The 72,089-nt window shown below is 39.1% G+C and overlaps 1 protein-coding gene across 3 annotated transcripts; it reads left to right on the forward strand.

Annotated features, from left to right (window-relative positions):
- The first annotated feature begins 32,315 nt into the window (after positions 1–32,315).
- On the forward strand, positions 32,316–50,562 carry MYLIP (myosin regulatory light chain interacting protein). Of its 3 annotated transcripts, none has more exons than XM_026073328.1 (7): positions 32,316–32,576; positions 33,716–33,906; positions 44,957–45,142; positions 45,910–46,107; positions 46,442–46,606; positions 48,444–48,864; positions 49,195–50,562. In XM_026073328.1, the coding sequence occupies exons 1-7, from the start codon at positions 32,490–32,492 to the stop codon at positions 49,282–49,284; spliced, it is 1,338 nt and encodes a 445-aa protein (XP_025929113.1). In that variant the 5' UTR covers positions 32,316–32,489; the 3' UTR covers positions 49,285–50,562. The 3 variants fall into 3 exon arrangements, with proteins under 3 accessions (XP_025929113.1, XP_025929115.1, XP_025929114.1); XM_026073330.1 differs by lacking the exon at positions 32,316–32,576 and adding an exon at positions 42,862–42,908 and having other exon boundaries at positions 33,819–33,906; XM_026073329.1 differs by lacking the exons at positions 32,316–32,576; positions 33,716–33,906 and adding an exon at positions 42,926–43,115.
- Positions 50,563–72,089: the final 21,527 nt, after the last annotated feature.

Genomic DNA, 72,089 nt, shown 5'->3' on the forward strand with positions numbered 1-72,089 from the left:
AGAAAGTCAAAGGTAGCATTCAGGGTAAAAGATTTTGGGGTTGTTCTTTCAGYTTCTCAAGTCTCAGAGATCCATAATGAAAGATAGGATCAGATTTTAGTAACTATACTTTATGAAAGGATTTTATTGTTTTGTATTTGTCCTCTGTAACTTTGTTTCTAATATTGTGAAGTAGCTTTATATTTGGCTACACTCAACACCTGTTTTCCCTTTTTAAGATTACATGGTTTAAGAGAGATCCCAGGTGAGTTAAGAACAAGGCATATTGATTATCCACCATACTTACACTCGCTCATATACCAGGATGTGTTATGCRTTGAGGCCATGCATTTACATTAGCAGCCTCAAGGCCACCTTGTCATGCGTGGCAGTCTAGTAGATGTCAGCAAGTATTTAATTTACTGCTTTCTTTAGAAACACTGACAATCTAGGGATACTTAGTTTCATAAGTTACTATATTTGGAACTGCTATCTTTAAATGCATTTCATACAGGGAATCAACAAGCCAAATTCTTCTCTGCTTCACCAGCACTTGCTCTTAGCAGCAGCAAACCTGATGAGAATATCCATTTTTGTCATTGTACACAAATCCTAAATATATCTGAGAATGTCTGGTCTGGAATATGTTTCCTACTAAGCCATGAGAAACAGGGTGAGAGTTGGTATCATTAAATGCCAAGTTTTGAGGATAAATATTCCCTCTAAGGTGTTAATCAGCGGTCCTCTGACAAGGCCAGGGAGTTGAAGGGAAGTTTCAATGACCAAGTGTCTTCAAATTGTCACAGACTGTAAAGAGAGTAGCAAATCAAGTACTTGTGGATTCCATTCAATACCAAGGCATTCACAGCCCCTGAGGACATAAATTTTCAAAGGATGTGATTTCACTGGCCCAGAGTTCATGCAAGTTCTCAGTGAGATCCATGCTTTGTATTTCATTTGTAAGCCTTTGTATTTCAGCCTGAATATTCACTTCAAGAATCAGAAGAAAAGTGAAAACTAATTCACAGAAGAATAATAAGGAAAACAGTTTTGGGTAAAATAACTTCATAAGAATTTTTAAGTGAAAATGTATGTGGTTGATATGACATTTTAAACTGTTCTTTCTGCCCACACTTCTCAAGTGCAAAAAAGTTACAAGTGCAATTTTGTATCTGTGATTTGATATATATATATATATATATATGAATATGTATATATATGTATGTATATACATGCACACACACACACACACTCATATACATAGTTGTAATCAATGTCACTGAGGTGTCTGAAAACCCAGTATGTGTTCCAACATATCAGACATACAAACTATACAATGTACTAGTTATGTATAACCAGGCAAAATTTCACTTGTTTGCTCATTTGTGGTGAATAATTTTTGATAGATGCATTAATAGAGTAACTGTAGTTGAAACAGGAAATTTTCATGATGGTTTTCAAGGGCATCACCAGGGACTGGTGTATACATTACCCGACTGAATAACTTATCCTTCACTTCTCAGACCCCTCCTTAAACAATGATAGCAGTAATGCATAAGGGACATTACTTTAGTAGTCTTTATTTTGCCATCCTAATTATTTCTATTCCTTCTAAACGAAATTTTCAGAACATGTTGACCAATTATGCAAAYGCAGGTTTTACACATAAGTGAGAGCTTACCCATTGAACACCATTTGTACAAGTAAACTAAGAACAAATAATATGCAGATACACCTTACAGAGGGCAAAAGTTGTCAGGTCAGATGATGATATGCATCAAGCTATGCAAATGCTAAACAGATCGTTTTGGCTATAGAATGGGGTTCTGGGGTTTTCTTTGGGAAAATGACCTTCATTCCTCCATGCTGTCACCTCCAAAGGAATTGCTGAAAAAGCCTGGATTGTGACATTTATCACAATCTTTTACAGAGTGCCACCTAGTATCAATAAAGAGGAGCTTTTATATCAGACAGGGATATTCTTTCATGTTTTTCATGGAGTGTGCTTGGTAATGTGTGAACAGTACCATCTACAGTATATTCCTCTTGTTCGGTTCTGCTGGGTGGTGAAGAGAGAAGGGCAACTATACTGACCACTATCCTCATTTGCATTTTACAGTCCCTCTAGTTTAAAAGTAGGATGGAAAGAGAAAACATGGTTTCTGGAGCATCAGAATTGCTCTGTGAGGGACCTGAGTGCAAAGGACAGGGAGAAGTTATTTGCACGCTTCTGTAAATGCAAATGATGGCAAGTAATAATCTAGGCCTAAATGAGATGTTTCCTTTTCCCTACATTTTTTAGAAAGAATGCACAAAAAAACTGGCATATGGTAACTGTCATGTGTGAGCTTGAATTCTTGTTTCCTTTGCACTTTGAAAGGTTTTAACCAGCTCTGCACATTTTTCACTAATAAATGACTCCTACAGCCCTGCTGTTCTGCAGCTATCCATCAGTTTCATGGGGTGCAGCACAAATGCATACATTTGTTCTTGTCCTAAATCTGCTGCACAGTTTGGCCTTCTTTGTGTGATGTTCTCCAGGAGACTGGTAAGTTCATTTCTAGGTAATGATCTACAGGCATAAAATAGCTTTGGGGGCCTGTTCAATCCGCACTGCAGTTTAATTGCATAATTGTTGATCAATGTTTTTCCAACATATGCAGCCCTACCTAGCTCTTTTTTCCTCTAGTAGATGTAATTAATTATCAGCACACCTGTAGGTAGTGTTTCCTAGAAGAGCTGCCACATATTTCTTCTCTAATAAAGCATTTAGGCTGGCTGATGGCATTTCATATGGGTATCACCTCTTTACTTCAGTAAAGATGAGTATAAAGTGCTACACCAAGGAAAGAGAAATGCAATGTACAAATGCCAATTAGGGAATATCTGGCAGAGAAACAGCATGGCAGAGAACAAGATATAATTATAGCGAAATACAGGTGAAGTATGAGTCACCAATGTGATGCCAAAACTGGGAAAAGGTATTCGGAAGAGGATTAACAGTATTTCTATATGAAATGTTATATAGAATAAAGGGGAGATATTTACAGTGCTCTACACATCACTTGAGAGGCATTTGCTGAAGGAGTGTGTCCAGTTTAGGTCACTCCACGTTGGGGAGGATGTAGGAATAGTGAAGTGAATCCAGAAGAGAATAGCAAGAAGAAGAGGTTGAGAAAATAAGACCTATGAAGAGAGGTTGAAACAACTTGCTGTATTTAGTCTAGAAACAAGAAAATTCAAGTGAGATGTATATCTTCTAATACAAAAAAGGCTGATATAAAACTGCTGCTAAAAGTTGTTTATCATCTCTGTTGAGGGAAATGGTGAAAATAAATTATTTTTATGTGAGACAAAGGAGATTTCAACTGAATTTTAGGAAAATGTTCATAACTTTTGGTGATAAAATGCTGGAACAGTTTCTCCACAGGTATTAGAAAATTGTGTGGCAGAGATTCTCTAGATATAATTGATGCTGTTTCAGTGCAGCGGGCTGGACTACATAAGGTTTTGAGTCTTATTCATCCAGCGTTTCTATTAGCTTATTATTTTTATTTATCTGTAAGAAAAAGGAACTGTCTTTGTTTTTTTGCTTTTGTTTTTAAATTGGACTGTATTGGCTTGGGCTGAAAAATAAAAGAAGATTTCTAATTCTAAGAGCCATGAAGTTCTTCAACAGCCTTCCAGTAGGAATAATGATACTAAAATGATAAAGCTCACTACTTTTAAGATGGGCTTCAAAACTGCATTCTTTTCTCCTTCAGCGTTATATGAAATTTACAAACAGCAGAAAAGAAAATGTACTCCTTTTCCTTTCAAAAAGTAAAAAGTTTACCAGAACAGGCTTACCACTATAAGCACTCTTCAGTCTTTTATTGTGAACTGTATCAGTATAAACTGAAGAACTGATTTTGCAAAATCCATTTATTTTTCTACTTAGACATGTATGTGTACAAATTGTCTTCTAAGCTACATATGCAAATTCCACAAAAATCCATGGTCAAATTTTGGCCTATAGGCAATAAGGTAGAATATTTTTGCCCTTTTCTGAATTCCACTGCATGCATATTCTGTTGAAATTCATTCTATTGTACGCAAGCTATAAGTTTTCATCAATACATGAAAACAACTTTTCTAAGGCAGGCTTAGACTTTCTCAAGGGCTCTAAAGCCCTTGGGTGCTTCATCTAGACTTGCTCACTTTTCATCAGGAACATGCATAGTGAAATTCTACTATTGAGAGTATTTCAGGACCTGCAGTAACAAAGTTACTGTATTAGCCTGTCTTCTCTCATTTGCCCCTTTGGTTGTCATAATATATTACCGTCCAGTAGTGTTCCAGCCAGATAAAACTTTATTAGGGAGACAGGTTCTCAGCTCCTTTATAATACATTGCAGTATGTATAACACATCTGTGACCTTTAGCATTGTTGGCATGGTATAAGGAAGCCAAAGTCCAAGTGGAAATCTGGGAAGTTTCTCATAAAAAGAAAAGTAGGACCATATGTTCCATTTTCTTCCACTAGACATATTCAACCTTCTTGCTACCAGCTATATCTGAAAATGTTATCTCTGGTTGGCTCATAAGGTACATATCAAGTATAATGGAAGTACTTAAAGTTGACGAAGTCAACTAAGTTGGTTGGGGCAAGAGCTTTCAGTGCCATAGACCAAGACTCTGAAGATCTTTATAAAGTAATTGGTCTTTGCAATCTGCTGCTGGAAAGGTGTCCAGCTAGGAAGGATACTACTTCAGTGTTACTGCAATCCCCACAGAAGAGGAAGAACTGAAGAGCAAGGGTTATTGTGGTTGCATGATTGTTTTGAGCTAATTTAAGTAACAGCTGGTGCTGAAAGTGATGATTGCCACCAGCCCCTCTACTCCATGCCATGCTTTCCCACTGCCTCATCTGTGTTGCCACAAGCATTCACGGACTCTCATGCAAGAGAGGTCGGGAGTTGCTCTGTCTGAAAAGCCCAGCAGAAAGCACGTTTCAGCCAGATGGCTTTCTTGCTCTTCCTCACTGCATGAGCATTAGTACCATGAGCACAAAGTAGGAACTTCTCCCAGGAAGGGTGAGGTCACGCATTTCCACTGCCGTCTGCACTTAGATTGACTTAAAGCTGCAGTGAAACTGCAGCTGAAGCTATCTGTTCATATGCTGCAGGTTATTTGGATGAACATGGCAGACTTGTTTAAGGAAGCTCGTGCTCCTTCTGGCTCATCTATAGAAAGAAAGTACTTATGTCTCCTTCTGTTTGAACAACAGTTGGCAGCGCTTCTGTGGAATTAAGGCTGCAGAGTTGGGACAATTTGCTGACATTCCAGAAGGCAGCTCTCATGGGACCATTGAAGTGCCTCAGATGGACACACAGTTTTTAAAATATATAATATGTATATGAATGTGTATGTATAAAAATTGAAGCTACTAAATATGTCTGTGATTTACTTCCATAATTCATTTGTTCTACTTTACTGGAAAAATTCATGATAGGATTTCTAGTTTGGGGGGATGAGAGACATTTCTAGAGCCAAAAGGTTCTCTCTGATTCAGGGTTTTTCTGTCCTTGTTCTCACTTTTTGGCGATAGACAAGGAAATAAATGAAATTACAAAGTGAATGGCCTCATAAAATTATAAGTTAAAAATGAGGAATCTGGTCTGAAGTATGTGACAGGAGGTCTTGCCAGACTGCCTTCTCAACTAACTTCTTGTAAAATCTACCTTCATGCCTAAAACAGAAGTAATAGTACATTGAGTACATGAGTCATCATTTTATAAAATGGCTGATTAAAATTTTAAGTTCCAGTGAACTTCAAGAAATGTCATCTGTGGATTCCTAGCTCTGCTGTAACAAGTTCTCTTCTTTCTGTCTTCTCGAATTGTAAAGGAAGTCTTTGACCTGCCATGACTAATAAGGAAGTTTTAAAGAAAAGAGCTCTTGACATTTTATCCTTTGTAAATAGGTGTAGTATTCTGCTTAGTCTGGTGTGAATGCTTGCTTTTTGGCATTGGTACAGAGTCTGTTGTGATCAGAGGTGGGCAATCTGTTGTAAACTCAACTCTGGCCTCCAGGCAATTACTTTGCAGATTTCTACATTGCTCATTCCTTGTCTGCATTTGTATTGCAGTAGCATTGGATGTGACTTCCACATGAGTGCAAGCAAAACAAGTCAGCCTCCAGCTTTCCTCTTTTCTCCAAACCAAAGCTTCCTCAAGTAACCAAAAATGGATGCTCATTTTCAAAGAAATTACTTCAGGCTGAAGACAGATTGCATGCTTGGGCTTTAAGAATTATCACAAACTTCTTGATGAGGGAATGGGAACTTCTTTTTGATGGAAGTATATATCTCTCTAAATATAATTATAGGTAGTAGCAATGCTGATTTTGAAACTTCTGTTAAAATAAGCAAAAGAAGAATGTCAATTACACACTCACAATAACACAAATTTATCGCTCTTAGATCAAACTCTGCTTTCACTTGCACAGGTAAGACAGATGCAATGTTGCAACTATCTGAATTCACTGAATGGTATCTGAACAGCACATCTATCTGGCCAATACACTTTATATTTTGAGTGAAATGCCAGCCTGTTCTATGTGACCAAATTCTGTCCCTTAGATTTCACCTATCCTGAATTTTGAGTTTTCTGTGTGCATGAACAAAATCCAGTTAAGATTCAGCTGATACTGCTGAATGGTGCCTCTTTTGGGGTTATAACAACAATATGAATGTCAACTCTTTTCAAGCAGTAAGAAAATGCCTATTTGATGTCTGTCCACTTGAAAAACATCTGTCAAGATAAGAGCATGTAATACAGGTAGATGCAAGAGTATGCTTTCCTCCTACAGTTTATTGCTTAGCCTTCTTTCATCTTCACTCTCATGCACAGGGTGCGAAGGTTAAAATCCTGTTAAAGTAGGGATTTCCAAAAGCACAAGATTATGTAAGCAAGCCATACTTGAAATGCCTACAGAAAATGGGCATCTGACTTCATGGCATCAAAGAAATGTTGGTTGAAGGGGTCTCTGGAGGTCCCCTCAAAGTAGGACTGTTGCCAGCACTCAGACGTGGCTTTGTCTGGCTAAGCCTTTAAAACCTCTAATGACAGACATTACATGATTTCTGTTCATAACCTTTTCCAGAGCTGCTCTCCCTGTCTAGCAAAACAATTTTCCTTAATGTCCAGCCTGAACCTCTGTGGTGGTTGCCCCAGCTACCAAGAGGAGTTTGGCTCCATCATCTTTGTAACTGCCCTTCAAGTAGTTGTGGACTGTTATTCCTCTTGTTCCCTTGAAAATCTCTCTATAACTATCAAGGAAAGCAATGAATCTTTTTTTTTTATTTGTGATAGAGAGCACCTAGCACAATTGCAATCTCTGTAAAATGGTGAAATAAATACTACCCTGGGCTTGGAATAACTTGACATAGTGAACTACCTTCCAGAGGTTTGTGAATGTTTGTTTGCACACTTTCCACAGGGTACTGACTAGGGACAGAAACTTCCTTATCTAGAGTACTCAGTAATTTGGAGACAGGTTCTGTTTTCCTTTGTTTTGGCAAATGACCCAACATGAGCAGTAGTGAAGGTTTTTCCCATGCTGCAGGTGCACAAACTGAGCTTGTTCAGCTCTAAATGAGGCTGTGYTCCAGCCATTGCAAAGGAGTTTCAAGCAAAAAAGCTGGATCGTTGTCTCTACTCCTTTGACTCTATCCCAGCTGTCTGAGCTTAGTCTTTAGAAGTTCATAGGGGTCTTTTCACAGGTACTAGGTTGGGCCTTAGACCCATAGAACGGCATGTACTTCCTTTGAGGGTTGTGCAGTAACAACTGGGCCTCTGGAAAACTTTGGGGAGACTATGACAATCTTCAAACCCACAGCAATGAAACAATCCAGCATGACCCCGGAGCAAGAAAGTGCCTGTTAAAGCAAGTAAGTAGTATACAAAAGGAATGCCAGTTGGACACAGCAGCATGCAGTATGGCAGCATAGTAACATTTAACACATAATAGGACACAGTTTTTTTCAAATCATATTTTTGGAAAAATATTTTTCTATCTGCCTTGCAACCACTTTTCTAAGGGGAGGATAAGGATTGTGTAAATGCTTGAGGAGCAGGGGCAGTAGGCTGCAGGTTGTTTTTAATTTTGTTGACCTTCAGCCTTATTGAAATATAGGAGCTTTTGCAAAAATTCAAATCTGGATGAATAAGGAGRTCTAAACTTTTGGCAGTTCAAGCCCTGAACCTATAGAGTCTAAAATGAGTTTGTTGCAGGATCAATACCTTGAGCAGGGCCCAGCTGGAGCTCTGCGTTTCACTGTAAAAGTTCTGTGCAGATTTCATTATCACCACAAAGCTCTAATCCTCCTGCTTTCTATTTTATGAGAAATCAGTTGTGACTTCTGTTAAAAAAATCTGACAGATTGTTTTTTACAGCTAGAGAAGCAGTCTGTCTTCTTTGCCTTGAGGTTGTAAAGACAGAATAATTTTGCACTATCTAGATTACAAAAGAAAAATGAAAAATGTTTCTTCTAATTCTTCCCTTTGTTAAAGCCAGCTGAAGGAATATTTTCCTTTTGTTTTCAATAATATACACACACGTGTACACACACATATTTATATGTATAGTTAAAAGTTAAAAGCATCTTATCCTGTCAGTTTTCTTTGTTCAGATTCTATACTTTTCATATTAATAACAAACCTTCATCTTCTTGTACAGTACTTTGTTGTCACAATATTTTTTTCTAACAAACTATGGCCCCATCAGGTTCAGGCAACATTATTTGTTTTCACTATGCTTTGCTCTTCATTTTGTTTAGACATACACTATATTCAACAAAAGTTAGCTTTGCAAGCAAACAAAAAATGCCCAGCATGATAAAAAAATTACATCTATGTCAAAATAACACCKTTACTCTCTCTGGCTTTTGCAACCATGAGAGAAACAAAGAAGTACTCATTCAGTCCCACAAATATAATGGACCTAAATTAAATACAAGTCCTCCAAATTTATGCCTAGAGTTTCCACATTTATCTTAGAATACATGTGTGTATTATGAAAGCTGTGCTCAGTTCACTAAAATATGTTTAATTTCTTGATCAAGGGATTTCTTCTGATATTTTACTGTCTGAACATATAGACCTTCTAATAATATTTCTGCTGATTTGCAATAACAGTTGTAGGATTAGACTTTCAGGCAGCTTTATATGAGAAGGCATATGAATGGAGAATATAATTAAGTAATTTATAAGCAAAAATCAGGAAAATGAACAAATATTACTAAGATAAGAAAAAAGAACAATTATACCATCTCCTCTCTTTTTTTTAGTGATCTTAAGGATCCTATGCTGCTCCTCATAAAAACAGAATTTGATTGTACTGGCCAAATTCCAACTGTAATTTGCCTACCTAATTGCTTGTTACATTTTTAATTGGAAAAAGCATTCCTGAGTTTCTAGTCCTGCTTAATTTACTTTTATAGCRTCCATAATTCAGTATAAACCAGGGATGTGCTTCACCAAGAGGAGATGGATCTTTGAAGGTGGGCAATGACATACTTACATATARTAAGTGTATACCATACAGCTTGTAATGTAGTATCACGGTAATTGCTTCTCAGTATCCAGCAAATAATACTCCCATCCTATAACAAGATTTGATTAGATATGTCAAAAACATCCTAAGCAAAATCCTCCTTTCTGTGCCTCAGACATGCATACAAATGAAAGATGAGTTAAACCCTTCATTTTGAGACCAGGTGCAGTAGGGAATTACCAGAGCCAACTCAGGTTATCCAGGATCCTCCCATCTATTTGTCCAGTGCTGGAGAATTTGGATCTTCTGCAGACGAGAGCAAGCGGACATCTGAGTGTTTGGTACTGCTGGGTAAGCTTTCTGCTATCAGAATAGCGATGCAGCAAGCTCTGCCTATGTGTCATTTATTTCTTCCTCTCTTTTTTTTCACTCTTTAAGCCAATTGTGAAAAGAATGTAAAAGACACTTGTTAGGCTTACAAGCTTTCTGACCCCCAAAATCAAATTCTCTCAAAGTTAGTGCTTCTCCTTATTTCAGTATCTCCCTTTTCTCTGCTTAGCAGGTTCAATATTCTTTTGTGTATATGAAATATGTGTCAGCAGACCCTAGCTGTGTTTGAGTTCATATAATCCTACAGTCCAATAGAAACATATGATTTTAAATATTGCAGTTATTCATTTAAAAGTCATTCAAAAAGATACTAACTTACTGTTTAGGAAGTTGGTCACAGAAAACTTAGGACAGCAGAGCTGAATGGAAAGACCTAAAATGGCTGCTGCTACAACAGCAACTGCTGCAACTATTTGACTATTTTGGAGGAATACTGAGGCAGGGCAGATTTTTAGAGGTCATTTCTGAATAGTAAGGGCATACAKTTGAGAAAGTATCTGGGTTTTAATGACAGCTTAGCCCCTGGTTTGTTTTTTGTGTTCAGGACAGGCAAGTAATCTACTTGTGCCTTAGTTCTTTTTCGATAAAATCAGGATAAAAATACAATTCCTCTTTTAAAAAGATAGTGATAGTTGGTGTATAATACTCTTTGGCTGTATTTGCAAGGCAGCTGATCAGAGGGTGAAAAATGACCATGAACACTATATGCTTCATGACTTACTTACCTTCTTCCTGTACGTGCAGCATCTTGTTGGTGGTCCGTCGGGGCATGGCTGGCAGCACACAGAAACGAAGCTACTTGGTAGCACACTTGGTAGCACACGCAGCCATGCATAAGCAGGCAGGAGCTCACATGCATGGTAATTCTCCCTCTCTGCCTGAGGTCCTGTTTTCAGACTCACTGCTTGTACAGAAAGCAAGTATAATACCAAGGGCAGCAGTCAGGATGCAGCGTGGATGTATCCTTTGAGATCCCTGACATAAGAGGTGTTGCAGTACTATGTGGTATAATCTCTAACGTGAATCACCATGTCTCTCCTTCACTTATTGCTGCTTTATGAATGACATACTACTGCAGGATAGTACTGTGGTATCCTTAATTCCAGTTTCCCCGCTACCACCTTCTCTGTATTGGTGCCCCTGGTTTATCATGTTTTATTGTTACTGTAGAAAGAGTAACACTGACCCTTCCTATTCTGCACTATGTTCTTTTTCTCCTCCTCAGTTCATTTGCTTTAGCAGCAAAATGAAATGACCTCAAGACATATAGCTATTTATAATATCAGAGGTTTGAAGTCTGTTTGAGTAGGCTTGGATAAATACAGATCTAAGCACCCTATCCAGATTTGTAAGTGGCAGCTTTATGGATTTCAAAATCTGATCCATTATTTTAAAACTGAGTATTCTCCAGAGTAATTGGGACTGTGAATAAGAATCCAAAAAATGCTGCCATTTTGACCTATTGCTTGAGGTTATTCTATATCAGATGTGATATCTCCATGGTGCACTTCGTTCTCCATGTTGCATAACGGAAGTCTGCATTTATTTAACAATACCAAGAAGTTCAAACAAATAAAGTGTTAATACAATACCGAGAAATTAGGAGGACCACCATCCATTTGTGGGTTTTTTTTCTCGGTGTATCTCACTTTTTTGTCCTCAAAGTCCCATCAAGGTGGATTTTTGATAAACACAACCTGGACGTTTTCATCTGCCAGAAGCAAGGTTTTGTAGGCAAGAAACTGAAATCAGGAGGAGACATGGTGGATGCTGGTAGCCATGGGAGCACGGGTAGTGAGGGAGGCCTTGGGAGAAGGAAGGCAGCAATAGCAGCAGGCTAGGCAGAGCTGGAGGAGACTACACTGCAGTAGCAAGTGCTGGAGCCTCCTGGGGCAGCTGGACCAGAGGAGGCGTAGGGGGTGCAATAAATGGGGAAGACTGAGATTGGAATAGCTTGATCTTAGCAGAACAGAGGTGGGATGATAGCAGGGAATGGGCAGTGATGGATTCTAGGATGGTTCATGAGAAAAGGTAGTATAGGAGGAGTTTTGCAATAGCAGAATGGGATATGTAAACTTGTGGAGAAACTTGTGTAAGGAATGCTTAGGGGATGGGGATGGGGATGGGGATGGGGAGATGGGAGGAGTGGGGAGCACAGCATGCTCTAGGCAGGAAGTCTTTGGGGTTATTATATGGCAGTCTAGGTCCCTAGCACCTTGTAAGGCAGGTAAAAGTATGGAAACCCAGACATAAACAGCGTTGTTTCCCACCCACCCTTCTAGGGCTGCTAGATATGCCTGTGTTCTCCTATCTCCTTTGCTCCACCTTTTTAGCTGTTGGAAATGTGATAGCTCAAAATAAGCATTTTAAATTCAGGTAATCTCAAACAGTTAATCCTGGYGTTATCTGACATATCCCATTTATTTAATGGTGTACAATTAAATAATAATTAACATAGGAAAGGTTATTTTCAACATGTATAGCATTGTGTTGTATGTACACGGGAACTCCTCTTCGTGCTCTTATCACCATATTTATTTTTCACTTTGATAACAGACAAACTAAGATGACTACACAAATATCTCTGTAATGTATTCCAACAAACTTTTCATGTATGAAGAATTCCTGTACTGAAAATTTATCATAGAAGTGCATCTAAAATACTATCAGTCAGACATTTACCTCAGTAATAGCACTGCATTTCATTAGCAATATTCCATAACTACACTGGCATAACCGAAATTAGAATCTGGTTCAGAAACAGGAATAGAAATATTATATACATGAAAGGCTAAAAAAATATTGAAATATACATTTTTAATCCTCTAATGTGCTTAATTCTAAACACTTAATTAATACTAGCTTTGGTATTTATTTTCTTTGGCTAAAAAAGGTGGAGAAGAGAAAAAATACAACTACATTTCTTTAAAGATACCTGAATGAAACTGAAATGCTTTGGGTCAGCTTTGCAGCTTGTGAAAAATCGATGTTGCTTCAATTACTCCATTGACTTCAATGTACTGTGGTTGATTTACAGTAGTGGGGATCTACACAATGATTAATAATAAGAATACTTTGGACTTTGATAGTGCTTTCTATCTTGAGATCCTAATTGCTTGTCAAACTCTGTCTTACAGTTTGTGAGGATGAAGTATTGTATTAATTCGGAACTTCATAAACACTTTTAATTCAAGAAAATTACAGACATATTCAGATGAATGTCTTACTAAAAAGTCTTATTTAATTTTCTTATTTCTACGCATGTGATATAAACATGAGAAATGCCTGGAGGAAACTCAAATCATTGTTGGAGAACAGTTCTTTCAACCAGTGTAAAACCTATTTGAAACTCAAAAGCAGCTTTCAATCCTGCTGTTGCAGACAAGATGAGTAACTGTTTTACATCTAAAATCTTGGCAAGATACTATACAAATTATCATCCCTTCAGATGATCCAGGTTCTCTCTCTGCTGCTCACTCTGTACTACCTTCAGTTTGTGGCATAATCTGAAGACAGATGTGGTCCAGCCCTTTCTTTCCTCATGTATCATTTTTCATCCTCCTGATCAACTTTTTATTAATTGGTTCTTTGGGCTCTATATCACTTTATTTGTTCCAAAGCTATTTGCATGACTTACAATGCATTGTGGGTTCCACTTCAAATTTCAATGGCTATTCTGAGGGAAGAAGGTGTGAGGATGTTCCTCTTTAAGTCCTGTGCAGGGATCATAGATAATTATAGTTGTTATAATCAGTGTACAAAATCTTCTGGCTAATAACCTTAAAGCTTCCAAAGGATGCCCTGCAGAAACCAGGCATCGAACTTCATAGCATCATCTCTTCCTGCTGGGTAACTTTTGTCCCTACCTGCTAGAGCTTCATGGCATGATTATTCCTTTCTATCTCCAGAAAAATATGATTTTTATAGTTTCCTAGATTGTTTTATTCTTTTAATTAACATAATGAAGTTTTATTTAATTCTGCTTTACTTAGTTCTGCTGAAGGGACCAAAGCCACTGTGGCCTACAAATAGCGCTAAAAATAAAATATTTGTTTATCCTTCAGATACGCTTTCTCATTATGAGCACTCTGTCCTTTCCCATTCAGATGTATCACTCCAGACCTAACCCCATATTAATATCATTTAGGCCCATGATAGCATAAAGTGCTGATGAAACCATTGGCCAGCTAAAGGCAACAGCCTGCCTTATGTCCGTATAGTTGAAAAACATGGAATCTTTTCCAGAATGATACCACCAGTAAGTCATTCTGCATTCTCCAGGATTAGGAAAAGTGATAATCTTTCCCAAAATTTTTATCAAGACCCCCCAATATGGGGCTTTGGTTGGGTTTTGTACATTCTTGTATGTATTCATGATGCCAGGTAGAAGTTTCTATTTTAAATGGATCATTTGACAGTTTAGTGATACCCACTTAAAATACTTTCTGTTCTTAGACTGATGCCTACCCATTTCAATACATGATGAAAGCAGTTCTTTTTTACAGAGTGAGTGCCAAAAAGTCAAATTCTCAATTAAATTTGATTGCAAAAATATGAAAAAATGGAATCAGTATCTGCCATATGTTAAAATACCTAAGGCATTTGGGCTCTGATCCATGATTAAGATGCCTAGATATTTTAGTACTCCAGATAAAAATGAAAAAATCTTAATCTATTCAGTAAACTGTCTGCAGTATGTAAACACAAAATTCCTCAGCAGTCTTACTGCCCATTTGATATTTAAGTGATTGCAATGTGTATGAATGATGCAAATCTTTAAAAGCTGTAATTGTGTAAGTAATGAGAAAGTAAGTAGGTGGTATTTCGACATCTTTTAGAGCACAGAGAATAATTTAATCAAACTCTACAAATCAAACTCTACATGATTTTCAAGCAGAAATTACATCATTTTTAGTACTGCTGTTTGCAGTTTGTTTGTTAACATTTTTGTTGTCTTTTGTAAGCTGATCTTCACCAACAATCATGGCCATCTGACTAAAGTGCTGTAGAAATCTGCTTTGCAGATCTCACCATACAATACTGTTTCTCTTTGGTTACGGTTATTAGTTATGCCTGAATGTAGACTAGTGCCATCCGAAATTGGCATGCTGGAACGTGCTTTTGGAACATGCTAAAGGCTATGACTTTAATCTTTTGGACCTTTTTTAGATTGCTCTAAATAAYGTATTCAGATTTACAATATTACTGTTTTGGAGAAGTAGTGCTTCCGAATAACTGTATTTTTTAAGAAACTCTGACACGAGCCAATTGCATTGCAATTGGGCACTAATATTTTTCAGAAATTCATGATACACAGTGTTGATCATTTAGAATCAGATGCCAAATGAAGCAGGGCTCTGTTAGACATTTGGCTCTAAATGATTTTTGAGCTACAGAATGTGGTACCCAGCATAGTAACACAAGTGAAAAAAAAAAATCTCAGTAAAGGATGGAGCAGATAAAAGCTCTGTAGCAGAGGTGAAGTGTAGAGAACAACTGGGGAAGGTTAAATCAGTGGATGTCAGCAAAACCAGGATGATTGGTCAGAAAGCAGCTTTATTTTGGGTAGCAGTAGGTCTGAAGCATTTCATGAGTTTAAAAGCCTCCAGCTAGCTCAAGCAGAAAAAGCTAACTATAAAGCTGTTACAGAAATGTAACTTTATGGCATCTAGAAGTAAAATACATGAAAAATACATTTTTGAACAGTGAGGGTACTCAGACTGCCTAAATTCAGGTTTATAAATTAGGTGGCTAAATTATAGGGCTAGTCTTCCTAGAATATTAATGAAAAGAGAGAGGAAAGGAATGACTGCTTGTGGGAGGCTCCTCCAAGGAGTAATTCAGAGCAGGAGCCTGATTTAAGTGCTGTAGTTGCCCTCACAAGAAATTTCTCACATTCTTCACTGATGGTATAGGAAGTTGTAGGAGATGAGTCTTTTAACTTAGTCATCTAAAGTAAGATATGTAAATATCCTTCAGAGAGTGCAGAAGGAGGTTAGAAAAATAGTCTGCAATCTAACAGAGAAGAGGCAAACTGAGAATTTGTGGAAGCTAATTCAGGCCCTAATAGAAGACCAAATTATAATGGGAATATGGGACAAAAATCTGAGAGAGACACGTGAGAGAGGGAGTGTGCCAGAGAGAGTGAGAGCAAGTGCAACAAGCAGACTAAAATTAATCCATGACAAAATGACCAGAATTTGCCAACAAGAAATTACTCTGTCCAAAACAACAGTTGTAGAAAATAGTCAATGCTCTGATGCTTCAGTTGTGATAAAATTCTAAAATACTGTGCGAAAAGAAGCTTGAGGCAGGAAGACATGTGGAGCTCAAAGTAAGTCTGCAAAAAACAGCACATTCTGTGGCAAATAACACAAGCTAAGCTTGGCTTGTTAGTCATAACATAAGATATAGGAACTTCAGCAAACTATATCACTTTGCAAGAATTTGCAAGTACAAGCAGAGCATGCCAGCCTTATCTATGGAGAAGCAGAATGACAACAGCACCTTTGGCTCAGAAGAATTTGTCATAGCAATAGCCAATTTACTTCAGTAGAAGATGGAGACTTGACAGCAAATTGTATGTTTGTCCATTTTAATTAGACAAAGACCTACAAGATGACTTAGTGCCCCAAAAAGCAATACTAACACTGAAAGAAGGACTATCAGCAGTTGAAGAAACTACTTTAAACCCTTATTTCTGTCTCCATGAAATATGTAAACTGAATGTTTGAATATGTGTCAGGATATAATTTTCAATAGTATTAGATTAAAAGTACCTATTATTGACTTAAAAATTATATCCAGTTCTTGCTCTTATCAAAAGGCTGATGCCAGTTGAAGTTCAAGGGAAGAGAACAACTGAGGACGGACAAGTTTAAGGACATCTTCCAAGGGAAAAGAAAGCTCTTCACAGAGCAGAGCTCAAAGGGTCATGCTGTCCTAGAGTTCATGACTCCAACAAAAGGCCATGGTAAAGCATAGGCTAAAATAATGTTTGAAATATTTATTACTCTGGGAATGGTGGAACAACCAAAGGGAATAACTTTTCATATTTAAAGAAGATGAAGTACTTCACTGAAGTAATACTTCACATACCAAAAATAACTACATAAATATATAAATAGAATATTTTCCAGTATTTACACAGGGAGAAATTCTAGATGAGATGACTGATGCCAAATATTTTTCTCTCCTTTTTGTATCTGCAGGGTTCTGACAGGTTCTCTTAGCAAAACAGAGTGCATATTAGCATATGTTAAATACCTGTTTTATGAGACATTCACCTCACACTGCCACATGTGCTGTGTTTGGCATGAGGTGTTTCACCACAAAGTACTGCAGATTGTTTTTGATACAAAGTATGAAAGTTTGCACAGAGGATGGTTTTGATCTAAGAAAGACCAGCTGAAGAGACTTGCATAAAGACTAGGATAAAAGCATGATTGCTAGGCTAAAGCTGAACTAACACAAGTCTCAAAGTGTGATTAATATAATTAGCATGCTAGAGGATAAGTAAATACCACAGCATATATAGATATACCCTGGTCTCCACTAACAATTCTTTCCAATAGAAAAGGGATACAAGTAATCACTGGAAAAACAAATTATGCAGGAAAATTTGTGCCTAACCTAGTCTGCCTACACAAGCAATCTGAGGGCAGTGCTCTGCCTGGCAGCCAGTAATGCTAGATGCCTGGAATGGAAATCTTGAGGGCAAGATTACACTAAAGAGCAATTACAGAGTCCTGTAAAAATTTATTAATAATTATTATTTAATAAATAACATATAAGATAAAAATAAAACCAAGATATTTTAAATTATTATTTAATAATTATTATTAAGAGTGATAAAGTATTAATGAATAATAATTATCCCACCTCTGTTCTGCGGTAATGCTACAAAGACTGCAATGAGAAATGACCATGGACACTTCAAGAAGGGTACTGACACATTCCTGTTATAACGATGTAGTCAAACCTGGAGACTGCTAAYTTATACCTTGCTAAGAAAAACTGATCGACAAGAACAAACAAATAGGCAAGAAGACTGTAGTCCCACTTCATGGCTGTAAAAAAAGCAAAACACTTGGAGCCTTGTTTCCTCAGGAAACAGGGTTATGTAATCATGTCATGTGTCTCTCTCTTTACTCATCCCCAATCCAGTAACTTCTGAAATCATAGACCAATTCCAGCTAAATCTGACAGAGTGCCAGCTGTCTCAAACATACCAAGTTACTAAAAGCTTTATGAAAATGAGTACTTGTGTAGAGGAGACAGTATTAATCCTTCCACTGAGGGAAAGATTGCAGCATGAACTCAGCCTTTATTAGACACCAGAGAAACCATGAGGGAGAGGGAGAGAGAGAGAAAGAGGGAGAGAGAGAGACATTATGAATGCTAGCATCAAAGGAAAAGCCTCAGCTTATTAAATATCTGGGAATTCAACCACAAGACAAATCCATAGGCTCCATTAATTTTGATGCTCATAATATAGTTGTTATTTAGGAAATAGGTGTTATTTATGGGATGCCAGCATTCACTGAAACTGATCATAAACCTGTTCCTGACACAGTCAAACAGAGGAGAGATCATTTTTTCCACCCAACAAAATATGATTTGCAAATTGAATACAAAACTGGGATTGGATTGATGTTTATAAAACAAACAAACAAAAAAATCCCTTGCTGAACATTTGATAAAGGTGCAGCAGAACAAGATCTGGGGCTAGGTTACCTATGGGCTAGCAATTTAGAAAACAATCTGGGTTCATACAAAATGTAGGGTTTGACTGACAGAGTCACTGCTAAGATGAGGTCCTACAGAAATAATTAAGACTTATGCACAAGACACCCTATCTCCAGTCGCCAGTTAATGGGAAGGTCTCAGTAATAAGAGATGGGACACACTTAAAGGCACCAGGATGGTGATTCCAAAGACATTACAGAGAAGATAAAAAACTTCTTACAACTATCTGGAGGTCATTTAAGGATTTAAAAATCCGTGGGAAGGGGCAGATTGTTTTGTATTGGCCTTAAATGAACATTGACATTAAAGTAGTTGCTAAAGGCTCTGTGAAGAATACAGAACAAGCCAAGTGAAAGAGGCTGTGTCGATGGCACATGAAAAATAGATTTCTTCAAGCAAGAGGTACAGTCCTGTGCTCTTTCATGGTCAGGTCACTGTTGTTTTTCCTGGTTTGGTTTTGTTTTCTCCTTAATCTAAAATAGCAAGTGTCTTTATGTGAGCAGAAAAAAAGATAAGACCTGCATAGACAGGGAAATGGCATTTTCTGTGCTGAAAGTTAGGAGTTGTGTATGTACTAATTTGTAGACACATTCTTCCTTTTCTTTAAACTTCTGTGAGAGCTGTCAGGTGAAAGCATAGTGTTTCAGCCAAGAGGATCTTCAAACAAATGCTGTCTAATGGATCTTGAATTGAATTTCACATTGAGAAATCACAAAAACTCATTAGTTCTGAAGCATTTTTTCCTGGCTACAAGAAGAATTGATATAAAGCTAGAAGAGTAAGTGACAATATCAGAAAAACATTTTCTGTTTAACTTTGGCCTACACAGTAGTGATGGGTTACAACAGTCTCTGGCTTTCATGACTTGCACGATTCACACGTACTACAACAAAACCCATTCAAATTTTTTCAGAGCAATACTGTTTTGTCCAAAAAATCATAGGTGCAATAAGGCTCTATGGAAATGATTGTTTTCTTAGTAATCTGTAGAACATACAAAGTACTCTCTCAGACTGTGGATAATTTATCTGAGTAGTTCTACTTTTGGAAATATATTTTACAGAAAACTTTGAGGTTTGTTCTCTTCTCAGATATAGTCAACTCTAATCAACCACAATTTTGAGAGAACTGCATGCAGGAATAACCATTTCTGCATATCCATTTTGTCATTCTGAGAACAATGGATATTTTTTTGGTTTGTAAAGTTAGGAGCAATATTGTGGCCCACTTATCTGGGACATTGCCTTAATCTCTGACCTATCTTACACGCTTGAGTTTGAGGTAGTAAAGGACATCTAGATATTTTGCTATCTAAAGGTAGGCATCCTCAAACACTCCTCAGGCATGAAAATGACATCCACAAGAAGGCAACTGCAAAGCAAATGAAATAATTGAAAAATCTTTTTTAATGTTTTTGATGATCCTGAATCAAGAGATTATGTTGTCTGTAAAGTATTGCAATAATTTATGTATTCTGTAGTTAATGTACAGAGCTCTCTTTAAGAGTCTCCAGGTATTTTTTCATACAGTTTTCTTCATATTTTCAGCTTTATCCCCTTTCTTCCCCTGGTCTTTCACTAAAAAAGAAAATAAAGGTCTAATCCTTCATGATCGAGGACACAGCTTTTTCATTACATTTCTTTCTACTCATGAACTTGTGTGTATTTTTTTGTTTGGTCTCTTTTGCACTGCCTTGGTTTCATAGATCCTTAGTTCACTACTGACTGTTCAAACTAGTTTCCCAAATTGCACCAGACAAACACCTCTTTCTTCTCCCATAAACACACTTCCCAAAATCTTTGCTTTTTTTTTTTTTCCTCTTGAAAAATATTCTTTTCGTGCTTGACATTAGAGTTTCGTTTATGGTTTTTGTGCATCAGTCTTTCAATTGTATACTCCTAAGGACAGGAAATATAGCTCAAACTGCTTATAAAGCACTGTGTATGTTTTCAGCACTGTATACAYGAGTTATTTACAGAACCAGCAGTGAAATTCATCCCTGTACTACAGAACCACTTCAGTGTCCATAAACTGAAATTGTGGCTATTGGAGCCTTTCACATATGTSAAATACGTACCCTTAAAGCTGCGGAACATTTGTGACTTTTATGTAGATTATTTACTATACTAGTTTAATCGAATGGCATATCAAGTTATTTCTACCAGCTCTGTTAGCAGTTTCATTAACTGTTGAAAGTGTCAGTTTTGAGATCAGATTCATGAAGATGAATTCACTGACAACACTGTCAATTTTCCTGAGCCTCGTCTCTGTGTAACAAGTTCAAGATCCTGATAAGAGCATGTCATGTAACTGTGAGAAAAATGTTTCAGAAACTCAATTGTACTTTATGTATTTTTTGAAACGGGCATTTTTTCACTGATTTCATGAAACAATTAATATCATCTGTTTGGTGAAACAAGTACAGTGCAAGGTAACTAACCTTTCACACCCAGAATGTATTAATCAAAGTATGTATGCATATGTATATGTGTGTATGTGTGTATTTTTTGCAGGAACCATTTTTTCTTTAGCTAATTGACAAAATAATTAACTTTTTTTTTTTGCTAAGTGTGCTGTTTCTGATATAAGTACCCACTCTGAACAGTCAGTCTGTGAGCTATTTTCCCTACAGGGCTGTGAGAGAAGTCATTACCTCCCCCATACCACAGTAGAAAAAAACATTCTGTGCCTCCGGAGTGGCAGAATTCTGTGTCACTTATATCTTCCCTTTTCTGTAGAGGTGATGAGGACTGGATCTGTCAAGTGACAAAATCACTGACCCTGGCCTGATATCTCCCTAAAACATGGCATGTAGAGAGAATCCCCACACAGCACGAATTTCCCCAAACCTACTCCATGTACAGTTGCTTACATCAACTTTTCTTGGAAAAGAATAGGCTTATTCAGAGAAAGGAACAAGTATATTTCTAAAAGAGGTACAAACCATTTACATTTATTTCCTTTTTATGGTAGATTTGACAGTTTCGGACTTATCTTAGTTTTACCCATTAAAATTTCTACTTAGCAGGAATTACCACAACTTGATACCTTGTTCCTCTTCTGCTCACGATATACTCTGCCCACACTTCAAGCCCTAATGCAGAGGAAATTTTCTTACATGGTCTTATTAGAATTTTGGTTTTGTATTCATATTACTCAAATATTACTCATTATTAAAAATAAACTCAAATATTACTCATTGTTTTAATAATGGACAATATCTGAAAATTATAAAAATATTAATCTCTCTACCTATCTTAGTTTATAAGCTCTTTACTGTGAACATGCAAGCTGTGGACTCTGACTTTTTCCTAATTATCAAATAAGAAGTAGGTGTATTGAAGCTACTGGAGTTAAAATAATTTGAAAATACTGTAAGACAAAGGAGAATGAAATTTTGTGGATCTTGTATAAGTTTTTTCACAAAAAATGATTAACAGATTAACAGTGGTGGGTTATATTGGTTCTAATGGTAACCAGCTTTGCTTCTGTTTTGTTGGCAATCTCATCGGCCGACATTAAAAATAAATTATGTCACTGTCTTGACTGCGGATACTTTCAATCAAAAGATAATAGTCTATCAAAATGCCTTCCTGCAAAGTATTCTCATAAAATTGTCCAATCAGCTTGCTTTTGTGTTCATATGAATTTGTTTCAGTCTTTCATTTGCTTGCTAAATTTGCTTGCTAACTATTGGACACTAATTCCTAAATATTACATTTTTAGAGTGAATACAACAGATAGTTGTCAAGTGCTGTCTTCTCAAACAAGCTCCATTAATAGTAATGCTTATTAGACCTAATGTTTATCAGCAAATGGTATTGCTCAGTGTATATCAGAAGATACAGAGATATAATAAACCAGGTAATTCTTATTTTTCCTTTTTAGGCTATGCTGTTTTAAGCAAATGATGTATTCCATAGCTGATAAGAATGATGCAAATTATATTTTTACTAATCATACCTTACATATTATAATGTGGAATAAAAGACATATATTGAAATTATAGTTTAAAATACAAATATTGAAGAAATTCTTACTAGTTTAAACAAAATGATTATGTTTCTGTAAAARTTAAGTGAAATAAAAAATATAAATTGAATTAACAATAATAAGCATAATACTTTTTTTTCCTCAGAACTAATATTTAGAAGAAGTTAGGGGAATATCAACTATTACATTTATTGGCAGAAAATAGTCAATTCCCTTTCTGACTTTTTCTGAATGATTCATAAGGTTGGATATTTTAAAAATTTGATATGAAGTTTGTTGACCTGCACATGGATATGTGATGACCGTCAAGTAGCTCTAAAACGAGTAGAATGGACCATTATTACAGGGCAATAACATTATAAACAGATCCTTTTGTTTAATCAAAATTCTGGAAGAACTCACCTCATGTAATTACAATTTCTGTAGTTAAATGATCAGTGTGGCATCAGCTGAACTCTGAGTACTCTCAGAAGCCTGTATTTTCCAGTCACAAATGGAAAACATGATTTCTTCTTTCAATAACTTACTACCATTATTATTAATTTTCTTGGGTCAGTGTGGTGGAGTTCAAACTTCTTCAATGCATGAGAATGCCAGGCTGATGCTTATTTGATGGGAGAAAATCTAGCAAGAGAAAGAAAAAAAGAGGCAGGGAAAATGAGATAATTTATCCTTTTGAAAATAATTTAAAATTAGAATAATATAGTTTGTTAATAATTACAGAATTTGCAAAGTCATGCACTCCAAATTTTAGAATGAGGACGATCTTTGTCGTTTGTATTCACCCTGCTTATGTATGTTCCCTATCATACATATTTTTAATTACCCAGCCAGATTTAAAAACCCAGGATGGATCTGTGCTCAGGATGTACAGGGACTGCGAAATGTGGGAAACTGCTCTCCTAAGGTCCTCTGTTTCAACTGTTGCAGTAGTTGGAAATTTGCAGAGAACTGAGGAAGACGTCTGTAGACAGAGAAAGGAGGATCCCAGTTTTAAAGGGATTAAAATATTACCATAGAAAACTCTACTGCCTAGTTAGGCCAAAGATTCTTTATGTGTTGCAAATCTAGTCTATTAAACCAAGATTTTTATAGAATGCTTGCAGCGTGTGTTTCTTTCCTGAATGCCTGTTTTGAACCCAGAAGGTCTCTATTTTGCCAAAGTGCTCAGTGTTTGCAGCTGCAACTGCAGTCGCTGGGACCAGTGCRTCAAACCTATTATGGGTAACAGGATGAAATTTCAGGCCCTACATATCTTGAATTGTGCACTCAGCATAACTGAATGTTTTCTACTGTAACATCTCAGTTCTGTCTCTGCAGAATGAAGAGAGCTTCTCCTCTCACTGGCTTGGGAAAATAAATGTATTTAAGATTTTGAAACAGTCAAGTATTACAGTGATGTGCTCTACTTCCACGAGAAATTAATAGCTGTATTGTCAGAGAAGGGTTTGACTAGTATTGAGTAAGCAAGCCCTTGGGCAACATCGAAAATGCTGAAAAGAAAACAAATACTGAACCGCTTCTTCTTAATTGGGCATGTTCGACTCTACACACTGGATGAGGCAGCGTCCCTGCAAGCAGCGTGACTAATGATACCTATTTTCTCTTAAGGATTCTCTGATATCTAACACAGTATATTGTTTCTGCAATAAGCTAGCACCCTTTAGCCACCCACCAACTTCCAAAAACTTGTGGGAATTTAATATCTTTAATGCTCCAGCTCCTCTGYCCAGTCTGATTGTAATTGAGTAGTGGGGTACTGGAGCAGGGGATAAGGAGACAGACCCACATGCACAAGTACACAGCCCTATCATATGGCTTTTATGTGCTTAAAAAAACCCAGAGTCAACCCAAAATATAGTCATATGATCAGAAATGAAAAATAATACCCACATGGAAGGGGACTGAGTTAAGGTTACACATAACTCTTTGCCTAATATATATGGCAATCTGAATTTTCTTTTATTATAGCTTTTCCACATGTGTAGTCTTATTATTTACACTCAACATAATTTCTTAGAATTGAGGGTTTTTTTAATTTAAATGTGTTAGAGAAATTAAAATTTGTAAGGTACCATAAAATTAATAGCAAACAATAAATAAAGATAAGCCATAAATAAACAAATAAGGAAGACAAGTATGGTAGATTATAGTCTGAATTTAGTAGGATTATAAAGAATGAAGCTGAAGCTAATAAACTGTATTAGTGACGTAATGCAGCATTAAAATCTATTCCCAATGTGGTTTTTGCTACCATTACATGGAATTACGTGAGAAAGAAACATAGATCAATCTATCAATTTCATGAGCATTATAAAAACATTACATCACACAAAATATAAAAAAACGACAATGCATTTCATGATATGTTATTTTAGAAAGGTAGTTTAGTAATTAAATATTTGAACTGATATTTTATTTGGAAAATATTTATTCAACACTAAAAATTAAAAGTCATTATATATCAACATCATCTAGCATAATATAAACTAAGTCCCTGAAAACGGACATGTGTCTCTTCAGTAGCTGTAAATTTAGTAACCAATGTCACATTGAAAGTAGGTCCAACTTAGTTTTTAAGATTGTCCATGTCTTTCCATCGCCTGAGAACAAACAATTTGAAACCTCAGCTATAGCTGAAAGCCCTATGTCCTATTGCTGGAAAAATACACAGATTAAAAATCAACCTTGCAAAAAGCAAAGTAGAAAATTGATTAGAAACATTTACAGAATGTTACTATTTGATATTCCCCATTTTCACATCAAGCCTTGATGACACTCTGTAGTATTTTTTTCACTTTTTCATTTCCATCAGTGACAGTTTGTTGAATTTCCTTCAAACAAACAACTAATGGGTTGCACTACAGGAACAGTGGAAATGATTACAGGCAAAGTTAGGTCAAACGCAGAGATTAAATCAACCAAAAAATAGAGAAATATGTATTTTGTGTAGTCTCTTCATTAGGTGTTATTTGTAATAACGGTGCATTAAAAGGGTTATATTGATTGACTGAGAGGGTAAAAAGCTCAAGGGATATACTAAAAGCCTTATAAAATCAATGTCTGCCAGCCTGATAACAAAGAAAAAAATATATCTTTGATGTGGAGGATTTTTTTAACACATCCCTGTGTATTTTGTGTACCCAACTATTATTATTATTGTGGCATTTTAATACCTTCCTGGATATATGTAAATTTTTTAAAATGTGGTTATCGTTTGCTTGACACCTACAAAAATAACTACTATACCAAGCCTTTCTTAATATTTTAATCTCTTTAAATTCCAATCTGTTATTCTCAATTTTCTGGCTGTTCTGAGGGTAGTGTGGGGAAGGGCGAACAACTATATGTGAACTTATAGTGACAGTAGTAGGAGCAAATATTAGGGAGAATTTTATACGTGCAACCTTTGATGCTAGACCATGAGAGTACATTTTAAAGATATGAAAATAATCAATGATGACTTCCTTCTAAAAGCATTAAAGGAAGTAAAATGTTCAGAAATTGAATTGATGACCTAGAAAACAAGCTCAAATTCAAAGGTGATATGATGTTAGGAGTTTTACATCACACAAAATATAAAAAGCTACAATACATTTCATGATATGTTATTTTGAAGTGCATAAGGTGCAGAGGCTGAGGGATTTATTTCTGCTATCAGTTATACATAAATTGATCAGGAAATGGAATTAATAGATTCTGCAAGTGGCTGATATATGTTCCAACAACTAGAATAGGGTTTCTACAGTGAGTCTGGTCCCAAACTGGAAAGGTTTTTGAGTAGGGAATGCAATTCTCCTTGACAAAATTATTTATCTGACACAGAAATAAATCAGAAAGAATCTATATGAGTCCTGATATGTGTCTTGCTTGAAAGATCTCTATGGGGAAAATGTATTTTAATGTCTGGAAAACAGGCATGTAAATCCAGAATTTCAATATATTTTTATGCCATTCTGATGGTCAGTCTTGTAAATTTGTTTTTGTTTCTAAACAGAAACAGATATAAAAAATCTAAATCAAATTCTTACCTCAGCATGCAGAACACTGAAATGAGTGTCAGTGTCTTTAGGAACTAATCCTAGCTCTGACACTGATTCCTGTATGTTTTTCAGACATTGCTACTTAACATATCTGGGGTAAATCTATAAAGGCTTTATGATAATAAAAGATAGATTAGCTTAAGGTAAAGATCATCTGGGCCACTGAGTCTAACACTCAGTGAGTAGTCTCAGGAAACTATATGATAGTTACATATTACAATAATGCAATATATGATAGAAGTAAAACCAATATGATGTATACCATTATATGATAATAATTGCAATAGCAATCAAACAATATAAACATCTGAGATGTTTAGTCCCAGAAGACATATAAAGACTCRTGTATCTCCATGCAATGAGCCAAAAAGCACTTCCCATCACTAGCAAGTTTAGGACACTTGTACAAAATACCAAAGCTACAAAAACTATGATATGCCATTGTAAGAGACCAGGAGTGATCAAAGGCATTGCCAATGTCCTGGGTTCCAGCAACAGCAGGGAATTTGTTTTGTAGAAATGTCTAGATAGCCCTCTCGGATAGACATGCTATGCAGGTAAATATCCTATCTAGGAAGGCAAGCAGCTCCAGTGACCCCTGACACACTGATGTCTGTCATAGGCTGGTATATCTTGTGATGGGCAGAAAATGTGGAAAGGGATGGAGCAAGAAAAGAGGGAAGTGTGGGAGGATATATGATAAAGAACAGCTTGTAGCATTCAGCACCCACCTGGAAAAAAAACAACACTTCTTACATCTCTCCACAATACTGTATATGAGCCTGCGCACACACACACACACACAGAGCACAGAGTACAGAGAAAGAAAATAAGGATGATCAAAGTTATAGAATATCTTCTGTTTGGGAATATCTAAACAGGTTGGGACTTTTTGTCTGCATAAGAAATGACTGAGGAGACGTATGAGAAAGGTCTGTGAAGTCAGGAATGGCTGGAATAAGTAAATAGGAAACCATTCTTCCATACAAGAATTGTAGGGTATCAAATGGAACCACTGGGAACTAAGTCAAAATGAAGAAAAGGAGATATTTTGAAACAGAGTTGAACTTTCTGCCACAGGATGGTGGGATGCTAAAAATTTGCATAGTTTAAAAAACAGCTAGACAAATTCAGGGAAGAGCAATTTACCAAGAGTTCTTCAATACAAAAATGCCACTTCTGGCTCAGGAAGTCCCTGAGCTGCAGATCAGTGGAAGCAGGAGAAGATTCTGGGGTATAAGAATTTGTTTTTATACTCTCTGTTATTCTGTCAGCTACTGGCCTCGGTCACTTTGCAGAACATAGGCATAAACAAGTACCTYTTGCATGTTAAGTGTGTGCTCTACCGCAGGACTGAATCCCTGAGAAACAAGATTCTGGGCTACGGGAACCCTTGGTCTGATCTGGTGTGACTGTTTATATGTTCTTAAAATGTCCCAAACCAGGTGCCCCAAAACAGAACTGACCCCCCCCCCTTTTTTTTTGTATCACAGTTCTCAGCTATGACTACCAGATAGTGCTTAGTAAAACAGTAAGTTTATGACCAATTAGCTGCATGGACAATCTTAGCACATTATTCTGTTTTCATTACATTGGTAATGGTGAGCCAGCACTGTGCGAAGCAGCAATGCTCTGTCAGTCACTGACATGCACTTTTTCCATAGAAGCTGATTAAGCACAGCAGGACTGTGYGGAGCAGAGGAATACTGTTTAAAAAGTTAAGACAGAGGCATGAAATATATGGAAACACTAAAAGGATTTTTCATGTCAAAAAGAAAGCGTTTGTGTGCTTATGGATGGATGACAATGTTTCCCTCCAGCAACCGTCAGCGTCAGAATAGCTTCTCAATTTTATGCTTCCATCCAAGCTTCTCAGTCGGTAGATCACCACCCACGTGAGTGATGTGCATTTGCAGCATGACCAGCAGCCTTGACAGTGACAAGAAAGAAACTAGACACTATGGTTGTGTTCATGCACAAAACAATTTTACCCAAGCTGGAGATGCTAGAAGAGACTGACTATAATCATGTGATCCCACTCAGTTTCATTTCAAGTCACCCTGAAATGCATTTGAGCAGAGCTTGTCTGTGGTTGCTTGTTGCTGCTATGGATATTCAAAACCCACCTGGATGCAATCCTGTGCAATATGCTCTAGGTGACCCTGCCTGAGCAGGGGGGTTGGACTAGATGATTTCCAGAGGTCCCTTCCAACCTCAGCGATTCTGTGATTCTGTGATTCTGTGAACACAAAGAGACAGCGAGTGAAAACAAAGAGAAAAAAGGAAAGGAGAATGAAAGCAATAATGGCATGGTGGTGTGCTTTCCAGTGCTTTTCTCTAAGGATCCATGTTTATGTAAACCAACTTAATGTCTTTTATAAATAATGGGAAACACAGGTCTAGGTAGGTAGGTTTTTTGACAGTTGGGTGTTTCTATCATATTACCCTACAGCATAGTATTCTGCAACAGTAAAGTATCCTGAATCTGACGGTTGATATCATGCATAACAAGCAACATAAGAAAGAATAAAGGACCTTGGAGAAAATCTAGCGTAAGCATCTGGGTAATGAGATCATAATTACACTACTGGATTCCTCGCAAGACGGGGAATATCATGGCAATGGTTTGGGGACAGCTACTTGGGGAACTGGGGAAACAAATATCTGTCCAAGGAAAGGCATTCACCTTTACTGGAAACAAGGGTAAATATTGCCAGGTTAGAGTCTATTTATATAAATTCAGAAGTCTGCAACTTTTTTTTCCCCTCTCTCCAAACAACTGGAGTTTTCACAGGGTTTATATTCAGATGTCAGGCAAGGAGGCACTACAACTAATACTTGCTATGTGAAGCAGGATTTGACCAAAAATGAGCCCGTTAGAAGGATTACTTTAAGCAAAAATATTTGACAAGGATTAGGCAAGGAACTTTAAATATATTCATGTAAATAAGGTGAATTACTTAGGCACAGATTGACACAATAGCAAAAGACTGGCCCATCACTGTCATATAGAATATAGTGTTTCATGACATACAGCACTTAGAAGAGATGCTGATAAACAATATTCTTTTACAACACACAAAGAGTGAGCATTCCCGCTTATGAGCAGTTTGACAGTGTACCTCACTGAGTGTTGTTGATTTATCAAAGAGGCCAGGCAGGAAACTGCAAGAGGTTTCAGTTATTTCTCTCAGACAGAGGCCAAAGGGTTGCAATGGACACTTGTAGCAAGAGCTGTCTGCTGGGTGCTAATGCAAGACTTGATCCATTACTCTCTCCTGTACAGCATGAATAAAATATCACAGAAAGACTGTGAAATGGAAGGTATTTCTATGACAGAAGTGTCCAGATGACACCCTTGAAAACAAATGCTTGTTTTACACAGGGCTTAACTAATCTATGCAATTTACTGCCACAAGCTATTATTTTTGTGGCTTGGAGCTTAGCAGGTTTCAAAGCAGGATAACACTTTTACAGACATAATAAGAACACCTTCATTTACATTAAGCCAGATAAAAAGAAAACACGTAAAGGATATTAATATGCGCGGAGAAAAGTGAGCTCTCTGTGACAAGAACCATCTGTTTTTATTTGTGTGGACAATAACTGGCAGAAGATGAACTGATTTCTAGTATACAAGTAACAAAAATAATAGTAAAAAGTAATCTATCACATATAAGGCAGGTTTAACTGTTTGGTGCTAGAAAAAACATATATTATCTCACAATTATATAAAGATTTCTTGCACCTTCCTCTGAAACATCTGATCTGAGCTACTGTCAGAAAGAGGATATCAGAATACTAATGGTCTGAGTCATCATGGCAGTTTTTGTGTTTCTTCTTCGTAACAACTCTATGGCTCCTTGGATTATGACAGAAATACAGAAATCACACAAAATACTGTAACAATGCAGTATTAATATCTGAATATATGCAAGTAAAATAAATAAAAAAATCAACAATCTTATTTCCTGCATCCACTCTAATAGAAGCTGAGGAAAAAGTGGAGAATACAGAGGTTTTTTTCCCATACTCAAATATTTTGTGATTTTTTTTTTAGTGGCTAGTCTCCTCATCACTGAGTCCCCCCCAAAGATTTTTTTCCCCTTAAAATCATGAAGTTAATGTAATTCTGCAATTTCATTCATTCTACTTTCATGTTATTTATCTTTTCCTGTCCTTCACTCTATGAGTCTCGTCTTTTTGGACTGTTCAGCCTAAACAGTATAGACATGGACATGAAAATCAGAGCTGGTAAATGCTCAGGTGAAATGCAGCACCACTCAGATTCGACATCGTATGTCCTGACTCTTATTTGCCTACTACCACTCTGTCTCGCTCAGAACCGAGCTGCCTTCTAGTTACAGAGTTCACATGAGGAAAACAGACCCAGATCTATCTGCCCTTACTGGGACAGCCATAGTCTGCGTTTGCAGAGTGCTTAGGAGAACGGGCATCTGTTCTGAGAGCTTCTTTAAAACAATCAAAAAGTACTAACAACRCCTGGCAAGTGCAGCAGAAATACCCAAACAGAAGCAAATGATTCATACATGTGGGGACAAGCTCACCCCCGTGGTGACCTTGTACTGGTGCTGTGGTTAGTACTTTTTCCTGCAGGGTATTTTCAGATCCCCATTTTCCTCTCTGGGTTCTTCCCCCGACAGCCTACTTGTTCCTCCTCACTCTGCACAGCTCAGTTCTTCTTCAATCTGTGTTTCTTTTGGGGAATCTGCATAGCATATGTGCATTTGTATTTATTCCTCCATCAGACCAATTTATATCATCAGAGCAGTGACAGACTATTTCACTTTATGTACCTTGTGTCAGTTTGTCAAAAAAACACTTGCAAAGACTCATCCAGTGCCAGTGCTCTTCCTCTGGCCAGAAGGCGCCTCCGTGCCTCACACCTTCCGAGTTAAGTGACTCTAAAAGCCCCATCATCCTCTAGCATGAAGGTACATGGAGGCTGGTGCATCATTTGGCCAGTTCCTAAAATTCACACATTTCCAGAGCTTTACACGCTCCACAGCAAGAGGTCAGATCAAGGCCAAAGAGGAGAGAGATCATTAATCCAAGCATTATTTTTGCCTGAACAAAACCAAGAGTGTCTGCAAAGTCTAGCAATGAGGCACTAAAATATTCGGTTTTCTCATAGCACACGGTCACCCGCCCTGAGACTAACTTTGTAGAGGGCCCTTGCCCGGGGGTTTGGCCCCCACCTTCCCCTAGCAGAACGGGGCTTGGAGCGGTTTATCCCGACGCAATACTCGGCTAGAAAGCCCCCGCTTGCGCGGACCAGGGGGGCGAGGGTGACGGGGCCAGGAGGGCGGGCGCGCACAGCCGCCGCGACCCCCGCGCGGGAAATGCCGTTGGGCGCGGAGCAGAGCCCGGAGCGGAGCGCGGCTTGTCGACAGGGGGCGCCATGGAGCAACGTCAGCACCCCCCCCCCGGCTGCGGCCGTTTTCAAGTGACCGCGGCTCTGATTGGTAGGAGCTGCGGCCCGCAGAGATGAGCGGCGCCTCTTGATTGGCCCGCAGGTGCCGGTCGGCGGGGGGAGGGGCAGGCGGAGGCTATATAGGACGGGAGCGGGCTCGGTGTGGCCCAGGCACTAGGCGAAGGGGGCTGACAGCGCTGCGCTGGCGGTGTCCGGGCGTGGGCGGGCGGCGTAGGCGAGCGAGGCGGCGGCGGCCGGGGACGCGTGCGTACCTCAGCCTGTAGCGGCAGCTGCGCTTCCCAGCCGGCGGCGGCGGCAGCCGCTCCGGGTGTCCGAGGGAGCGGCGGCGCTGGCTGGCCCCAGCCATGCTGTGCTATGTGACCAGGCCGGACGCGGTGGTGATGGAGGTGGAGGTAGAGGCGAAAGCCAACGGCGAAGACTGCCTCAACCAGGTGAGGGGCCGCGCCGCGCTGCCCTGCGCTGTCCTCTCCCCGCCGTTGCCGCCGCCCTTCTCCCTCGCTGCCCGCCCGGGGCGCGGGGGGGAAGCGAGTGACCGTTGGGCGCCGCAGGCCGTTGGTGCCTGACAGAAGCGCATGGGGCCGGGGCGGGAGAGGGAGGCGCGCGGCCCCTCGCGAGCTGGGGGCGGGGGGACACGAGCTCGTCGGCTCGCAGCCGCTGAGGGCGATGATGGCGTGAGGGAGGCAGTGTAACCCTGCGCAGGGGCGTCCGCGGGGATGGGGGCGGGGAGGCGGCGGGAGCTGCCGCTGCAGTCCCCCCGTTTTGTGGTGTTTCTTTTTTTTTTTTTTCTTCTCCATGTTGGATGCAGAGGCTGCTGCATCCCCTGCCTCGGGGCTCCCCGGTCCCGCGATTGCCCTTCTACACTCCACCTCCACGGCGCGTGTGGAAAAGGTGGAGGAGGGGAGGTCTCGGCCTCTTTGCTGCAGCCTGGGGGCCTGTTCTCCCTGTCCTGGGGGGAAAAGGCGCGAGCGGGACCCACCTGGCCGGGGTGACATCGCCCGGGCGGTGCGGAGCCCCTGCTAGGTATGGGCCTGTGTAGCCTCCGTGGGGCCCCCAGGAGCTGAGGGTGTCGCCCAGGTGTCTTCGCTCCTCGGTCGCCCCCTTCCCGACGTGGCGGCGGCGGCTGCTGCTGTGGGATGCAGGAGGCAGCCAAACGTAGCTGCCCAGTCTATTGGTGTCATCTAAATAAAACTTGTGGGCTGTACCTTTTTTCCTCTTTCTTCCCTAGAAAGTGCTATTGGTTGTGCTGTTGAATTATAGATATTCTTCTCTTTTGGAAATCCAGTGATCCTCTTAAGTGCCTGTCTGGGGAAGGTGGGGGGAACTGAACATACCTAGAAATTCATGTGATTTTCAGCCAGTAAAGAAATTCCCAGGTTTTTTAGTATGTTTATATGCCATTTTGAACACAGCTTATTTTAAATCCAAGTCGTTAAATAATCTTTTGTATGAAGGTGCTTACAGCAGGAGTTATTTGTGTTTTAAGTGTGAGCAGTCTGAAACAGTATTTGATTCAGATGTTTTTGGTCTAGTCATGTTGCAGATTCATTACACAGAACCTCTTTTTTTTCAGGTTTGCAGAAGATTGGGAATTATAGAAGTTGATTATTTTGGACTGCAGTTCACTGGTAGCAAAGGGGAAAATCTGTGGCTCAATTTGAGGAACAGGATCTCCCAGCAGATGGATGGTTTAGCCCCTTATCGATTGAAACTACGGGTCAAGTTCTTTGTAGAGCCACATCTTATCTTACAAGAACAGACAAGGTAAGCTAAAGATGATTGTAAGTAAAGCTAATTTATCATTTCGTTTTCAGTTTTCTGAAACTTATAAAAGCWATTGGACATTAGTTCTATTTCTTGCATCTTCTGGTAATCTTWGGCTGACTTTTCTGGGTAGTTGTTTTAAGATACCAGTGTTGTTTAAGAGGAGTATTACTCCTTTTTAAAAAAACGAATAAAACTTACAATATTGCAAGTATTGTGTAGCTAACAGCAAGCAATGAGAATGTAGTTAATTCCATGAAAACTTAGTGCTGTGAGTGGGGGAAACTTAAGCTACCAGTAATAAGTTACTCATATGGCACTTGCATGTCCGATAGTAACCCCTGCTCAGTGGTGTTACTGTGGGTCGTTCTAAACCATTGGTATGGAAAGGCAGGAAACAATTCCTCCCACACTGCATAAACTTGCTGAATTCCTTTTTGTCTAGTATCATATTACAGTAACTTTCAAACAGCTACAGGCCCTTTGGGGCTACAAAAGAAACAGCTGTTTTGCTTCTTCTTTGGCCAGTCCTCCTACCTACATTGTTATACTGTTATCCAATCTTAATGATTAGCTTTCTAAGATTAGTTATAAGCATTTGCTTTTACTGCATGAGTTTGATTACTACACGGATCACAAGTGGTTTCTTTTTAAAGAATGCTGAATGCTCATATTCTTAATACTGACCTTTCAACTTATTTTTCACCAGTTAGTTTTAGATAATGTGATAAATATAAATGGGGCAAACAGGAATCTAGTATATAGAGGGTATCACCAAATCGTGTTTCCACTATTTACCTTTATTTGGTACTTTCAGAATTGAGATCATTGCTATGACATGGTTCTGCACATAATATTTAGCTAATGAATTTGTCCAGAGGCTGACAGCTTGATTTGATGCCTATTTCATAGAAATTAGGTTTTGAGTTAGGAGCATGCGTATATCATCTTGTTTTCTATTTTTTGAACTCTTACATGCAGGGGAAGGGGTTTGGGGAACAGTGATTTCAGCTTTGAAGGCTGAAGTTTTCAGAATGCTGTGGAATATACTGTAGTTGTCCCACATGATAGCTTTAGTTGTGCAAATACATTCTAACAAATTCCAGTTTTGATATACCTTACTTTGGAAAAATATATTCTAACATCCATGTCTTTATGGGCTCTTTTTGAGTGCTTTCTTTAAAGAAACTTGTTGCCTTCCTATTTAAATACTCTCATTGAGGAAAAAGTATAAAAACAAATACTGGAGAGATTTTTTTTATGTATAACAAGAGGAGCAATGCAATCTCATGCTGAATAAGGCAGAAGAGATTACCCTGAGCATCTTGGACATGTCTCAACACACACACCAAACTGGGGTGAATCTGAGAAAGCCTAAAGCTGATATGATTGGCATCCTCTTATCTTTGCCAAATGTTTGCTAGACTTTACTAGATTTTGCAGACACCTATGTTCCTACCTTCAACATTGTCAACGCAAAAATTGGCATGCTCAGCAGATTCATTGCCTGAACTGGTGAAACATACCCTAAAGGCTTAAAGAACAGGTTCTGTAGCTGGAACAGAGGTTGCATATACACAAAAATAGCAAGTACTTCTCAACTCTAAAGATGACTTTAAGAGATTGTGGGTGGGGTGAGTTTTCTTTAAGAATTATTTAAAATTTTTCTAAAATTAATATTTTTAACATAAATATTTTTTAAATTGATTGAGCCGTGGTCATCAGAAGAGATCTATTAAAGTTCTGTTCTGGAAATAATTACATAATTTTGGAGGTCAACATGTGTTAAATATTAGTTTTAATGCCACACTTAGTTGAAGCTTCAGGAGCCATTCCTCTAAGCTGTATCATACTTAAGTCTACATCCTGAGTGTTCTTGGTAAGAGTCCAAATTGTAAAATAGCTTTCATTAGCTGCCATCTTTTAATTGTGCATATGTGCATCTTTTAGTGGTCTGCATGTAAGAGATCTGGAATTCCATAGTGCCTGTAGTTAATATGTACTTCTGGAGTGTTGACACTGAGTTTAATTCAGTAAGCTTGCCATTTTTATTCTACTCAGATTTGCATGAGGACATAAATATGTACTTTACTGTGCTTTCATACTTAGCTTGCATGTAAGCTTGTGTGAGACTGAGGGGAAGACAAAAGCTTGTCAAACCTGTCATTAAGTTGATAGCTGTATCATGCAAGGATTAGCTGTATGGTTATGGCTAACACCTTTTTTCTTATCTTTATTGACCAAGTCAGTGTACTGGATGACAAAGATAGTGATAGTAGCCTTGCTTTCTTTTTAGCACTTAGGTTGACAACTATGTCATGTATAGGGTATATTTGTGTATGGTGTTACTGGTATTAAATGGTTGAGTTCTAATTTTTGTTAGGTGAAGAAGGCTGAGGAAGTCTCCAAGATCTTTACATACTGTCTCTGAAGCTGGTAGATAATCTCATCTTGATGCAAGTGTGTGTGCCAGTCACAGCACTGTGCTTTTCCTTATAAATTAGGTACATGTTAAGTATTTTTGAACCTAGAAAGTTGCAAGTAATTATAAATCATTTTCTTAATGTGGTTTACCATGATTAGTGAATGTTGTGACTGAGTTTTTCTCAGGTGCTTTATGGTATGGCTTTGTGGTGCTCAGGTAGTTTGACAGCATTGTCAACCACAGTTCTCTACTATTTCATTGAAGAGATCTTTGTCTTACTCTTAAACTTACACCTGAGTCTTAAATTTCTGTTTGTAGCATTTTAATATTCAGGTTTCTGCATATTGTGTAAACAGCTGGTCTGGCTACTAAACACCAAACTCCACTTCTGTTAGCTGTAATCGGTGTGCAGTCCAGCGAAAGATAGCAACCTCATGCATTTTTAATCCTTTTTATGCAAGAGAGCCTTCTCTTTAGAGAATGATGAGGCACAGCAGATTATAACTGTATCTTTGACCACTGTGGTAAAAAACCACCTTCACTGGATGCTTTGTGAGTGGGAGAACTGTATGAAAGTCCTGTGCTTACTACACTTTCTTTTACAGTTTAAATCTTTTTATTTCCAGTGTTCTTTAGAACCCAATGTCTATTTTCTATCTAATTCTCTGGTGCTGAATCTGGCCACAGATTTTGTAGTTTAGAATTATTTTCAATTGAATGAAAATGCTTCAGTGCAAGAATAGGTGCTCACACTTAATATGCTGCTGTCACCTCAAGTTTCAGCAGTAAGACTGAAAGGTGATGTGTGCTTGTTTAGAAGAGTTTGAATAACTTCTATGCTTTTTTAAAGGAAAATTACATTGGCTTGGAAAGGACTGATAGCTTGGTTTTGCCTAAAATAGAGGTGGTGTTCCTAGACTTAAATTGTAAACTCTAGCTTATGGTATGATAATTTTCACTGTTTTGTTTCCTGTGTTTCTTGATAGGTAATGCAACAGATGTTTAAAAGGCAACAAGCAGTTTATTCAACAGACTGTTTTAAAGTTGCCAGATGGTTGTTTTGCCAAACTTTATGAACCATTGAATTAGTGAGGAGTTGGTAATGATTCTACTTGATTTATCAGAATTTGTTAGAAGACGTTTGGGGGAAGAAAACTTGCTTTAAACTGTGGTCCAAAAAGGCTGGATGATTTGAGAAATCATTTTGCTTATACTCAACTTGTTAAACACTGTTTTAATTAAAGCGGGGTGTGGCTCTTTGTGCTTGTTTAACTTGCTTTAGCCGAGGCTGTGCGGCTCCCTACTGGTTAAGTGATAACAATGTAACTTTAGGTCATTGACTGAGAATAACCTCTGAGTAATAGCTACTAGGCATGTCTGACAAATCAGCGACTGCTGCACTGGAACATGGCCCAGGAGCTGAAGAAATTCAGCTCCTGATTGGTCTGCAACTCTGTCTCGAGGCGGAAAGTTCTTCTTTTGTGGTTAAAAGGTTTCTTTGTGAAACATGAAGCACAGAAGTCTTGAAACTTGCATCCACCTCAACAATGAAAGTGTTTGCTGAGCTGTACAAAGGGCAAACTGCACTAAACGATCTTCCAGAAGAACAGTGGTTTACTTAAGCCTTACATAATTATGTGATCTCTCAAATGTTGACTTTAAGTGGATAATTTTTTGAGCAGCATCAAGATTTGCCCCGATTTATTCAAACTTTAAAAGGGGCAAAGTTATGTCTTGCATAGCATGACTGAAAATCAAATATTTGTATGTCAGCCATGACAACCTAATATAAGCTGTCAGATTCTAACATGTCACATAATTTCATGAAACATTGTTTAAAATAGCTTTATTTTGCCAACCTTGAGATAGGTAATGTTGTCTTGGAAGCTGTTAAAAGGTGTGTGCTGTTTGCAAATATTTTAATTACAAAGTACATTGCTTTTGCAGTGTTATCCAGTTGTAGTGATTAACTACTTAACATTAAGATACATACAGTAGTAGAAAACAAGAAAAGCATCCCATGTCTTACAGCCTTGGCTTCCAGTGCAGCAATGTCATGGTGTTCTTTACAATGCAAGAAAACTGTCTGCTGTAGTAGACATCGGTGTTAGGTTTATGGATCTGTTTGTCTAAATCAGAGTTGAACTGCAGTTGATAACCTTTCACCTATTATGAGAGCAAATAAGGGTAAAGATACTGAGAAACATAGTAACTTTGTGTCTATGGTTTGCTTTTTCATATTGAGTGGCTTATATCCTGCTTTTAAAAAATGGAACCATATTCTATTGTTATGAGATCTTGATCATCAGTGTATTTTAGTTATGCCTCTTAATTCTGATCCCTTAAGAATATAGGAAGTTGTATGTTACTTTGCAGTAGCAAAGAACTTTACCTTGTGGTAAGGAATGTCATACAGCAAAGAACAGGCAGTTCCTTGGGATGTATAGTAAGACCCCTGCCAGTAGTCTGGTGAGAGGATGTGTTCTCTTGGCTATATTTCTTGGGTTTTGCCACATTGTCAACAGGCAGCTAAGTTTAGAACTTAAAGCTTTGATTGTAGTCTTATCTCTATTTTCCTAGTTTTCCATTATTTGATTATAAAATGCTGTATGAGAAACAAAGTTTTCAGTGCAGAACTTTGCATCCTAATCCTAATTATCCTAAGATAATTGCCTTAATTTTTATGGAAGAGATGAATTTCCTATGCTCTACATATTACATAGCACTTCCTTTCTAGAGTTGTTAGTTTTCACCCAACTGAATTGGCAATGGATTGTTTTAATGTAGTTGCCTCCTATGGGAATGTCATTGCAGCTACTGACTGCAATAGTGATATTGTTTTTGGTAGAAGTAGCAATCAGTATTCATAGCCTGCATAAAGCACCTCTGAGGAAGGGAAGGAATGATATGATATGTAGGTTTGACTAGCTTTGGTTTTGTACTTGTAGTTTTTGTAAGATGGATCATCTGCAGAAATGGCTCCTTGCAGCTTCCCCTACAGCATTTGTATTGTTTAAATCATTTGTGTGTGTAACTAAAATACACTAATCATCAGTGAACACTTGATTTTACTGGGTGTTTTAATGTGCAAATAGAACCTGAATTGTATGGAAAGTACTAGGACAATATTAAGGAGACAAAATAGATATAAAATTACTAGTTTAACTAGTGTTTGATAAAACATGTGAGCCTGTTAGAATTATAAAATGTGTTTTCTTCCTCTGAAAAGGAAAAAATTCTATCTGGGCAGTGGCTAACTAAAAAAGAGTAGGAAACTTGATACTTTGGCTTATAATCAGTATTTCTATGCACTGTTTTGAGATATTGCCATATATCAACAGCTTTTACTGTCAGATACTCCTAGTCAACAAAGGCTATTTTGAGTGTTGTAGTACAGTATAAGATGGGATGCACTATATCAAACTCAAAGGAAATGTTGGATCCTTGAACATACAGGAATATCTAGCTAGCATGAGGATTGGAGGAGGAACTAATGCTGTTTTAGGTTAGTATAGACTTTTGTACTAATGTTGTCATGTATAGATCTCGATACTGGGCCTTGGGAAGATATAAGTGACTTATCATCATCACACTGGAAAGTTCTGTTCATTCTTAGAGCTGCCACTAATTGTTCAATGTCTAGCAGATGTTAAGATGGCTGTGAGCCACAGCAATCTATCAGTAATGTTCTGGGTTGTGAAGACTTGTTTTTATGGAGATTTAAAACTGAAGCAAAACTTTGACAAAAGTAGTAACAAAGCTGCATAATGTGTGAATAGAATATTGGGGTGGTTTAGAAACACTCTTTAACACTTGAGTTATTTCTCAAATTTCTAGCCTGTTATAATTATTAATGTTTCCTATATAACTGAAGCAATGAATATGCTGTAGATACAAAAAGGTATGATTTGATTAATTTTTTATATGGTGGTTGTGTTGAGGCATTTTACCAGCAGTGTTGGAAATTTAACCTGTAGAAGACTTCAGGTTTTGATGAACTATTGTGAAACTATTTCTTGAGTTGGTGGCGCTTCTAATTGCGGTTTTGAGTTCACTGTTTTAAAAGTTGCCAGATAAAGCATTAAACATAAAATACTAATACTAAAATAATTGCTTGAAAAATCGAGTAACCTTTTCCTGTAGAACCTGAGTATCATTTTAAAGGGGAGAAGCTTTAACAATTCTTTTCATTTTATCTAACAGTTCCTTGAGAGAGAGAAGGGACACTGCATTAAGTGCTGTTAAGTGATTTCAGTAAAATCTGTGCTTAGGTCACAATTTAATTTACAAAAGCTTGCATAAATTTTCTGGTAGCTAATATCTGTAATATGACCAAGTTTTCCACAGATCTGTTGGGCTCTTTAGACTTGGCAAAATTAAGAGTTTGGAGGCAGTTATCCTTCTAATACTTTTGTTTTGCTTGACAGTGTTCAGCAATAAAAGCACATTCTTTTGCCTTTCTCTTTAAGGATCAAAAGAGCTTTTTGCTTTTGTAAATGTTTGCTTTTTTTTATAAACACAGTGTAGCTGGTGTCATGCTTTTGAACCTTGAAGGAATGATTTTACAACATGCATTAAAATATATTTTTGGAGAAATGTGATCTTAAAGGCTGGGCAAACAGGCAGCACCAATTAGTTTTTCAGCTGTATGAAATCTTTGCAGCCATTACTTATCCTTCAGTTTCTGGGTTCTTTTCTTTATTCTAATACATTTCAGGGCTAAAAATGAAAATCAGCAGTGAACTTGCTACCTGAAATTTGGCTCAGGGCAACTGCTGTAACAGGTATGGAGGAAGAAACTGCTGCCATTCAAAACTAATTGCACTGGCATGCCCTATGTTAACTAGTTTCTGTCCTRTTATGGCTGCAGTTTAGATGACAGGCTAGGGCCAGCACTGGATTTTTTTTAGATTCAAACTAATGAYTTAGGCTTTTAAATGTGGATATTTTTTGTCTTGTATCTCCTCAGACTCAAGGAATGGTCAGACAGCTTACCATAGGGTAAGCCAGGATATGAACTTGCATAGCTTTAGTTACTTTGCAGTAACTGCCCCTTATACCTGGCATGCCTTTTTCTTCTTTGTCAGAAAAATGTAAAGTAACTTAGCCTCTCTGAGATGCTTCCCTATATAGGTATGAGCCTGTTATGGGGTGTTACTGCAGATTAGCTGATGTGATGCTATTTCACATTGTACCTTATCACTTAAACGTGTTTGTTTCCCTATACTGTTACTGGCTTTTCAGCAATAGAATGTGACAAATGTTGCTTCTACTTTAGTTGCTTCTGTAATTGCAGGAGCAATCTCTTGTTTTTCAGCTCCCCTGTTGACGTCAATAAGGTCTTCCCAGCAAGGGGAGAAGACTGACTTTTTCCTGTGTAGTCAGTGCTGTCATATGCACAAAGTAAGCAAACTGAAGATGCAACCATTCTGGTGTTGTAGTTGCAAATATAACATAGGTGTCAGCTGATGAGAACAGAGTTGTCAGATGTTTCTTTGAAACATGTACTGTGACTGTAATTAGTATGTATTTGTAATTACTTGAAAACCTGTTCTGATAGTAACAGAGGATCAGAAGTGCATGAATAGCTTTTTATTTTGTTAAATATTGATCAGAATTAAGGAAATGGCTACTATTTAGATTTATTTTGGCCATAGGTTTTTAGTAGTTAAATACTTCATTGACCTCTAAACTGTGTCAGTTAGTAAGCATATCAAATTTGAATTTTTGTGTAGTATCTTGCAATTGCAATATCTAATCTTCTCTGTACAACTGCAAAACAAACTTGATTTTGCCATTTCTTCAGTTGGAACAGATTGCATCATATTAGTACACTTTCTGCTAAGCTGATGTTTATTACCATGTGATGTTCATTAGATAGGACCCAGTTGTTTCTTTCTCTGGTTTGCAAGGAGAACAACAGTTCAGATTTCATGTTGTCACTCAAGATGAGTAACTAAATTTGTCTTGTCTTGTTTACAATTAGGTAAAAAAAATCTAAGCAAATAAATGTAGAATGTTGATCAGTACTGCAGATTGGATAAATCTTAATATTTATAATCATTAAAGTACAATTTCCCCCAATATTCCTGAAGCTTAATAGTAGAGCAGGCATGTGGGAGTTAAGTACAAATAATGAAAAGGAGACAGCTTAGAAAATGGGAAGCATGTTCAAGAATATTGGAGAAGTCTTCTGTTCATCAGAAAATGCAGGAAGTTCACTTCATTTTAAAGGAATTGTCATTGCTTAGAATTTTGTGTGTTGGAGTGGAAGATCAAGAAAACCTGTTTCCAGGTGTGATTTCAATGTTTTACAATATGAAAAAATACTGCATTTATTCAAATTTGTTCTCATAGGCAGGTTTAGTCAGTGATTATGTTGCTAACAGTGGGAAGGAGAAGGCCTGAAACGAATAAAGCTGTGCCAATTTTATGCTGTTGTCTTCACTGTTGCACAAAGCAAGCTATATGAGAAGCTGTAATGCTTTGTCCTGAAACTCAAGACAAAGGCAATCTAATTTTTATTACAGACCTGACCCACTGTTCTGGCCCTTGGAATGGACTGCCTTCAGAGAAGGTTGCTGAAGTATATTGAAACTAAATCATGCAAGTTAAATACAAATATTAATATTGCTGGTTTTCCTTGAAGCCTGACTCTTAATCAGTACTACAGAAGCTGGATGTGGTCTGTGGACAACACAGTTGTGTGACACTCTCCAAATAAGGGTTTTATTTGTCCCAGTGGAGCACCATGGATGTATTATTTCTTGATCCATCCTGTCTGGTAAATTTGTATGGTTCTGCACTGAAAATTCTTATGTCAGCACTAGCTCAGGGAAGTCTGTACTTCACAGTATGGAACAAAAATGCTGAAAAACTTCATATGAGAAGCAGACATGAACTGAAATTATTCTATGGGCTGGATCTTGTCCAGGACCCATATCATGTTCAATATCCTTTCTCTAGACTATTTAAAATTGCAAGGCCATTAAATACCATTCTTGGTCCAATTATTAGATGACTTGTTTATAAACTTGGGGGGGGGGGACTTTGGGGGCTGAGCCCCATAAGGGATGTATACTACCTATCCATGTCAAGAGACCCCACCTATGCCTTTCTGTGGCCCAAGGCAGATAAACTCTGAATTAGCAGGGTAGGAGAGAGGGATTGGAGGAGAGGTTTGGAACCTGCTCCAAGAGGAGCCTAAAACAAGGAATAATGTGCTAACAGTGGAGACATATGTACTGTCTGAAGTGCTTGTCCTTGCACCACCTAAATCTGTCCTGGACAAAGTGGGGGAATTAGCTTCTCCCAGGTCCCCCATTAGCACTGCAGAAGTGTAGATCCATGTCTGGATAGGTGTGAGTGATGGAACTGGAGCATTTGTGTGGCAACTGCAGACACTCTAGCATGCCTCAAACTGGTTGCAAAGGGAGGTGTTGGACCATGGAGCTGTGACTGTTGTTGCAGGAAATGGATTGCAGGGCAGTTTTGAGGATGATAATATTTATTAAATCTCTTTTCTGCTTTCAGAAGGCTTAGGTATCAGGTTATCTTTTATTTGGGCTGATATTTTCTTAGCTGCAGCATTTGCTATAGTAGAATTAAGAATGAATCCRGCAATTCTGCAAGTTATAGAATTTCAGAGGTCTTAAAGTAGGCCTATATGCTTGTACAAGGGAACTGTAGAAGATTAATATTAAGAAGGGATGCATAAGATCTTGTCCAGATTTGCTGTTGGAATGAAAACTAATCACTTGCCAGCCTCTTTAACCTCCAGTGAGGAGTGATTCAGCATAGTTATTTTTTCAAACTTTAAGAAAAGTAGAATGCAAGTGTCCCATTACTGTGGAAGCAAAGAAATATTTCTTTTTGTACTAGGCTTGATTTAGTGAAAGATTTTTCACAATGATACACACTACCTCTGCATCTTGTTTCCGTACATATGTTGAATCTTAAGAACAAATGGTGAAAGTTATATTATCTATAATTTATATTATATACTATATTATTCCCCTTAGGGAACATAAGGATGAATTTATAGAAGTCGAGGTAGGCTATAGGGGAAATTAACAGGCTGCTGTTGGTGTTGGTGGAAAACTTGGTTTTGTCTAATTAACAAACGGACCTGTTAGATAATTAAGAGTAGCTTTGCGAATTTTTCACCTAATTGGCAAATCTGCCTTGATCCCGAGAGTAAAGGTTAAAGTTGTTGAGCCTAAAATAGCAAATGGTCTGATAAATATTCTTACAAAATAGACATTTTTGTTTTATTCCACAGTGCCTTTTTGGGTGTTTCAAGTTTTTCTGTTGATCGTGTTGCTGGCAAAAGCACCATCTCCCCTTCAATTGTGGTAGCACAGCTATTTCAACTCTTTATAGCTTCTCATGTTGAATGGTAGAATTGTATATACTGTTTTATATATTTATTTTAATAGTGGTTTTAGACACTATCTTCAGTTGTATCTTCATTTTTAAGTTAGTGAATAAGAAGATGGAGGCCCTTTTTTCTCTTATGCCAGACTATTTCTCTACTTGCAATATYCATTGCAAAATTTTGATTACCAAACTAAAGGCTACTATTTTAACATCTTGAGTAAGCAAACATATCTGATTCCGTTGCAGGCATATGTTTTTCTTGCATATAAAAGAAGATCTTCTGGCTGGTAATCTTCAGTGTTCTTCAGAGCATGCAATTGAACTTAGTGCATTGTTGGCACAGATGAAGTTTGGAGATTATAACCAGAACACTGCCAAGTACAGTTATGAAGAGTTGTGTGCAAAAGAGCTCACCACTACCATTTTGGAGAGGTAAAAAGGGTGCAATGATATAACACCATTTTTGGAGGCCAATAGTTTAAAATTTTGTTGTATAAATTGCTGGTGCCATAGCATAGCAATTACTGTTGTGAAAAAAAGTAAAAATTTTATACTTTCATCTCCAAAGCTATGTAACCTAAATATTTTTAACATTCTGATTTCAGTTCATTTTAAGCTCAGATATGAGTATTTCTTTTTGAGGCAAAAGCTGGTGAACTAGTACTTGGGAAATAGAGGTATCTAAATCTTTGGAGCAGGGTAATGTGCATTGTTAGCAATTAGTATGTAATCAAATTGCAAGCATGTCTTAGACCTACATTTTGAAAGAAAATAACAAGAATTTATCTGGCTTAGCATCCTCACACTGAGAAGTAAACAGGTTTTCCTAAACATCTTCATAGCTCAGTTCCTGAATGTCAAGAAGAAAATTTCAGTATGTCATGCTTTCTGGTGGATTATTTTAGTTATAAATTTTTGGCTGTTCAGGTAAATATCAGGGGGGGCGGTAGCTGGAAAGCCTTGATTCCATGTAGCTTTTATAATTACTAAGCAAATGCACAGTATTATCACTCGAACATTCTCAGGATGTTTTGGTAGTTTTCTTTCCAGTCTGTGACTGGAAATGTATTGCCAAATAGGTCAAGAGCATTTAAAAATCTGTTTAACTAGGCCATCTAAAGCCCATGTTATAACAAGCTGCTGACAATAATGGTGCTTACTTGAGTTATTTCACCTGTCCTTAATCTTTTTATCAACAGCATTACTGTGAAGCACAAGGAACTAGAAGGTCTAAGTCAAGCTTCTGCTGAATACCAGGTTCTACAGATTGTGTCAACACTGGAGAACTATGGGGTAGAGTGGCACTCAGTAAGAGATAGTGAAGGACAAAAACTCCTTATTGGTGTTGGACCTGAAGGTATCTCCATCTGTAAAGATGATTTCAGTCCTATCAACAGGTATGTGTTTTAGAACAGTTTTTATCTTCTGTTCTTTGGAAGTATTGAGAATGTATCTAGCTTTTACATAGACAAAACTGCTCTATGAATCACTGAAAGGAGCTATCAGAATGTGGGGTCTGAAGACACTACCTGCTTATAATCAAGAAGACAGCTGGTGTTATTTAAATACTCTTGTTTTTTATATATGTATTTTGAGGCAACATCTTCAACCTAGCATTACAGACCACAATCAGAGGTCATTGTAACTTCTGATAAAACTGCACTGTAGCAGATTGCRGAAAATGCCTTTATTTTTAAATGCAAAATAACCTTGCTTTATTTTACTTTTTAGGATTGCTTACCCTGTTGTTCAAATGGCAACTCAGTCTGGGAAGAATGTGTATCTGACTGTTACCAAGGAGTCTGGTAATAGTGTAGTTCTTCTGTTTAAGATGATCAGTACAAGGGCAGCAAGTGGACTTTACAGAGCAATTACAGAGACACATGCATTTTACAGGTTAGTATTGCCACTAGAGCAAACTTCTGCTCCTCTTCAGTAGTATTGAAGTATTCAATCAGCCAGCACTTTGACTGCACTTTAGAAATTCTCTACAAAATATCGTTGTGCCTTTGCAACTTCTACTTTCCTCTTAAGTCCAGCAGCTGAGTAGGTTCTTGCAGCTTTCAGTTTGGGTGGGTTTCAGCAAGGTGGGAGTACAAGACAAGTAAGCAAGATTTTTTTTCTGCAGCATACTACTATAAATAACAGTACTTCAGAGTATAAACTTTACTGCTTTCTTTGACACTTCATAAACAATACATACATACTTTCTGTCCCTGTGCATAAGGAAGGATGAGAGCAGAGAAGTAGGAGAAAGTTCATGAACTTTGTAAAATATGTAGGCGGAGCTCATGGGCAGGTACTCCTTGTTTATCCTTTACCTGGCTCCTCCTGTTACCAAAAGTTCTCTGTATACCACCTTCCCATCCCATTTATTTGAAGCTCCCTAAAACTCCTGTATCCTTGCTCACATATGCAGGATTTCTTCATGCCAGGAGCTGATCATTGTGTTTGTCTGTATTTTGTTTTTACTCAAAGCATAGGTGCTATACTCATTCCCTGATGACTGACTTTTTTTTTTTAAAACCCCTTCTCACTCCCATTGTGAGGTCCAACACTGTTCAGAAGAACTCTCTAAGTGTCTTTGACACATTGGTGTTTTATCTTCTTGCTGAAATTAACTGCTACATATCAAGTTCAGTTAGTACTTTGTAAGAGAAGAATTGGGCTTCAGCATAGGGAAGTACATACACTAAGCAAAGACCTGTCCAGCTTCTTAAAATTAGAAGATTTTAATACAGTTACAGCAATTAATAAGTCTAATAACCTTTCTAACCACTATAGCTAATCATAAATATTCTGCTTATATTCTGTGAGCCTGATGTTAAGTATGACTTGTTCTGCTCTGTAATTATAAGCTCTTGTAGTTTTATTTTGCACTCGTCATTTTTTCCAGGCAAGTCAAAGCATTAAATAACTTCTAGTTAGTCCTAACTTTTTGATCTTTGTCTCTGCTTGTAATTTCTGCTGTCCTTTGCATCTTCTGATTTTAATTTAAGCAGAACTTTAGCTAAGCAACAGCATTGGGCCATAAGCTTTGTTCCTGGATGTTATGCTTTGCCAGGGCAGCCCTTGTGTTTTCTGTTCATGCTGTCTTTCCTACATTGTCTAGAGAAGTGGTATGTCTTCCTTAGGCTTCTGCAGGTTTAGCAATATCAGAGAGATGAGATAAACATGCCTAGGCTACATGAAGCACTCAGTGGCAAACAGAACTGTTTAGTGGTCTAAACTGTATTCACACTGGTTCCCTTTGGATGATACAGCACTAGTATAGGAAGTACTTAGTGGAAGTTTAGTTAAAGACATTACTTGAGACTAAGCTAAAACATTTTGAGAGCCTGTCTAAAGAAAGAGGTGTTATACTAAAGGCTATTAACTGGATTCCATTAATAAAGCACCCAGAGATTACTATGTAAAAAGTGTTGCCAAGCTGAACTGTGGACTAAGCAAGCATTGTCTATGTTAGCATAATGCCTTAAGGCCCTTCCATAGGATTGTGTCTCCATTTTGCCAGACACTTCACAATGTCATAAAATAACTGTCACTTTTCTTCCATTTTTAAAATACTTTTCAGAGTAGAGCTGTCACGAAAACAACATTGTAGAGCTTAAATATCTCAGATGGCTATTTTTTGCTTTCTTGATATCAGTACTATTACATCAACTTTGGGAACAAATTAGAGTAGGGATAGCTTTAGTATTAACTAACCAAGTTTGCATTTGTCTTGTTACAGGTGTGACACTGTTACTAGTGCTGTCATGATGCAGTATAGTCGAGACTTAAAGGGCCACCTAGCATCTCTGTTCCTGAATGAAAACATTAATCTTGGAAAAAAATACGTCTTTGATATCAAAAGAACATCAAAAGAAGTTTATGATCATGCAAGGCGAGCTCTTTATAATGCTGGCATTGTAGATCTTGTTTCAAGAAGTGACCAAACCCCACCAAATTCCCCCCTTAAGTCTTCAGAAAGTAGCATGAACTGTGACAATTGTGAGGGTCTCAGCTGCCAGCAAACAAAAGCCCTGCAAGAGAAGTTACGGAAGCTTAAAGAGTCCATGCTTTGTATGGTGTGTTGTGAAGAAGAAATAAATTCAACCTTTTGTCCCTGTGGCCACACAGTATGCTGCAAGACCTGTGCTGCCCAGTTGCAGGTAATTGCAATTCATTAAGATGTGAGTTAGCAAATTGGTGGAAGTTCTGTTTTTTTACAAAAACGACCCAGAACTGTGTTTACATTTGATATTCTAGTAGAACTGATTTTTAAAGTCTTATTTGCAGTAAGATGTAATTCCAGAGAATATTCTGTTTAGGTGATGACTTTGAAAGGCAAGCCTTAACTATGCTTATAAATATAAACTTGCAGCGAAAGTAAGAATTAGCATTATAGTGTAAATATAAGGAAGTCTCCAATAATTCATGATCAAGGTAGAGATTCTCAAAATATGAAGTAAACTAATTTCCTAATATGTTTTCCTTTCCAGTCATGTCCTGTTTGCAGATCTCGTGTAGAGCATGTCCAGCATGTGTACTTGCCAACCCATACCAGTCTTCTCAATCTGACAGTGATATGATCTCCATATACACTTTAAACTCATCATGTACTTTCTAAACTGCACTAATATGAATTGCAACCATTGATTGTGAAGAAGGCAATCACTCTGGCACCAATCTGCAATCAAAAGTAAAAATACTACATCTCTGAGCATAACTATTCTTTGTTCAGCATGCCCAGGAAGATGGTTTGGGACATCTTTTGAGAGCAGAACTGTAAACAATTCATGTTACTTAGAAGGAGAATGATGCATAAGTTTGTAGCATGGCAGTGTTGCCAAAAAGCTAAGTAACCCTGGAGAAATATGGTGTGCGCATATTGACTATACCCAGCAAGAACAATGCAGCCTTTAGTTTTACACTCTTTAAATTCTTTTTAGTACAGTCACTCTGTTTATTTTAATAGTAAAACTAGCTTTTACAAATAGCAGTTTAGTATGGTTCAAAGTTTCTGCTTTTAGTAAACTGTTTTAAAGGGGAGAACTTCTAAGAATCGGTTCTTAAACTAAAGTTACAAGGCTTTCATCAAGCAGCTGCATTTAATTCAGAATTCTATTAAATAGAAAATTATAGTATAGCTTTGGAAGTGTAGAACAAGTTTGATTTCTAAGTGTTGAGGGTGGGTTAGGAAAGTCTTCTGGTAGTGATGCCTCATGGAGACATTGTGAGACTTCATTTGCAACTTGCAATGGGGAAGCTATTCCCAGGTTTCCCACATCCAACTCAGATGGTGTTCTAGGGTGCTACAGTCAGCTGCCCTTTAAGTTGGCTCTATTCTTGTGAGGCTGATTTTCAATTACTAAACATTGGTTTCTAAAATAGGGTTTGTGTATATCTTTAAATGCTTTCTTGAGTTTACTTCTTTATTGGATAGGTTCTTTCTGCTAAAATCTTTTTATTTTCCACCCCATATTTGGGCATCTAGGATTATGGTTTCCTAGTATATTCTCCAGGATACAGAGGGAACTAGGGGACCATGTTTGGGTGCAATACTGGCTTAATCTAAGCTAGAAAAGTACACTGTCACTTTACTGAGATTTTCTGACTATACTTTTCATATTGCCTTAATGTAGCAGTAATGTGTGTTTATGCATCTGTTTCTTTGCACAGACATTTTGTCAAAATATTAAAACTCTACTTTTTTATGACACATTAGCATATAAACCTTACTCTAAGAGGGTATTTATTTTTTCACTTTGTAAAGAAAATTTTGTTTCCTCATGAAGCAAGAGCTTTGTCCTATATCGTAGACAACCTCTGTCTTTTTATATTCAGATGAATAAATGACTTTAAAAATCTGTTTGTCTTGCATTATCAGTAAGTTTTAGTTTTGATGAAAAACTACTACCCTGAGACATTACTGACCTGCAAGTAGAGTAGGTTATATGTTTTCATATTTATAGTCTGAATGTTGTGGGTCCTGGTTTAAGAGGGAATAGATTTCAGGTGCATGCAAATTATGAAGGAGGGAAGAAAACTTGCATGGTAGCCATCTTCAGGCTTTATACTTTAAAATAACTGATATTCCAACTGTAAAATGGCTGTCAAAATTACCTTTGTGGTGAACTTTTCTATAATAATTTCCCCTAAATACATAAAATATTCTGCGAGTCAAAAGGAAGACTGCAGGCTGAGTAAAAATTTGAAGCTTCAGCAGCTATGTCTAAGGTAACTTCTTAATTAGACATTAAAATGGCTTTAATTTTGACTGAAACTGTTCATCTGATTTATCTTTAAGTTTTACCTTCATTCTGGAAGAGATGTTGCTTGAACACTTGATATGGTGCTCTGGTTTGGCCACTAATAAGTTGAAAGAAATAAGAGTGCTGGGGTCAGAGCAAAATTTTTTGGCATCCATGGAGCTGTATTCTGGAGAGAGGGAACTGCAAGTCACCTTAGGTTTTTTTAATGTATTTATCACTATTTAAAAAGACATCACATTGAATAGGATGTCCTGTTGCCAAGACAGCTTATCAGGAATTGAAGCTTGAAGCCTTGGAAGTTTTCCTCATGACCTAAAGTTATTTTAGGTTAGCTCTGAAATGCTGTTGATCAGGGGTGATGGGGAAGGTGGCTGCAAACTGGCAACAACTTTTAAATTCTAGGGCTGTTCATCTCAGCTGGATTTGGATTAGGCACAAGATAATTTGCTGCTCAAGCTATTGAAGGTTAAGGATTTAATCTGTTAGTAAGGAGGTGCAACATTTTCAAAGATGGTAAAAGTTCTGAAGCAAGGTTGCATTGGCTCTATAATCCATTTACAGGGAGGAATAGGCACACAGATGTTTTCTTACTGGAACTACATTTTACTCCTATCTTGAAATAAATATCCCCCTAGCTGGCTTTAAAAACACTTTTTTTGGGGGGGGGAGGTCTAGTGTAAAATAGTGAAAGATGCTCTGAGTTTGGCACTTTCAGAAGTGTAATCATATCTGCTTTGATAGTCTAGGAATGATGTTATGGTTACTAAATACAATGTCTGCAAATCACTAGCCTTAACATTTTCTTTAGCTTGAGGGAAAACTGTTCTCAAGTCTATTCAAACAGGCAGTGGATTTCTTTTGTGCGGTTGCATGAAATGGAGGCTTTCCATTTAGGCCTTTGAGAGGTAAGAATACTAGCATTCAAGTGTAAACATCTGTTAAGATCATGTTTTATGGAGTTAAACATACTGAAAACTCACTAAAATGAATTAAACTGGACTGTCAAATTTTTCCCTTCTCTCAAAAGTTAAACGTTTTCACTTAATTGTTGCTTCAGCTTCAGTGTTAGCTAGTATAGGAAGATAATGCATTTACTTCTACTCTTTTATTTGCTGTCACCCAATGTTTTGTGTAAGAACAAAGGAGATTATTATATCCAGCTATTTTATAAGTGTAAAGTCCAAGGTATTAAGAACTTTCTGCTAGAGTGAATCTTCCTCATTTCCAAAAGTTTACTTTGCTCAGTGCTAATAGAATAGCATTAGTAAAGTCTAATCCACTCTTATAGGGCAGCTGGCTGAAATGGAGCATGAATAATTTTAAATGTTAGGCATCTGATTTAGTGTTAGACAAAAACAAGCTGTTAGTTAAAATAGGCAAGCATGACTCTACTTGTAACTGGCTGTGTAGTTCAACATGGCTACTTAAAATTATTCCAGTAGTTGGAACCCTAATTAAAAATAGGGTTTAGGTGATCAAGCCTAGAGGTAGGTTTGACAGGGAACATTGTAAAGATGAAATTCATGTAAAGTCTATGACATTCTTAGAATGTATTCTGTCTACTTCATTAGTCTTATTAGCTATGCACAACACCTAGTATAAATGCTGAGGTACTGARGTACAGGTTCAGACAAGTCTGGCAAGTGTTAGTTGTATTTGAGACTGTCTAGTTCTGTACTGGCGAAGAAAAGTGTGAAGGACAAGCAGAGGCTAACAGCTTGTTGCAATTAGAAGGGATGAGATCAGTATTTGTGTGCACTAAATGCGATGAGCTTTAACAAAAGGCTATTACCATTTTTTAGGTCTGAGCACTGTAACCTTTTCTAAACAGCAAACTACCTATTAAATGCTTTGCTTGGTTTATATGTAAGATCTAACAGGATGTAACACAATGTAGTCTGACAATGTAAGAATAGTTTTGCTTTTTTTCCTAGCTTTAAGAGCTTTGCCTAAAATGTAGTTGACCATGCTACACTGGAAGATACTTTGGTTAACCATGCAAAACTGCTCTGCTAGGCATTGCTTGAGATGTTTGCAGTTTGGGTGCACAGTTTCATGTGAGGAATACTGTGCCCAATCCAAGTGAGCTGCCAAGAGCTGTGAACAGTTTAAAAAAAAAMCAACACACTCAGTGTGCCACATAGCTGTACTTCAGAGTCAGGTCTTGTTTCCTAGATGAAGTGCTGTTCTTTCTCCTCTGAAGAAGGTATGGGTGAATGTTGCTATGGATGGTTGTAAAAGAAACTGTAGAATAGTTCATGTGAACAAGTGGAGTGTGTCCTTTACACTTTCCTTTATAGGAGCTGAAGGATTGATTATAAAGCCTTTTTAGTGCTTCTCTAACACCTTCTATATTTGTGCGTGCCAGATGTTTTCAATGAAATAGCTCCTATAGTGATCTTTGCTACAGTACATCTTTGCTTAGCACATCTTGGCAAGAGGAGGTTACCTCACAGAAAACTCAGCTCTCTTATCTTCAGAGTAGAAATGCTGCTTCTGTGATCTCATGGGGTGTGCGCCATGTCATTTTAAAAGGTTATAGTCCTAAGTTTATTACAAGTAACCAAATGGGAACAAGTATTGCCTTCAGAGACAACATGGCTTATTTGGTGATGGTTAAGAGTGGGGGCCCTTTTAGTTGTTTTCATCTCCTGACAGTAGAACAGCATTCAGAAGTGGCCATGTGGAGAGAAGGATATAAGGTTGAACAGTAGGAGAGATCTTCTTATAAAATACTGTTGCATTTAAATATAACTAATAAAGAAGCTGGAGGTTTTGCAATATCTGCACCTGAGCTACTAGGGTTGGAAACTCTCAGCCTTTGACTGATACCTGTCTGGCTTTCATCCTCCCTTCACCACATCAAAGATCTCTATTTATGAAAAGCTCAATCTGCAAAGGACTACAAAGGCCCTAATGCAGGATGTTCAAATGTTTTAATTACACCTATTAGGCTGCAAGGTAGAGCTATGTTTTCATGTAATCCCTAATTTCAAAATGCATAGAAATGTTAAACTGAACTGTAATATAAAAGCTTCTGTATTTCTAAATTGTTTTCTCCCCAAATGCTATAAAAGCATATACACAATATTCATATTTTAAGACATTTCTTTGTTAAAACTGTTGTTTTCCCCATGGAATGCCCTTGGGGAAAACCTGCTGTCAACCTATGGTATTTCATTTCACAGCAGCACACTGGCATGATCAAAGATGGGGAAAAATTACAATTCAGATTTCCTGTATATAGTTTTATACAACAAGCTCTGTGAAGTCTTGATATTATGAATTAACATCTTAGCTTCAGTAATATCTGGTCAAATATCATGCTTGAATTTCCCCATTTTCAGTGAAAGCATACTGTAGTGTCTGATAAATGTTTTTTTGCCTGCATGCCCAGCTCATGGGAGTCTGAAACCAAAGTGACAACTGTAAATTGTTTAAGAAGTTGACAAGTGAGTAAAAAGAAAAAAGGCCTTTAAAAAAAAAAAAGTGCCAGAGCAGACATTTTCTGCTTCTGTGTCTGAAAGCAGCTTGCAGGTGTTGCTGGAGAAAGCCCCTGCAGAAGTGGGTGAAGGCTGGGCTGGAAGTTCCCGGGCGGAGGGGAAGGCCCGGGGCTGCGGGTGCCTCCAGGCTGGGGCGAGGGCAGGGAGCGCTCCTGGCCCTCAGCGAGGGAGCGGGTGGGAAACAGCCTGGGAAAGGCAGGATGAGACGGGCCAGTAGAACGGACGTGTCGAAGCACGGGAGTTGGAGCGGGGCAGGAGTGGGCGTGTGGTCTCTAGGTCTCCGCAGAGGCATTCAGAATTTAATTTCCAAAGGAAACTTAATATTTTTCCCCCAGGAAAAAAAGAAAGAAAAAGCCCTTCCTGAGCGTGCCCGTCGTCCCCGTGTCGCCCTCGGGCCCTGCGCGCTGTGGTGGTTTCTGGCGGCGGCCGCGGGTTGTAGCGCCACCTACAGGCTGCCGGCACCTACTGCAGGGGCAGGGCCCGCCCCACGCGTGGCCTCGATTCGCGGCGTTGGGACGAGAGGGGGAGAAAGCAGCTGTTCACACATCGCTCTTTACCGGGATGCTGTGCATCTGATTGGAATGGGTGAGATTAGGTGCTGGATCCATTTATATGCTTGATTACATGCAAAAGATAAAACCTTTTAGCAAATCTAGGAAAGATTTCCCTTCCTGCCTTCTCCTCTGTTGCTACAGCAGGCATGCATCTGTCCGATCCCCTGTGCCTGTCTCTGGGTAAGGAAGAAACATCAGAGGTGAAATAAGTACAGCCAGCAGAAAGACTGAGTCATCAGTTGCCTATTATTGCAAGCAACTGGCTTTGTGGAGCTCATTTCTTCCTTTTGCCTTCTCCACTAAAGGGGCCAGCACTTATGGAAATGTGTTGTTGCTTTATAGTCCTGACAGGCCACAGCCAAACCTTCCAGTCTGCAAAGGTTTCATCACATCAAACATCTTCCAGGTAAATAGCAACYGGAGTACCTTGGTTCAGCAATTTGTTCAACAGTACTGGGTGATAAGAGCTATCAGTTTGAGTTTTTTATTTTCCTGTAAAGGGTGGTGTGAATTAAGAAGAGGTACCAGGAATAAGGCTGAGAAAGGCCTTCAGAGTGATAGGTAAAGGAATCCCTGCATTGGTATTGTACTGTGAAAATGCAGAAACTGTGATAACCGTGAAAACAGCAAAAACAATTTAGTGGGAATCAAGAATTTTCCCTACACAATGATGGGTTGGGATGTATCCAGAATGGGGCTGGTGCTCCAAGTAGGCTCAGAGGCCATGACCAAGGTTGCAGAGTGACTGCCCCTTCCTGGCTGGAGAGGAGAGTGGCTGGAGCTGCCCAGAGGCTACCTTTCATAGCACTAATATATGCACCAAGTTCCTTAAAAAGGTCAGGCAAACAAACTGTACCAGCTTTCTGAGGTCTTAACAGGTCACTTGCTGACTTCTTGCCAACTAAAATGCAGAATTCTTTTCAGCTGCCCAGAGGCTGAGAGGCAGGTGGGAGGGGAATCAGTCAGTTCCTGAAAGCTAATACCTTTCTCTYCCTTCACTTTGATCCTCTCCTGAGTGACCTGATTTAGCCTCTCCACTACTTGCTAACCCTGCCTCATTCCTGAAAACTTTTCTGTTCTTTCACCACTGATTCTTGGGAGCCATCCTCAGGCTGTGAAGCCAATCCATCTTCTTCCAGAAGCTGTCCACATTATCTCCACTCTGGAAGAGTCTGACTTCTTTTGGCCAACACCATCCACTGGGGGTGTGCGCACCCCCATCTCTTTCTGTGCCTTGGCAGGAGCAGAAAGGATATCATCCATCATTTCTCTCTTAGTGGCAGCAAGAAAAAAATAAATATAACTGAATCCTTCCTCTTATCATTGTGGTGCCCTAACAAAAATGTTTTGTCTACAGCTGTCCTCTCAGGGTCATTTAGTGGTTAGGATAGGTTTTACCAGGTGCACATATGAGCAAAGGTGTTCTCCATCTCCGTTTTCATCCAGTACTAGGTGTCTAGCTTCTGTTTCTTCAAAGCAAGTCAACACAGGTAATGACAGACAGTATCATGGCAGCATTTTACATAAACAGGTCTACTGGAGCCAGATCTTCCTCTCTCCTGCCAGAAAACTGTTTGTCTGAGGAATCCATGCATCTGGCAGTAAATTCCAATCATAGCACTACAACTGTGGGAATTACAGAGACATTGGTAGCTCATCTGAAGAGACAGTATTTGTTTTGCTTGTTTTAGAACTATAAATAGTCAATAGAGGACTCTAATTCAAACAGTATTGACGATTGAAGTAATCTAGGCATGGAGACACTGCCAAAAATTAGACTTCGTTCCAAAACCAACCCAGGTCTTGCTGCAGAAGCTGATGTTCTGAAATGGCAATGCAGCAAACACGTGCCCAGCAGCGACCTTGCCCTCAAGATACACTAGCACAATAGGTGTTTGTGTTTGACCTTAAAGCTGTTTGCCTGTATCCCTGTCTGACCTGAAATGTTTTTAAATGCCTTCAGCTCTGCTGTGGTTTGAGTAGATGACTTGGTCCTCAGCCTCTCCAAGATCCGCAAAGTGGTAACATTGAAGTGTCCTGAAAGCACCTCATCTGGGCAATGTGCTTGGTACTAAGACGTGCTGACAAGACTTTCTCAGGAAATGCAGCTGCAGGGTCTTTATGTTTAGTGTATAGAAAGTGGTGCCTAGCCTATATACCTTGTTGTTAAGGCTTCCTGCCCTGTCAGAGATGTGTATTTGAACCTTCCCTGGAGCTGAAGAAGTAAATGACCACAGGTCTTTATTCTCTGGGTGAACAATTCCTCTGCTGTGATAGAAGGAGATAGAAGAGGACAGCATCTTTCTTCCCTTGTCCTTTTAAAAGAAAAAAAAAGTTTCCTCATTTTCTGCTTTTAAGAATAATTGCCAGCACCTTCTTGGAGGAGACATTTGAGACTGGTAGGAAAGACATGTGGAAAAAACCTTGGAAAGAAAAAGAGAAAAGGGATTGGTTATCTGCTGATGCTCAAGTTGTGTCAGGGTTTATTCCAGGACCTGCTGTTCCTCCTGATAGCTGTCGGATCCCCTGTCAGCGAAGAGCTGAAGGAAGGCCAACCAACCCTTCGTGCATTCGAGACTCAGCACCAGTGTGCTTAAGACGCATTGTATTGCCACAATGGACACTGTTGGCCAAAAGACCCTGATCTTGGGTAGGTTCCCAACAAAAGGGGTACACGTGTGTCCTATACGTGTTGAAGAACCCCTTACTACAGGTATTGGCACGTCCCCCTTAGGTCCTGTTCCTATCAGCAAGATTCCCTTCAAAATCAACTGTCATGCCCTGCTAACCCAGGACATTACCACAAACAGCATTTTCTTTAGGTTTCAAAGAGCTCTATAGCAATGGAAGGAGGTAGACTAACACCAGAAACAGAGCCCAGTCTAATCAATGTGCAATCAGTAGCATAGCTGTTATTCATCCTGAAAATCCTCTCCTCAAGCTAGGGAGGAACATGTGATAGTAGAAAGAGGAACCAACAAGGGTAAAAAACAAGTGACAAGAAGATAAAGGGTGACTTCTCTGCAATCAAATACATTGCTGTGGTTTTTAATAATACGTGGCATTGTGTCACATGTTTCTTTTCCCACTCTTAGCTATGCAAAATTTAAATCAACAACCCCAGGCTGCCAAAACCTTCCTTATCTAGTACCAGTCACAGCCACAGAGAAACTGCCAATTAATCTGGACACCACTGCTTTGGTGGTGCAGATAAAACCCCCACAGCTATTCCTTAGCCAAGTGTTGTTTCAGTGAATTTCTTGTAAAGACCTGAGTCATTTACAGTTTCACTGGGGCACGTTTTTCCCAGAGCAGCAGAGCTCATTCTCACCTAGCCGATTGGCAGAAGGGATACAGCAGTGTCATGCAAAACACCCTACAGCTTCACCAAAACCTTCCCAGATACACACTAACAAGTATTATCCATGCTTAAAGTGATATTTCAGTTTCTTGGGATTTTTTCCCATCCCCCCAAGCTGTTGAAAATTCTCTTTCCTACCTCTGATGTAGTCCTATCAGAATACATTTCTGCTAAATAAGGATAATTTACATGTAAAAAATTACTTTGCTAAGGTGTTTTGTTCTAGTAAAATGAATGTATTCAAAGGGGGAAAAGTTGGGTACTTTAGTAAAAGGGTGTTTTTCTTCATAGCTCTGTCCAGCTTATGAAAGTCATCGTAAGAATGTCTTTAGGTTTTACGTATTCTCAAAACAGAAACAAGCATTCACACAAGCACACACAGGTTTTGCTTCAGTGCAAGCATGAAAAGTTTCAGTCATATAAAAATGCACTTTCAGAAAGTTTTGCATGCTGTTAAACAGCAACTATAAGGGAAAATGTTTTGCAAATTCAATGATAATTTTCACCATTGCCGGATTGAAACTTCACTTCAGCTTCTGTGTGGCATCCAATGTAAAGACCTTCTACCCTGAATTATGGCTGCTACTGTGTGTTTTCTTACATCTTATATCCCACACTGCGTTGTCTTGTATCTAGATTTTGAAGATGGGATGTTCTGACCTTGCCATGATCCTCTGCTCTCCACAGCCACCAATTTCTTTCCCTGTAATCTCCTTCGTTCTCTCTCCCGCCACAAAAGCCCTGTTTTGTTCATCTCCTCTGGCTCAGCCTCATGCTGCRGTTCTTCCTTTTCTGCACTCTTGTTGTCTCAAACAAAAACCCCAGGACCACGTGAGCTCTCTCCACCATGAATCCCTCTGTCTGCACGCTGCTGTATTCCTTGCTACACACCAGTGTTTCCCCTGCTCTTCATTTAACCCAAACCCCCAACTCCCTGTAGTTATTTACAGCCTGCTGGGTCTTCCTACGAGCTGCCTGTCCCTGTTGTCTTTTGCCCTTGTAAAAAAGAGCTGTAACCTTTTTTTAAAACATGARCTGCCACCATGTGGGCGCTAGGATCTCTGCTGGTCTGAGTACTGAAGAAGAAGAAGACAGCTGGTCTTCCAGGGGATGTCCAGAGAGACTACTATAGACTGCAACGACTTTGGGGGAAAAAAGATGAATAGGGCTCTTAAATAATGTCACTGACTCCTGGATTTTTCTGGTGATGGTCTTGAATCTACAGAGGCTTTGAGAGGGAATGTATGTGTTGCTAACTCATCCCAGACAAAAAAGAATTTATGGTGAGGTTTTCTGTACAGTCTCCAGCAAATAAGAGTTGCTAATTGCTTATCCTCCTAAACTGCTGTTTCTCTGTGCTCTAAGTGACTCACCTTGCAGCAGATTCCTGTCTAGCCTGGAATTTTTGTTTCTCATCCGAACAGTTTTGTTTTGATACATGTATTTCCTCTTATTGATCTTCTCATTAGGTGTCACGGTTTGCCACAAGGGCAGGCCCAAGCCCAAGGCCAGAATCTGAGCTCTCTAGACTTTGCACCTGGCTTTTATCTCCATAGTGTACAGAGGTGAAACCAGGGCTACCTCCAAGTTTGGAGTTTAAAGTTTAGATTGCCATCTGGATCAGGACCTCAGCCTGGTGGTTTAGGCATGTCTCTTGTTTTTATTAAATACCGAGACACATTCTTTCTCCCCTGCTCTCCCTTCCTTGTATTCATTCCTTCCCTCTAGTTTGTATGTTGAAGAATCAGGTAATTATTACCCCAGGGTTTCCATCCTTTGGAAAATGCTGTGCCCTCCTACAGAAGACAGGTCTTTCTGTTTAAACAGAAGTGCTCAGAGTGAGTGGGTTAGCTTTGCTTGTTGCCTTGTGTTTGTTTCTCTGTAACAAGAACATTTTCTCCAGACTCTTGCTTAGGGCTAAACGAGACAATTCATAAACCTCATCTTAGTGTGCAAGTCTTTATAGGGGTATTAATTAGGCTTAGGATGAGATAATCGGTTACTCTCTGAGCTTTGTTGTCCTTATCCCATCAAAGCATGTATTGCCATCTATGCTGCTATTTTAATAGTGACAAACTTGATTTCTAGTTACTCTAAACTGCTTTTCAACCAGCTGGACTGTGTAAAAGGGGCATATCTGAGGTCTTCTTTCATAGTGACAGTGGCATAAAAGGACCTTCATGTCAAACCTAAGGACTGATCTAGGTACGTCTTTGTCCGGACATGGCTCCTGCTGGTGTTTTCCGCAGCAGAAAAGCAACGTAATGCCTGAGCGGCTGCCAGCAGAGAGCACCACTGCTGCCTGCAGAGATTGAGTGTTGCAGCCTGCGCTGCTCTGCCTGGACAGGCAGCCGTCTCCAGCCTGCAATGGGAGCAGAGAAACAAACAGCTCCATTGTATGTAAATTAAGCCTGGCATTGCTTGTGGGCTCCTTGCTGGTTGCCAATGTGGCCATCACTGGGCAAAGCCTGGGTGACGACCCTCCTGGCCTGGAGCTCAAAGCCCTCCTTTTCTCCTGGCAGACTTGCGGCAGGGAAAGGAGTGCTGGGCCACTGCAGGGAAAGGCCCTGGCGCCTCTCTGCATTTGGAAAAGACCCATGAAAGGGAAGCTTGCGCCAGCTTGGTGAAGGGAATGAGCTGTTGGAGATGTATCATACCATGGTCCCAAAGCTCGGAAAAGACAGGCCAAACGAAGGGCACAGGGACACCAGTATCACCTCCCTCGGTAATTTCCGTGACAGCTTAGTCAAAGTCAGAGCGAGGTGCTGACTGCAGACTCTGTGTACAGGTACGTGCATGTATATCCAACTGTTATCACTGATGCGTCACCTTGGGTTTGATAACACCATACAGCTTCACTGACATTAATATTTCAGTGATTTCCTCAATCTCTTTGCTTTTAAAAGTAAATGATTTAAAAATCATAAAATGTATTTGATATCCTTGTTTGAATCCCGGATCACTAGCCTAATGAATTAAGAGTTTGAACAACAGCTCTAGGAAACCAACAGAAATTTTGTATTACTTGCAGACAGCAACTGCCCAGAAAATGGAATGGGCACCAAGAATAAGTGAGACGGAAAGAATCTGATCATCCTCATTAAACTGCTCAGTCTTCAATAACAGATGGCGTGTTCGGGAGTGTTTGCCGTTAGGAAAGTTAGAGCCTGGGAATAAGGGAAAATATAAGCCGCATTTAACTACTTGCATATGTTGACTTTTGGAATTGTTTCCAGTCAGATATAATGTCAGGCATCCATTCACTGACCCCTTGTTTTTATTTGTCTATGTTCTTTCATTTATTTGTCATTATGTTTGTTCTCTGACCCAACACAACAGCAAAATGTTCAGTATTGTTTTACCATAAATAGTAAACAAGCTAGGAGAACTATTTAAAAGAAATGAGAGCTGTAGCTGATGGAAGATTTTGTATAGCAGAGATATTTTAATATAGGCAAGTGGGAACAATTATTATGTCTGCCTCTAACTGTTCAAATAACTATGCCAATTTGCATCACTCAGAATTAGTTTTACTGTGCTGCCTGTCTGTTTCAGATTGTTGGTGGTTTTTTTAAACCTCAATCAAAACTTTCCAAAAACAAGGCTAAAAACAAATACATTGTTTTGCCACCTTAAAAATTCTTATCTATGCAAATCCCTTATGTATGTACCATCTAGATCATATAGATATATGTATTTCACATATATCTATCTATGCATATAGAGATAAATATTTTACTAGGTTCTGCTTATTTTTCTGCCTATCCTGCCTCATTCAAGTGGGTCTGACTTGGAGAACAGGTTAGTGTTAGGGGAGGGAGGAAAAAGGGGGGTTATGTTTAAAACAGCAATTCCCAGCCTTGGAAAGCCAGATTCATATTCTGCCTTTGCACAGAGTTCCCACATGATGCCAAGTGACTCAGACTTTTCCCAGCTGGTTGTTAAAATACATCATCTACCCTGCAGATGCTGCCCTGAACTCGCAGGGCAGCTGCTATCCTCTCTGGGGAGTACCTGCATGAGGCCAGCACTGCCCTGCCTGGCACCACCATCCTAACACCACCCCAGGTCTCTTTTTGCTCTAGAGCCTGTTCTGGCAGACATGCACTGCCAAGGAGAAAGAGAAATTGCCTTTTGTAACTGGATTTTCAAACAAATCTGACCAAAGTCATATTACATCTCAACCAGTGCTCTAATCACTGGGCCATTTGATTGAAGCATGTATGTGAAAATGGATATTTTTCCCTTCTCATTGCATTCCCTCTTAGCTTTGCATTAGGAATTTCTTCTGTGTATTTCCTGCTGGGCTCGCTGTTTCTTCCAGTCTGTGCTACAATAGATTGACATTGTTCTTGGAAGTGGGGAGACATATTCCCCCTTCCACTCCACCCACACCTCATACATATGCCATCCCAAGGAAAGGAGACAACGTGCAAAATTGCTGCTAACTCGATTACCTCAGACCCCGTGACAAGCTCACCAGTGGCACCAGTAGCTCCTTTGCCAAAGTCAGGAGTGCAGCAGAGTCCTCACAGTGCAAGGTGGTTGCAGAGCGTTCCTTCCCCAGGAGAAAGCTGGAGCTTTGCTTTGCCAAGCTGAGCTCCTAATGAAACACAGCTGTCTGTAACCCACTACTGGTGTTACAGACACTGATGGGCAAAACCGCTCTTCTCGGTTGCTTTGGCAAGGTTGTCTTAGTACAATTTACTCTGGAGTTTGGCTCAGTGTATCACCTGCTGTCGCCATCAGAACACATTTTCTAATATTGTATGGATCCCAAAGGTGCTTCTGAAGGAAAAAAATAGGCCATGTGAGGTAACAGATGTACTATATTACTGGAAGCAGCAAAATGACTTCCATTAAAATAGGACATTAAATCTCATTCTTCTGTGCCACTGTGGAGCAATGGAAAAATTATCTAATACGCAGGCTATTTACAAGATTTTGAAATAGCTTCAGAGCCTTACCCCGTCACTGTTACTGTCAAATTGGCATACTGTATACCTCRAAATGCTGTGCACTGCATAGCCATAAATCCTACAGGGATTTAACCAGCAGGCTTAGTGTCATTAGCTGCAATGCTGAATGAATGCAGAACTTGGCAGAGGTCATACAAGGTAGCAAAGCCCTTGGAAGAGAGCTCAGGTTTCATAATAGCCTCTCATGTTCTGAGCATTTCTGGGTAGGCAGCCTGGATGTGGGGCGCTCTCACTCAGTTTTGCCTTCTATGGTTTCTATTGAAAAATTTGTCTATGCAGCATTCTGGGCACCAAAAACATTTAGCAGGCATTTTGTTATCTGTTTCCTGACATCATAAAAGCTACCTGTCATTTTCCAGAGCCATTGCCAAATCTCAGTGTTGCTGGTTTTAATGTTTGTTATAATTGTGTTAACATGTTTGCTGAGTGAGTGCTCTTCGCCTGTGCTGACCACTTGGAATTCAAAATTAGCACAGTAATTATATTTCACAGGCTATCAGTGGATGGGAAATTTCCCCTCACTTGTGAATTTGCATGTTCTGAAATAGGCTGGAGAAGCAGATGGCTTTGGAAGAAGAAACATATAAAAAGGGCTGGGAGTCAGCCTCCTGTTTTGCTTATTAGATTAAGCCCTTTCTGACAGGGTGAGTGTTCACATCCAGTTAGGTGATTCACTAGAGCTGAATGAATCATCAAGAGTGCCTGGAATTTTCCTTGAGGGTATTTTCTGGGTAGTTTCCAGGAGTATTTATGCACAGTGTGTCCGGAAGCGTCGGCTTGTTATTCACTGTGACTCCATCAGGGAGTCAAAAAGAGCAGCAGATGAGCCTCACATCTGAGAGGCTGAGGGGCAAAGGAAAAAGTTTTCCATTACCATGATGCTGAAGAAAGATGGGTGTTGCCAACTACAAGATCTGTTTGATAACTGAGCAAAGGTGTATCTGTGGAAGCAACGTCCTGCCTGAGGTATTTTTCTTCCTGCTGTGGACTCAAGGAAAAGTATTACCATCAATATTCAAGCCATTTTTTGATCACCATTTCAGTCCCAACCATTAAGACCTGCCTGAGAAACAGCATGTTAAAGCCCCTCAAAGAACACAACATGGAGCCCACCACATTCTTCCCACTGTCTCGGTATGTAATGAAGCCTATTTGCCCACATAGTGTGGCAGGATGATAAACAAATAAAAACACTGCAGAGACACGCAACCTGCTTTTGTGAGTGCTTTTGTGCTGTTGTATGGATTTGGCCCCTCTGATTTTCTGTTTTCTCTTATACTTGCCCCCCTCCCCATGTACTCACAAATACTTGATTTATCTCTCAGTTTAATAACATCATCACTGGAAGAACGGACATGCTATAATAACCAACCGTATTTTTGGAAGAAGCCAACAGTCACGCATAGACACCTTGCACATGGAGTCTTCTGCCCAATGAAAAGGTGGTACCATATGGTAACCTGTCATGATGCCTCTTGATGTTACATCTTCATTATGAAATATGTTCAGAAGTATCCCCCGGCTGCAGGTCACTCTGCAGATACAACTGTACCGCCCACCATGGATGGCTGGAGACAACCTGGGGGTTCAAAGATGCAAGTCCTTTCCACATACATTAAAAGAGAAACTCTGCTAGTTTTAGGCTGAAAACAGGCCATGCTCACTAGGTAGTTGTTCATGGAATGCAGAGATGCCTAACTAGCAAAATTAAGGCTTTTAGTCTCATGCATGATAAATTTACCTGGCTATGCCAGCACGATAATATCCTCTTTTTCTAAGCCTGCAGAAGCAAAACACTGTATGAATTTTGCCTGACTGTTGTGTTCCTGCTTGTATACGAGGGTCAGAGTTCACATGAGCAAACATGTATATGTAAAGAAGTTCCTGGGAAAAGTCTAACCCAAGAACTGAATTTTGCTTATCAGTCTGAAAGCAATTAGTATCAACATCATTTTCTTCTCTAGAAAGGAGCTCTATCATCTAAGCCAAACTCCTGAGACAGATCTGAATGAAGAGCTTACAAATCTCTGCCCATCAATAGCATTTCAGTCTCACCTGAGCTCAGCTAAAAGCCAGAGGCTTTTATTTGTGCTGGTTCGTTTGTGCTCTAATTTTGTGCTGACCATTGCGAAAATCAAGAACTGATTGTTTATTTATAATTGATGAGTTTCTTTTTTCTAACATCAAGCAATTAATTTTTTAATGACATTTGAATTAACTGTACATTGAGATGGAGATGGAGGATTCTTTTCATAAAGATATTGATAATCCTTGTTAGTGTCAGCCTGGTCTTGCCTTTTCTGACAATCCTCTCTCAGTGTATGTTTTCTTGTTTTGTTATTTTGACTTCTATTTGATTTATATATAGGAAAAAATAGTGTATCAATGTACAAAGAATGTATCCATGTCAAATGATTAAGTCATGAGTTGAATATAAACTGCAGAACAATAGAATGCCTTGAGTAACTCATCTCATCATCGCTGTTGAAGAATGGATAAAAACATCTTACAAAATTCACAGTACTGCTATCTAGGAAAAAAGTGACATTATGTTGTCAGCAAAACACAGGYAAAGAAAAGCCAAAAGGAGAGGAAAAAAAGGAAAAAAATCAAGGGTGAGGATTTGATGCTGCATCTCAAGTTCTTCTGTCCTCCTAATTATCTCCAGTGGCCAATGACCACATTGTTCTTTGATTTTTCAACAAGCTTAATTCTTCCATACAGCAGAAAGCCAAAAGCCAAATAAGACTATAATAATTAGTCATGCTGTACAATCATTTCACTATATTTAATGTTGTAGGTAGAGCAGATCAGAAAATTTTCAACAATGTTTTTGTCCTTTTCTTGGAGTGAATATTTTCTGTAGAGAGGATTCCAGCTTAGCGATTTTCAGATGGAAGCTGGGCAGGTTTTCACCTGCCAGCTTATCTACAGAACCAGCCCCACACCCCAGCATCCCAACCCTTCACAGGTGATCGCCATCTCATAGGACCAGAAATGAATGTTTGAAGTCATATTTACATTCTTATGAGAACAAATGAAAGCGATTGAAAATGAGATTCCCCTGAAAGATACCTGGATGCTTTGACTGTACTAACAAGTGATGTTTATCACTGGCAGACCTTAGAAGGCATTTCCTTGAGATGCCAACAACTACAAATGGGAGAAGAAAGATGATATTGTTTTGCAGAGGATTTGCTCTGTTGAGGCTTGGTGGAGCCTGGAACGACTCTACGCCCACGGCACAGCCTGCTGGTGAGGAGTGACGCAGGCTGTTGCTACAGGTGCAGAGGTCTGGCTCAAGACTCATGCTAGTTCCATACGGACTAACTGTAATTGTGTTCATAAGGTGGTGAATCAAAAGCAGCTCCGCCTGGTGCTATCATACCTCTAGCTGTCAGTTGCGGAAAATAGCTTGCTGTCATGACTTGGCCAGCTGTATCATAAAGGCACAGGATGTGCCTTTTCAGTGTTGTCTGTGACCAGAGTAACGGCATGGAGCTGGATGTGTGGAGAAGGGGAAGCTCTGAAGCATGAAGCACTGAGCAATCATAAACAATACAAATGCAATCACACTGCAAATAAATTCCCCAGACTCCTGCTGGAGAGTTAAGGAAACACTGAGCACTTGGAAAAAAAGTGCATGTCACTCACCTTCCCCCAGCACAGTGCTTCAACTCATGAGGACTGCTCTGGCCTCATAAAACATTTGGGGAATGGAGCACATGAGAGAGGCAGAACAAAGTATATCACTCCTTTGCCAACAGAAATCCAGTGCTTAACTCAGGCAAAGTAGGCAAAGAGACAGCGAATAGGAGCTGCCTACACTCGGACTACTCCCCAAAATAAGAGCTATCCTTACCAAACAGTTCAGACTGCAAAAYGTTTGGGTGAAAAAGTGGCACTGTTAGGGTTTATTGAGGGGTGCAGGAAGGCAGGGCCACAGTTAAGCATCATATCTACCACCAGGGAGGCAGAGTTCAAGCCGCACCAAACTTCACCACCTGGAGCTCATTCAGAGCGAGGCTGGCGGTGGTGGTTTGAAAGGCAAAGGGCATGGCTGGCCAGGCTCACGCTTTGGTAGCTTCATTTCTGGGGTTCCTCACCCAGATTTTACAGGGCTCCCTGACTAGCAGTAACAGTGGTATGGATTTATAATAAATTCATAATCTATTTTTGTTTTGCAAATGTCATACAGAAAGAGAGAGTCAGTCAGTCAGCAAGATTGTTATACAGCAAATTATCTAGAGAAGTCAGTAATCGATACCATTGCTGCTGACTTCATTTGTCTGACTTGGTTTGGCAATCTAGATTGCTATTTTCCCTTCTGCTATTGCACAAGGAACAACTGGAGCTTGAATTCATACAGTTTTAAGGGTCCCAAGTCTTTGCACTTGTTCTTGCACTTGAAGCCAGGGAGGGCTGTTACTGTGGAGGAGCTATACAGACTAGCTTGTCTCGCCAGCCACGTCTACCTTTGCAAGTGGTCCAGCACAAAAGGAACAGATTGGTAAAGCAAAATGGCTAGTGTTAAGGCCCCCATATCTACCCTATGTGCTGTTTGGGGTTATTACCTCAGGTTAGATTTCATTTGATGCATTCCCAGCTGTTTGTTTTAAAGCTGTCTGATGGACAGGATCACTGGTCCAGAGCTGGAGCATGTTTGTTACACACTTGGAGTGGAGCTTTTGGTGTAATTTCTTGCAAAGGAAGTCTAGTTCCCAGGTGCCAAACCGCTCTGCAAAACAACTCTGTGCACCAGAAATGGGAATGACCAGGGGGTTCATTTCAATGTTACACTACTGCACCAAATCTAATTGCTACTGTAGATGCAGCCACAGATAGTGCATTTCATGTTACTAACCATCACTGCATGTATCAGATCATGTTGTTCCACCGTAGCTATTTGAACAAGAGCAAATAACAAAAAGGGGTTGTGTTTAAGGACTGTGCTCTTTGGAGATACCTTTATTTCCCCCAGATAACATCTATGACATGGGTAATTTGGAAATACTGTGGAGCAGCCTGAAGGAATAAAATTTAGAAAAAGCAGGAAAATTACCTTAGTAATAATGCATCCAAGAATCTTTCCAGARTCCCTGGTAGTTTATTGACATTCATGGACTCTGTAATTTTATTGTGCTTTACAGGCTATAGCCTGTTTGTGAGAAGTCCTTGCCATGGGTTACGGAAGAGATTAAGGTTAGGAAGAGGTAAGTCAACAAGACGTTGCCTTCCTTTGCATAACCCATGTCAAGGCCTGTCACAAGAGCTTGTTTCCAAACAGCACTGAGATTTTCTCAGATAGGCCGTGGAGCATAGAGGCACATTCACCCCCACTCTCCTAAAATAAAGATACAGCCTGCTTCTCACAATAGCCCCAGTGAACAAGCAAGTTACCTGCTTCATGCTATTCGGGAGTCTCCAGAACATGTAGGAAATGGCATACTGAGAAAATGAGAAAGTGTTTAAGGTATTTTTGCGGTCACAAAATTCACACAGGTGAGGCTCTAACCTGATTCAAAAAACAGTGCACTGTTTTAGTGGGGTGCCGTTTCAGGCAGATTTTTACTCAGCAGGCCTAGGCTCCGGTGAGTCATTTCTCTGGCTCCTTATTCCCTAACAAAGTTTGCAAAGAAATATTGCGCCAGCTCCCCACTCCAAGACAAAAGAAATGACTGAGCACAAACTGGCTGGCTACTTCTGTCCATATTTCCAAGCAGCAGTTTCTAGAGGGAGGAGCAGTTCTATTGTCTTCCACTGTTTGCTCTTCTTCTTTTTTTATTCCTGTGTTCTCACTAGAGTTGGCTATGAAATGGGTTGGGTTCTGTAGAAATCTTAAAGAAAAAAAACCCCGCAAACCCAAAGATTTCCATGCAGTTCTTTCTCCCCAAATTTCTCAAATTTTTAGTGAAAATTTGGACAGAATGGGAAAAAAAGAAAGGCTGAAAATAATTTTATCTTTTGTGGGTGAACACAAAAGAGGTTTCCGCTTGACAAACCATTTGGCTTTCAGGCTTTTGACCACTTCTCTATAAAATAAGTCAATAAACAGATGCTTCCTCCTTAAAGTGACCTTGCTGGTGTTTTAAAATTATTTTTTTGTTTAACAAAAAAGCTCTTTTGAATGAAAATTTAAGCTGAGTCTTTCATCATGTTTTCACTTGTATCCAGTCCCAGAATAGCATTAGGGTGTTGCAGCATCCTTCCATTCCATTTCTGACTTGGGACGTAATTTAATTTACTCCCTTAGGAAATTCAGAAATTCTTCAACATAACAGTTTTTTTAATGCAAAACATCAGTGATCAAATTCAAAGCATTTCCCCAGTCTGTTCCCCATTCAGGTGTCCAAGCAGCTGGTTCCTTACCTAGCCATTTCCCCATGCAGCCCACTTGAAAAGAGGGGAAAGTGTCTGACTGGGAAACAGAAGAAGCAGGAAGGTGTTGCACAACAAGCTCTTAGATTTTGTGCTAGACTAGGAGAAAGCAAATGAGTTTTCAAAATCTCCATATTTCTCATCACAGAGAAAATCCTATTTTCTTCTGAGTTATCCATGTTAAAGATTCTCTATAAAAATGCCCAATAAAGCACTGATTTTGCAGAGGGATCCTGTCTGTCCTGTTGGGTCCCAGTTCTGCTGAGCCCAAACTGCCGATTGCCCGTGCTGCCAACCTGCCACCTTATCCCCTGCGTCTAGTCTTGAGTGAGCCAGCTGGCTTTCCAAGTAGGAACACAGGCATGAAAGACTCCTGACCACATATTACAGCAGGATGCTATTACCTCTTTATACTTCAAGTGTTTCCTCTGGACCCAAAGGATGGCAGCCATACAGGTGGACAGACTGTTTTGGGCAAGAGGTCTGAAGGAAATAGGGCAGGCTCTGCTGGCACTCAGCATGAGCACTGCAGCACTGCAGCTGCTTACCAAGACGAAGGAGAACAGTCAATACTAGTTCACTGCCTTTGATTTCTCTTTTTAGGTAATTTATATGCATATTGCAGGTGTTTTGTGTGCTCATGAGCATGCAAATGATGGGCAAAGGAGGTCAGACTGCAGACTGGTTTGTTGATGCCACAGAAGTGAAAGCAAGCTACAAAAAGCTCCAGGTAAGATCAAAAAATCCATCACATGGAAAAGGATAAATGTGTGAAATCAGTGGTCTTTAAATTAATTTCCAACACCCAGCAGTCCATGCTGCGTTCTGTTAAGACCAGATGGAAACAGGCAGGAGCTTGGGCAGGAGTGTGCCATGATTCAAGCCTGCATGGCACCATGTAAATCCTTTATTCTGTTGCATCCCTTAGCATGATCTGGGCCTGGTGCTCATAGCTGTGCTATGAAACTGTAGACAGACTGAATTTTATCTGTATTCTTCCACAGGAAATTAATTTACTTTTGTGAGATTCTAGAGCCCAAAATAATCATTTTAGAGCTAGATTCCTGACTTTTTCTGTCCTCTGTCTTCAAAGGGCCTGGCATGTCACTGTCCCTTATGAAGGCAATTATGCTTTGCAAAATGAGTATAAAATGCTGGTCCTGATATGGTTGTGGTTTATACCCACTTACCAGCCCTGTGTGGTTGTTGTCGACATGGCGCTGAACTTGGAAGTCCTGGCTTTGCTCTGACGACTTCTTTTATTTCAGGGCAATTCCTCGCCTCAACTCATCCCCCCACCCCAATTCCCCAATTCTTTATTTGTTTCACCCTGTTTGGACAAAAAAGCTTTCAGGCAAACACTCTCTTTTATTATGTGTTTGTAAAATCTGGCCCTCAGCTGAACTGTTGCCCCTAAGAGCTATTACAATAGCAATACTAATAAAATTAAAATAGTGACACATCATGGAAATACCCAAAGTAAATCCAATTCATGAATCTCAATGCTTCTGAGACTTACAATTCTGTGTTGCTTTGGTTTCATGGAACTATCTCCACCTATGTAGTTTTAATATGCACATCCTGGCACAAGTAGTTTCATCCAAACTCGACAGTCACCTGCTCTTTCCTGAGCAGAATACACCCTACCGGCACTGAGCAACATCTCCAGAATTGCACATGACACTGACTGGCTGGGAACTAGCAAAATCGCATCTCCCTAATCCTCAAAGCTTGCTTGAACAGATTTGCTGGCACTGTGCCTCCTCCCTGTGCTAGAGGACAGGAACATTTAAAATCACATAATTTTTCTGGCTCATTGAAACCATTCTGTTGCCCTGTTTTTTTCATAGCCATTCAGCCTAATTTGCAAGCAATTTTCTCAATGGAGCACTTCACAGAGGTTGGGAATACGCTGTGCTCAATACTGGATCCTAGCTGTAAGCCTCATTGGTGCTGGTTTATTTTTTGGCACTGTCTTGTGAGTAACGCTTACCTTCCCAGGTTTTGGCATGAAACCTTTCCTACTTAGTCATCAGATGCCCAGTGAAGCTTACTTCATTCAGACAGATTCTCTACTTCTCTTTTATAGCTCACTTTCCGGATTTGTTTCTGCTTGTTAATGCAAGCCTCCGAGCATGCTGCTGCTGTGCATTTTTAAACATTTACCCAAATGTCATCTCTATTATTTCCAAACTCTCAGACTCTCTGGGGATAGCTTAGATGCAAATGAGCTGTCAGACAGAGATTACTTGAACCAACAGTCTGAATGACAAAAGGCTTACAGACTGCATGTACAGCACATGGCTTCCAGCTTCCCTCAGTCAGCTGTTATTTGCCAAAATCAAGG

This window comes from Apteryx rowi, unplaced genomic scaffold (assembly GCF_003343035.1).
Source record: "Apteryx rowi isolate R43461 unplaced genomic scaffold, aptRow1 scaffold_366, whole genome shotgun sequence".
NCBI lineage: Eukaryota > Metazoa > Chordata > Aves > Apterygiformes > Apterygidae > Apteryx > Apteryx rowi.

Excerpts from the sequence above, each read along its gene's own strand:
- MYLIP (XM_026073328.1), top strand. The coding sequence starts at position 32,490 with ATGCTGTGCTATGTGACCAGGCCGGACGCGGTGGTGATGGAGGTGGAG. Across the intron at positions 45,143-45,909 it reads ACCACTACCATTTTGGAGAG|CATTACTGTGAAGCACAAGG; the intron begins GTAAAAAGGGTG and ends TTTTATCAACAG. Across the intron at positions 46,108-46,441 it reads GATTTCAGTCCTATCAACAG|GATTGCTTACCCTGTTGTTC; the intron begins GTATGTGTTTTA and ends TTTACTTTTTAG.